The 72,089-nt window shown below is 35.5% G+C and overlaps 6 protein-coding genes across 7 annotated transcripts; 2 read left to right on the plus strand and 4 right to left on the minus strand.

Moving 5' to 3' along the window:
* Positions 1–6,336: 6,336 nt before the first annotated feature.
* On the minus strand, positions 6,337–28,586 carry LOC105466453 (olfactory receptor 5D13). Of its 2 annotated transcripts, none has more exons than XM_024788090.2 (3): positions 28,446–28,586; positions 27,501–27,609; positions 6,337–9,017 (listed from the first exon to the last, which is right to left on the minus strand). In XM_024788090.2, the coding sequence occupies exon 3, from the start codon at positions 8,885–8,887 to the stop codon at positions 8,075–8,077; it is 813 nt and encodes a 270-aa protein (XP_024643858.2). In that variant the 5' UTR covers positions 8,888–9,017; positions 27,501–27,609; positions 28,446–28,586; the 3' UTR covers positions 6,337–8,074. The 2 variants fall into 2 exon arrangements, with proteins under 2 accessions (XP_024643858.2, XP_070930717.1); XM_071074616.1 differs by lacking the exon at positions 28,446–28,586 and adding an exon at positions 27,818–28,012.
* A 1,045-nt stretch (positions 28,587–29,631) lies between these two features.
* LOC105466428 (olfactory receptor 4C16) lies at positions 29,632–30,596 on the plus strand. Its single transcript, XM_011715407.2, has one exon. The coding sequence runs from the start codon at positions 29,637–29,639 to the stop codon at positions 30,576–30,578; it is 942 nt and encodes a 313-aa protein (XP_011713709.2). The 5' UTR covers positions 29,632–29,636; the 3' UTR covers positions 30,579–30,596.
* A 12,480-nt stretch (positions 30,597–43,076) lies between these two features.
* LOC105466429 (olfactory receptor family 4 subfamily S member 2) lies at positions 43,077–44,288 on the minus strand. Its single transcript, XM_011715408.2, has one exon. It carries the CDS (start codon positions 44,077–44,079, stop codon positions 43,126–43,128), a length of 954 nt encoding a protein of 317 aa, XP_011713710.1. The 5' UTR covers positions 44,080–44,288; the 3' UTR covers positions 43,077–43,125.
* A 7,926-nt stretch (positions 44,289–52,214) lies between these two features.
* LOC105466454 (olfactory receptor 4P4) lies at positions 52,215–54,838 on the minus strand. The gene is given in 3 exon segments (XM_011715429.2): positions 52,215–53,021; positions 53,023–53,182; positions 54,781–54,838. Coding segments are annotated over 3 exon segments (894 nt in total). The 3' UTR covers positions 52,215–52,345.
* A 1,287-nt stretch (positions 54,839–56,125) lies between these two features.
* Positions 56,126–57,098, plus strand: LOC105466430 (olfactory receptor family 4 subfamily C member 11). Its single transcript, XM_011715409.3, has one exon. The coding sequence runs from the start codon at positions 56,166–56,168 to the stop codon at positions 57,096–57,098; it is 933 nt and encodes a 310-aa protein (XP_011713711.2). The 5' UTR covers positions 56,126–56,165.
* A 10,331-nt stretch (positions 57,099–67,429) lies between these two features.
* Positions 67,430–68,387, minus strand: LOC105466431 (olfactory receptor 4C15). The gene has a single exon (XM_011715410.3). It carries the CDS (start codon positions 68,363–68,365, stop codon positions 67,430–67,432), a length of 936 nt encoding a protein of 311 aa, XP_011713712.3. The 5' UTR covers positions 68,366–68,387.
* Positions 68,388–72,089: the final 3,702 nt, after the last annotated feature.

The following is a 72,089-nucleotide window of genomic DNA, read 5'->3' on the forward strand; positions in this document are numbered from 1 at the left end:
TTTGAGACCAGCATGGCCAACATGGTGAAACACCAACTCTACTAAAAATACACAAAATTAGCCTGGCGTGGTGGCAGGCACCTGTAATCCCAGCTACTAGGGAGGCTGAGGCAGAATAATTGCTTGAACCTGGGAGGCGGAGGTTGCAGTGAGCTGCGATCGTGCCATTGCACTCCAGCCTGGGCACAGAGCAAGACTGCATCTCAGAAACAACAACAAAAAATATTCCTGCTTGTATTTCCCTTCACTCTCTCCACCTCTGGACCAACTCAACTCTGGTGCTTGCTTGTATAGCCCCGTGGAACGTGTCATGCCTCCTCTTTCTAGGGATTTGTAAGTATAATAAAATTTTTCTTTTAACACAGTCATGTCAACTTCTGTATATTTTACCATACCTGATTAAAACAGATCTTGGGGACCTTTCAAACAAATGAATCATTACAAGAAAGTAGAAATTACTGGGTGCCATTTTGGGGGTTGGATGCTACATGACACCTTCTGATCCGCAATGACTCTTGTCCCTTCACCACATAAAAAACACTCAAATCCTCCCAAGGGCCCAAATGCCTTATTCCACCACAGCATTTTGTTAAAGTTGACAATATGTAATCACCATCAGGACCAAATATAAAGGAAGCTCCATGGATGTATTTTCTTAATTAGAGATTCTCAATTCCAGTTTCTCTCAACCTATGAAACTAAGGGGACAAGCAATGGTTACTCTACAAACCTAGCATACAACGTTGGTCCTGGTAAGAGATATCGCAAGAAACACTCTTGTTCCACAGATGGGAAGGGATTACTCATCCATTGCAATTCTGAAGTCCACCCGGGGAAATTTAGAAATTCCTTTGGTTAAATTGCAAAATATGGGAATAATTAGCTTAATTAGTCTTGGTTCCTTGGCTCTGACCTCTGGACTTTTGGTGCCACTGTCTGAATCATCCTTTCTTCTTATGAAATGTGGAACAAATTTGCAGCTTAGCAGGTTTCTTAGCTTGTTTTCTGCTAATAGAATTTTGATTTTTTCCATTTTTTTCAGTCACTGTGTCTTTCAGTTCAACATAGTGATCTCTCTCTCTTTCTGTGTGTGTGTGTGTTTGTGTGTATCTATATGTGTGTATGTGCACTTTGTGTGTATGTATACATGTACACTTATATACATAAATGAACTTTGTGGTGCTTCTATGAATCTTATTGAATTCTACTATATTAGAGATAAAAACACATCCTTAAGTATTTTAGATATAAGTCTTTCCCAACCTTGGGTTTCTATGAGATGGCTCAGAGATGGCACACTTAAGATTCCTAAAAGCCTTGTTGTTGATAGAGGATGTAGAGCACTTTTAAACTCTTTTGGGAGTCTTTTGTGTGAATATATTCTGAGATACCACTTTAGATCTTTCTGAGGTTTTTCTATTTTTTTTTTAAGATTTTATAGTCAAATCCTAGACTTCATCTTTAAATCATGTATTCACAGCAATGCCATAGATTTGATCATCCTTGGAAACCACTTCTTAATTTTGTCAACTTTTGCCATTATGGGAGGCTAAGAGATTTCAAAGCCATCAAATCCTGGATCTTTCAATATTAATAATTTAGTTTGTTTCTTGCCTGTCTCATCTTACTCTAATCTTCAAGGCAAAACCAGGTGGAAGTTTAAACATTTCACTTAGAAAATATCTTTTGTTAGATAACACAGAATGTTAGGCACATTTTGTACCTTTCAAATTACTATAGGCAATAGCATTGCTAAACACCTGCCCTACATAACAAGAATATTCTTTTCTACAACTTTCAATAATATTTTTCTCACTCACCTGGAATCTCTAAATTGTAGTCTTATCAAAGATCTCCAAAACATATTAATATTTCAATGATATTTTGTTCAAAACTGACTGCCCATTTCCAAAGCCACCTTAACATCTGGGGTTTTTATTTGGCAACAATATATTCCCAGGCACCAAAAATCCGCTGATATAGTTTGACTCTGTGTCCCCACCCAAATCTCAAGTCGATTGTGATCCTCAGTGTTGGAGGAGGGACCTGGTAGGTGATTCACAGAGGCAGACTTCCCCCTTGCTGTTCTCCTGACAGTAAATGAGTTCTCAGAAAATCTGGTGGTTTAAAGTGTATGCACTTCCTCTTTCACTCTCTCTCTCCTGCCGGCCATGAGAAGACATTCCTGCTTCCCCTTCACCTTTCTGCCATGATTGAAAGTTTCCTGAGGCCTCCTTAGACCTGCTTCCTGTACAGCCTGTGAACTGTGTGTCAACTAAACCTCTTTTCTTCATAAATCACCAAGTCTCAAGGTAGTTCTTGATAGAAGTGTGAGAACAGACTAATACATCTGCATTAATTGTTCATTGACAGCTAAAATGTGTCCCCAAAACTTAGCAGTTGGAAACAATAAGCACTGAATACCTCATGGTTTCTATGCATCAGATATCCAGGAGCAGCTTAGCTCTGAGTTTAGAGTCTCCCATGAGGTTACAACCAGGCTTCCAGAGCTACAGTAATCTCAAGGCTCAACTAATGTCAAACTTCTGCAGCCAACCTCACTCAAGAGGTTGCTGGTACCTCTTGTTCCTTGATGACTGTTGGCCAGAAGCTCAGGTTCTTCATCCCAAAGGTCTCTTCACAGGGTTGTTTAAATTTGGCCACTTCCTGCTGAGTGAAAGACCTAATGTAGGTGGAGAAAAAGAGAGAGAGAGAATACAGCCTATTAAAACTGAACCTCAGGTATGAGGTATTCTCATTCCTACCATATGCTATTCATCACGTAGACCAAGCCAGGTAAAGTATGGGAGGAGACTACACAATGATGTGAATACCAGAGAATAGGATCACTGGGGGTTCCTTGTGTGGCCGACTACCACAATTACTGGGAGTAAATTTCAAAAGATAGAGGTGAGACAATAAGAGTGTCTGGTATAAGGAATTATGCAAGAGTGGCAAGCTGAAGGTTACCTTTTGAATGGTTTGCAACAGCTTACTCAAATGTGATATGTGTTGCCTCTATAACTGAAAGACCCAGTACGTTTTAAATCGCTTAATTGCAGTACAAGTTGCCCTAAGTTGTCATTGCTTTGGAGAGGATATCTCAACATTCTGCAGAGCACAAAATCAGGAGAATTATTTTCTGATGTTAAGAATATTTGTATCTTTACAGGATTTATTTAAGACATAATCTCTGACACATCAGTTTCTCACTAAGAAATTTAGGACACTTGCCCAGTGTCTTAAGGCTACCTTAAATATCTGTAGTTCTCTGACAGTAAATTGTGCCAACATTTGGATGCCCTGAATTTTTATTATCTTTTTGCAAGCTCTCCCAGGCATTCAGAAGATCCCAGTTCTTGTAATCACCACCACTTCCATGACAGTTTTGTGAAACCGCCACCTCAGTCCTCCAGGCATTTGATTCAGTGAGCACTTCACTGTAATCATGCACAAAGGATTATTTAGTCAGCCATGTTACTATACACCATGGATTACTGAATACAATTTCTGTTTTAAAGATGCTTAGCCCTATCTTCACAGTCAAGGATATGATTACATACCCATATTTGAAGGTCTAGTTCACAGAGCATTATTAACAAGAGTCTGAGTACATTAGAGAAAACCACAATCTTTTCTAGAGATTTCAAAACATAACATTTATTACAGAAAATTATTTTTACAATTGTTAAATAATTGATGAAAAGGCAAAAATCCCACAAAACCTTAAGATACCACAGTAGTGGTTACTGCAGAAAATAACTATCATCCCTAAAGCTGAGGCATGCTGGGATTAATACAGTGTGGAAGGGTGTAGACAGATAACACAGATCCAGGAAAAAGAAATGTTAATTATCTTACATTGAGACATCTTTTACATTCCCTTACTAATTCTAATTGGTTTTGATAGATCTTTTTGGATTTGGATGTTCATACAATTGTATTATCTTAAAATATGAAAGTGTTATTCTATCTTCACTAATATTCTTTTCTTTTTTTCTTGTCTTACTCAATTGTCTAGGACAACGTTTCCACAGAAGTGGAAATAATGAACACTCTTCCCTTGAGTTGAAATTTAAAACAAAGTGTCTATTATTTCCTTTTTTTGTTTTGTTTTTTTTTTGGAGACAGAGTCTCATTCTGTCTCCAAGCTGGAGTGCAGTGGTGCAATCTCAGCTCACTGCAACCTCCAACTCCCTGGTTCAAGCGATTCTCCTGCCTCAGCCTCCTGAGTGGCTGGTATTACAAGCACATGCCACCACGCCAGGCTAATATTTGTATTTTTAGTAGAATCGGGGTTTTGCCATGTTGGCCAGGATGGTCTCGATCTCCTGACCTTGTGATCTGCCCACCTCAGCCTCCCGAATTGCTGGGATTACAGGCAGGAACCACCACACCCGGCTGATTATTTTAACTTAATTGTGATATTTACCTATAGATTTGGTAGGTAACAATTAAGACGTTTCTATTTCTATTTTTTCTGGGAGCTTCTGTTTTCTTCTGTTTTGTTTTATTAAGAACAGGTGCGTGAAGGTTAGTTTCATGCATCAATTAACTGGGCCACGGGGTGCCCAGACATTCAGTCAAACATTATTATGGATGTTTTTATAAGGGTGTTTTGGGATGAGATTAACAATTAAATCAGAAGCCTAAGTAAAGCAGATTGCCCTTGGTAATGCGAACGGGAAGCGTCCATCAGTATATGCCTGAGTCTACCAAAAGGCTAATTCTCTCCCAAGCAAAGGCAGATTCCTTCCTCTTTCTGCCTTTGAACTGGGACATTAGGTGTTTGCCTATAGACTGGAACTGGAACATCGCTCTTCCTGGATCTCAAAACTGCTGACCTTCTGACTGGAAATACACCCCTGGCCCTCTGGTTCTTGGGCCTTCCGAATTAGACTAGAATTTCATCATTGGCTGCCCTGGGATCCAGCGTGCTGGTTTACCCTGAAGTTCTCAGTATCTGTCCACCTTTATAATCGCATGAGCTAATTCTTTAAAGTAAATAAATACCTTCAAATGGAGAGAGATAGATATAGGTAAGCAGATATTTATTCCCTTGGTTCCATTTCTCTGGAAAATTTTGACTAATACAAGATATAAATTTTAATAAATATCTTTACTATATAAATTGAAATAAACATACGCTTTTCTCCCTTATTTTGCTAATATGGTAGATTCACTGATGAATTTTAAATGACATATCCACTTTAAATTCCTAGAATAATATACAACTTGCTTTATATATTGTTGAAATTTATGCGAAAACTTTGTTATTAGTATTGTCGTATTCTATATTCTGTTCATAAGTTGTTACCTAAAATCGCCAAGAATTACCTCCAAAAATTTTCCTGAACTTTGGTTCTCTCACATCCACAGGTTCAGGCTTGTTTTTATTTACTCTCCCTAGGATTTTTTCCTGGTGCTTAAACTGCATGACAAGTTTCAGGGCGAAACTTTTACCAACATGGGTGTTCTTGAGCTTAAATATTTTATGTATCTAGAATGCCATAAGCAGGAAATACTATTGAATCAAATATTTATCCTTTTCTTAATGTAATTTCTTAATTTATCCTTTTCTTAATTTATGTTCTTATTATCCTTTTCTTAATTTCTTATTTATTAGAAATTAAATTTCTAATACAATCTTTGATGCCGTCTTCATTTAGTCAACATAATATGAAAGTTGACATTTACATAAAATGGTCCAGATATAATTTTTATTGTTGTTAATCCACTAAGAAGTGAGCATTAAACTACAGAACTTCCTTTAGTATTGTGCATATGCTCAGCAAATGTCCTGCCGCAGCCCTCCACGGGAAAAAAGTCACATTTATACCTATTGGATTCAAAGGTTTAAAAGAAGAGCAGCATACAAATGTATTTGTAGAAAAAAATAGCCCATAGCTATCCCTTAATATGACCATTAGCGAGCTTACATTATCTAAAATACATTTATCTTCACAGTTAACATGTTTACTTTCAGATTCAAAGTACAATTTGATAATGTTGGGGGAAAATTGCATTATATTTGTGTAAACTGCCCATTTAATGAACATTTATCAAAATAAAAAAAATCACGTCTTAAAGGGATTTGCAACTCTTCTTTTTTTCTTTTATTTTTATTTTCTACTAAAAGAAACCTACCAAATTACTGCTTACATAACTTCAAAATCAATATTTAAAAATAATATATTCTAAGTTTATCCTCAAAACCTTATTGAATATACTAAATATTCTGCAGTGCATACTCAAACTTTCTAAATCCTTTTTCGTGTTCCTTAACATCTTTATTAAACTATACACACATGCACACACACACACACACACACACACAGATTTTAAAATACTCGACTAGAGTGTTTAATTATGACTCATTATTGACAGTTAAAACTTAAAGTAAATCCTCTGTTACTTTTGCTATGTTCTCTAAGTGTTGAGAATTTTGTTGTGTGTCCCTGTACAGTAAGTTACATAGACATGTCATTTGGTGTAAAGCATTACAGTAAAAAATTATTCAACTTTTTATTGAAAATAAAAATAAACCTTGAGGGGAAACAAGCAACTTTTAATAGGTTGGATTGGACCTACAACATATGGTTGTCTTCATATTCTGTGCTTGCAAGTCTGAATCATGATTGCCAAGACACAAGGAGAAAAAGTAAGTTCTTATACCTAATCTCAACCAGCCATTTGGTTGAGGCAGTCAAATTATTTCAATTATTTGAAAACCTCTCTAAAACCAGTTACAGCCATGGGTTATCTGTTTTCTGCAATAAAGTTATCTGGCATTATCAAGGAAGAATGTGTTTAAAGATGTAAATGTTTCAGTCGATTTTTAACCCAGTTTTTCATTTCTCCCTGTACCCATCACTGTTGACTTGTAACTTTGCAGCTGTACAAGAAGTAGATAACTTTCTCAACTCTTGCTTTGGGGCTAGGACATGTGATTTTCTCTGACTCATAAAATGTTAACAGGTGAGACCCAAGCAGGAACTTGAAGTATGCTTTTATTATTGGAATACTCTATCGTGGCTCTGCTTTCAACAAAGACTATTAGCCAAATGTTCCAAAGAAGATGACATACATACAGGTCTGTAGATCCAAAGATAGCTAGCTGATCAAGTTACCCTATTCTTGACACCCAAGTGGCCCAACTGATATCAACAGAGCTACCCCAGTCAAGTCACTTATTCGAAAGGATTACTTACTGTTGGATATCACTGACTTTATGAATATTTATTTTCATCAATAAATAACTAATAATATATGTGTATTATCTCAATATCATTATCCTGGTTGTTATATTGTACTATCACAGGGGGAAACTGGTTAAAAGATAATTGGAATTCCTCTATATTATTTCTTACAAAGGAAAATGAATAGAAAATTAGCTCAATTAAATTTTTAATAAATAAATAACATGCACAATCATATTGGCATAAATGGCAACACTAGGGTGATGGGCATTTATTTGCAAAAATATTTATCATTTTCTTATTATATTGCATAAAGAAAAATATAATTTATAATACCAAGTATAATTTAACTATACCAGATTCTGGACTTTGTAAGGAAGATAATTTTCTTATTTATTTTTGTTTGTCTGCAAATCTTCTAATGCCAAAATTGCCCATGTAGAATCAATTGCAATTATTTTTAGATAGTGTTTTATACTGAAGAGCTCTTATAGTAATTTTGTTATCAGGTAAACTTCCTCATTGTAAACTACTATTCTTCAGATCATCTCAAAAATTTTTACATTTTGCCATATTTGAATTGAACTGAAATTTGACCTAGGCAATCACACATAAACGTATACTAACACAAAAGCTTTTGTATTACAATATTCTGCATAAACAATTTAGTTTAAGTGATCTGAGATTTCATACTTACAATATTTATAACTTTGAAGTTATTTTACTAACAATATTTATAACTTTGAAGTTATTTTACTAAACATCAGTGTGAATAGATATTGGACTGTCGGAGGGTTATCACAATTTCATGCAATGACTGGTTATTAAACAACTGCACTGTTACTCTCAAGGATAAATTATTAATATTTCTAGCATTATATTTTATGACATAATAATTTGGTAATGACTAACTTTCTGACTGTCTCTTTTACATCCTTGTTCCTGAGGCTATAGATCAAGGGGTTCAGCATGGGAATGACCACTGTGTAAAAGACAGAGGCCACCTTGACCATGAGCCATGAACTTTTGGAGTTGGGAACACAGTAGAGAAAAAGAATAGTCCCATGGAAAATGGTAATGGCGGTCAGGTGGGAGGCACACGTGGAGAACGCTTTCTGGCGCCCCCCACTGGAAGGCATCTTCATGACAGTGATTAAAATGAAAGCATAGGAAGTGAGAATGATCACCAGGCTGCTTATTTCATTGAATGTGGCAGAAACTAAAATAACCTTCTGGCTCACATAGGGGTCAGAACAGGACACAGCAACAATGGCAGCGTGCTCACAGACAAAGTTATTGATGAAATTAGTCCTACAAAAAGATAAAGTCAACAGAAAGTATGTGTATGTTAGGGAACAAACTAAACTCCAAGAGTATGATGCAGCCACTAACAAGGAGCAAAGCCTCCGGGACATTGCAACCGTGTACAGCAGAGGGTTACACACGGCCACAAATCTGTCATAGGCCATCGCTACCAGCATGAATGTTTCTGTCACCACAAATATGCAGGCAAAGAAGAATTGCATGATGCATCCTGTGAAGCAGATGGTTCTGTCTTCCACAACCAAGTTCTCCAGCAATTTGGGTGTAACTGTGGTGGAATAACAGAAATCAACAAAGGACAAGTGGCTGAGGAAAAAGTACATTGGGGTGTGGAGTTTGGGGTTGATCCTGATGACCACGATCATGCCCAGGTTCCCCAGCACAGTGACTGTGTAGATGGTCAGGAACACCAGGAACAGGGGCAGCTGAAGGTCTGGATATTCTGAGAAGCCCAAGAGGATGAAGGTGACTGCAGCAGTCTGATTTTTTTGAATCCTATGAAAAAGAAAATAAGAAAGTTGATCCAGAGAAGTAGGCACCAATATGTGCAATAAGAAACAGAAAGGAAGAAATATTGAGAGACTTAGTGGGTCTTTATTAAGAGTGTTACTGAAAATACTAGGTTTCCACTGTTACGTTATTTCAAAAGGTAGAGTACTTATATAAAAATTACAAGGTGAATAGGACTATTTTGTGAATGGAATAATAAAAAACAAAATTAAGACAGGAATAACAACAAAATGGGGTGTACCTTCCTATATTTCAGATAAGACTCACCATCATCATAGACATCAGGCTTCATGAGAAGGGCCACTCTAAGTTTGCATGAATCTGAGATAAGTGCAAATATTTCTGTTGGAGGAAACATATACTTTTCTACAGTTTCATTTCTGCCTTATCGCTAAAGCTATGAGATAGTTAACTTACAACTCTTAACAAATTGTAAAATGTTAACATTCCTGTAAAGTGGTAAATTTAACGTTTTATTGGTGGTTTTATTTTTAACACCCTTCTCATTCCTTGTAATCCAATACTTTCAACACATTCTGGAGCTGTGTTGCACTAATATGCTAATCTTTCTCATGCATGTTGAACTAAACTTGAAAAATGTTTAATGTTATTTTTAATGATGTATTATATCACTTATGAGAAGGTTATTGCAACAAAATATGTGATGTATGTTTCTGTAGTGATAAATAGTTGAAGCAATAGTAAATGAAAAGTTCTTTATTTTCTGAGGTGGCAAATTTCAGAAGATAGGTAGGTGATAGACAACAATAAACATAAAAGTACTGAATAGTGCAAATAAATATTAGTTTTTAGGAAAAATACATTCCATCCCTTTGATTTAAGTTTAAAGCTTTGCCAAGGATAAGTGTCAGGGGGACCCATCTCAAATAGGACATCTTAATATTCAATGAATATGCCTTGGTGCCACTAGGCATTTCCTCAATAATAAAATGTGATAATATATTCATGATATGAAATTTAAATCAGTAGAATGGAAGCAGAAAGATTGCTAATGATTGTAATGGTTACAAGACATGCTATGAAGCGAATTAGATATTCAGTTTTATATTTTTAGAATTATAGCTAATTAGTGTGGTTTCAAAAACCTTGAATAAGTTATTGAAATGAGGCTTATATAGCACAGCTATCAACATGTGGACACATTTGTGAATACAATGCAGAGAATCATTTTCCTGAACCCACACAATGGAAGTACTGTAGAATTTCATTTGTGGCTTTACTCTAAGTCATAACTATATATTCCCTATTCTCCTTTATGTTTTTCCATTACACAATAGCTTTCTCTAGTTCCCACAAGCTTGTACCTGTAGGAAAGATATCTTCCAAAAGGAGCAATTACTCAGCAATTTCCCTGAAACAATTATTTAAAAAATCTTAACACTATAAAACTAGATTGTGACTGTATTCCACAGTCACGCTCCTCAATGTGAAATATCCTTTGCAACATTGCAAGAATAATTTTCTGTAATCAATTTAACCTGAGAGTCAATGACTTTAACAATCCCTAATGCTTTTTACTGATGAATGCTTGGAAACTACATTGTGCAGTCTGGATTTTCCCAAACTGCTTAGATCTAGATATTCAATCTCATTACCACTAACACATTCTTAAAGTCATGGTAGATGTATCAGGTTGTCATAGAGCACATGCTCATTTACATAAAGTGTGCTATCTAAATTATCACCTTTATAATGCTTTATTTTACCTTTTACTGTTATAAAGATTACTCATTGTTTCTTCTTCTCTGTACACATTGCAAACACTAGTGTTTATAACTCAAAATTACCATAAGTCATATCCTATCATTTACAGATTTGGTTATTAGTCTCACTTATCTCCTCAGAAAGTATAGGAAGTTTAAAGATAAGGCTAATTTTGTTTTATTCTTCTTTATTTGCCAAAGTATTGATTTCATTGCTGGGTACATGGTGGGAGCCTGATGAGAAAATCAGAATTTATATCATTTGAAAGAGAGAAGGAATTGGGATATAACAACAAAAGTCCTCTGCTCGTTGAACTAAGTGGATTGGGGAGGACTTTGACCTACATGTGTGTTTGTCTCATACTAAGATTACCAGAACTTAGTCTTTTTCTTCTAAAATAAAATTTAAATATCTAAATCAACTCACCTAAATACAGAGGCATTTGAGTGATTCATTTACTGAAGGATCTTTTGCTGAAATTAATGAACTCCAATAATGCTCCTGCTTAGTATTTAATTAATAGAAACAAACCTGAAAACAACGGTAGGAGTGTCGCGAGTATATTTTCTTGAAGATTTTAAATGTTACCTTTTTCCCCAACCTATTAAGAAAACTCATAGATAGCAGAGATAAGGTCACATCTAGAAACTAAGTCCTAGCACCAAACTGTGTCACAAATATATGCCCCCAAGACCTTGGGGACCTCAAGACTAGAGAATATCACTGAAGTATTGCCTTGGAGCCTACAGTTTGTGCAATTAGATATAACACTGTCCCGTGTGATATCTTGTTTGTATAGTGCTTTTCTAAAGCCCTTGACATTTGCCTTACCAACTTCACTTAATTAATCTTAATACTGAATTTTGACTTTATATAAGTATAAAATACAGAAATGTGAAAGGGAAAAATCAGCTGTAAAGCAATAGTCTAGACATGGATATTATTACCTCATGAGGAATTTATTTTCTCTTTTTATGAAGGTACATTTATGTTATTATATGTCCAAATACAGAGCTGCCTAAATAATGCTACATCATTTATTTATCATTTGTTAGCAATATAAACTTCATTTGGTAGCCACACCATTGTTTTTATTTAATAGAAAACAATTTGTGTTGGCCTTTTAAAAATATGGCTAAATGATCTTCAGATGTTTATGTTGACTATTGGATCTGAAAAAAACTGGGTTATATGTTTCTAAAAATAAACCAGTTTATGGAAAATGCCACTTTATGGAGAAGATGATGTATTCATTAATTTTGGCAATCTATCTAGCATGTTTTTTAAAGAATAAAAGCTTCTCACTAGTGCAAAGTCCAAAATGCATTCCTAAACATTGGGCATCTCTGCTACATGTAGTAATGCAAGGGCCCGTGTTCCTTTCTACTCATATTTCACCACCGTCATGGTGCGTCCGAGGTTATGGTTGCGTCTTGCATGTGAGGAAAAGGGAATTATGCAACAACCTTTTAATGTGTTTTCAGAGAAAAGCTCATTTCATTGCAGAGGACCTCATATAGCACATAGGGAAATCAAGGGCAAAAGAGCTGATGGTGTCTCAGACACGATACAACTAAGGAACTACAGATAGAAAAGCAATAGGAATCTGTTCATTGAAGATATTCGCCTGTGGTTTCCTTTTCTTGTAGTATCTTTGCCTGTCTTTGTTATCAACATAAAGCCAGTTCCATAAAATGAGTCTCAAAGTGTTCTCACTTCTTTAATGTTTGGAATGTTTTTAGAAATATTAGTGTTTGTACTTTTTATATGTTTGGTAGAATTCACAAGTGAAACCGTCTTGTCCCGCATTTTCTTTCTTGGGAGGTTTTTGATTACTGATTCAATCTTGTTATTAGTTTTTTATCTGTTCAGAGTTTCTATTTCTTCATGATTCAGTCATTGTAGGTTGTATATTTCTAAAAATTTACTTATTTCTTGTAAGTCATCCAATTTGTAGGCATGCAATTGTTCATAGTAGTCAATTTTGGTCCTTCTTAATTTCTAAGGCATCGGTAGGTTAGATGCAATGTTTCCTCTTTCATTTCTGATTATATTTGAGTCTCCTTTTTTCTTGGTCCACCTATTATTTGGCCAATTATGTTTACATTTTTAAAAATCCTGAGTTTTTATTGATTTATTCTATTGTTTTTTTATATTATTTATTTCTGTTCTAACATTTATTATTCCCATCTTTCTGTTAACTTTATGCTTCACATCCCATGTTCATGGATTAGAAAACTTATTGTTGTTAAAATATTCATTCTACTCAAATATATGTAATGATTTAATGCAATGTCAATTAAAATCACATAGATTTGGACTTATTTTCTATTATCACAAAACAGAATAGAAACTAAAATTTTTGTAAACATACAAAAGATCAACACAGCTAAAGTAAACAAGAAATAAAAAAGAAAAATGCTGGAGGCATCACTCTTCCTGATTTCAGAATACATTACAAAATCGCAATAAATAAAATAGTATTGTACTGGCATATAAACAGACACATAGACCATTGGGCAGAATAGAAAGCCCAGACATAACCCACACACATACAGACATCTAACCTTTAACAAGTGTACCAAGAATACATAATGGGAAAAAGGATAGTCTCTTCAACAAATCCTGTTAGGAAAACTGGATATCCACATGCAAAAGAATGAAGTCAGACCCGCTTCTGACATGATACACAAAAGTCAACTCAAAATAGATTAAAAATTAAATTTAGGGTCATTAACTGTAAAAGAGAATATAGCGGAAAATCTTCCTGACTGGTTTTGTCCATTATTTCCTGAACATGGCGACAAAAACACGAACAATAAAAGTGAAAATAGATCAGTGGAACTGTATCAAACCGAAAAGTTGCACAGCAAAAGAAACAATCAACAGAGTGAAAAGGCAACCTATGAAATGGAAGAAAATATTTGCTAATCATATGTTTTATAAGAAGTTAATATGTGAAATATATAAGGAACTTCTACAATTCAACAGCACAAGGGAAATACCCAATTAAAACAGGTATAGGACTTAAATAGACATTTCTCCATTATGGACATACGGATGGCCAACATGTACATGAAAAGACGATGAAATCACTATTCATCTGGGAATTACAAGACAAAACCATAATGAGATATCACCTCATACCTTTTAGTATGGCTATGATGAAACATAATAATAATAATTAGTGTTGCAAGGATGTGGAGATATAGGACGCTTGTCCATTGTTGATGGGCACATAAAGTGGTGCAGCCACCATGGGAAACATATCAACGTTCCTTAAAATATTAAAACTAGAATTAGTATACAACCCAGCAATCTCACTTTTGGGTATATAACCAAAAGAACTGAAATCCAGATCTTGAAGAGATATCTACACTACCATGCTCACTCCAGCATTATTCACAATACCCAAAATATGGAAACAATCTAAACATCCATTGACAGATGAATGGAGACAAAAAAATATGGCATATACATAAAATGGAATATTATTCAGCCTTAAAAAGAAAGGAATCCTGCTACATGTGACAACAGAAATAAACCTGGAGGGCCTTATGCCAAATTAGATAAATGAGCAACAGAAGTACAAATATGTTCTTGATAATGACAGGAGACAGAGAAATTCACCCTTGTTGAGCTGAATGAGGGCTCAAGGTACTGTGCCCAGGCTTTCCCTCTTTTGTAGTGACACCTAACATGGCTTTCCAATTGTGCATTTGCTATGTACTCAGCACTGTAATAGGCATTTTAGAAACTATAAAATTATAAAATGTTGGCCTTGACTTCCAAACTTTTTCTTCTAAGAATTCTTCTGGGGAATAATGCATGTGACTGCAAATTATACAATAAAGCATACAATTCTTATTACATACTAAAACTAAAGTTTGTGCGCATAAAAAGAAGAAGAATATTGTGATCAAAAGAATAAAAGTATTTCCTAGAAATATAGGCCAATTCATAATAATAAATATGGTGAAAGATAATGAATCAAATATTCCTAGTTAATGGAACGAAGTGATTATCCTAGCAGTTAGACTTACACATGGGTTTGCCTCCTGCAGAGATTATTGGAACACACTATTTTCCTTCTAAAGTTATATAAAGTAAGAATTGAATAACTCACTTAAGTGCAGAAGGAATTGACTTACTCATGTACTGACGCTTCTTTTGCAAAGATTAATAGACTCCAGGGAAGTGCCCGAGGAGAATCCAAATTAAATAAAAAAAATAAGCAAATCACAATAAAAGTGACAGGAGTCTATACTAGATTTCAATAAATGTTTTAAGAAAATAACTTTTTCCCCTAATTTTTTCAAAATAATCTCAGTGATAACAGAGAGGAAAGGAGACTAAAAGGCTAAATTCTAACACCAAACTGTGTCACACATATATATGCCACAAAGGCCTTAGGGATGTTAACCCTAGAGAATATAATTGAAGGATTCCCTAGGAGGCCACAAATAAAACAATTAGATAAAACAATGCCCCATGTGATATCCTGGTTGCATGTAATTTCTTGTAATGACTGCTGAATAATTTCATTATAAACTTTAATCCCATGATCTTTTTTTAAATATGTTGAACCAGACAATATATTTTGACTTAACATACCTGAAAAATACAAAAATGCAAAAAAGAAAAAAATCAGCTATTGGGCAACAATCCAGAGATAACTACTGTCAATTGTTTTTGTATTTCTGGTTTTCTCACCACTATGTGGGTATATATGTATTTCTGTGTATCTGAAACAAAGCTTATACAGTAAGTATCATAGCTATATTGTGTATTATCCTTTTTCATATAAAATTGTAGTGTGAGCTTCATTTTAGGTAACAAATAGCTATTAAACTTACATAAATACCTGTTCATCTTTTCTTTAAGTAAATGTGATATGCATTATTTTTTAATTTATTAAATATGTATGTTGGTGATTCTTGAAATTAATTGTGAATTTCATTACAAATAGAGATGCAAAAATTCCTCAACAGAATACCACAAACTGTATTCAACAGCACGTAAAAAGACATTAAAATTAAACACATGGCAAGTGGAATTTATTCCTGGAATGTAATATAGTACAGTTTGCCACATTAAAATTCATCAGTGTAATACACCACATTAACAGCATAAATGAAAAAATACATGATCTTCTCAATTGATGTAGAAAAGCAATTTGACAAAAGTCCACACTCTTTCATAATAAAACCACTAAAAAAAACTAAGAATAGAGAAAACATCTTCAGCAAGTTAAAGGCCAGTGATACATGAAAAGCCTACAGTTAATACTCAAAGATGGAAAGGCTAAAAGATTTTCCTCAGAGATAAAGAATAAGACAAAGATGTTTGCTTTCACTGCTTTCATTCAAAATAGTGTTAAAGGTTCTAGCCAGAGCAATTAGGCGACACAGGTTTTCAAAATGCATCCAAATATGACAGAAAAAAAAATCAGAATTTTAGCAGATGACTTTTTTTTTTTTTTTGACAGAGTTTCACTCTTGTTGCCCAGGCTGGAGTGCAAAGGCACGATCTCAGCTCACTGCAACCTCTACCTCTTAGTTCAAGAGATTCTCCTGCCTCAGTCTTCTGAATAGCTGGGAATAGCTGAGATTACAGGTGCCCACAACCACACCTGGCTCATGTTTTATATTTTTAGGAAAGATGGGGTTTTACCATGTTGGCTAGGCTGGTCTTGAACTCCTGACTTCAGGTGAACACATTTACCCAACATAACTCTTAGAACTAATAAACAAATCCAACAATATTCCAGGATACAAATTAAACATACAAAAATCTGTTGCATTTCTTTACTTTCAAAGAACAAGTCCCCTCCAAAAAAAAAAAAAAAAAAAAAAGAAACAATTTGTTTGCATTTGCATAGAAAAGAATGAAATACTTAGGAATAAACTTAGCCAAACAGACAAAAGAATAATACACTGAAAAATATAAAATGTTGCTGACAGAAATTAAAGAGGACATAAATAAATGAAAAGTCATCTTATGTTCATAGATTTGAAGCCTTTATGTGGTAAGATGTCAGTACTCCCCATAGCAATTACAAATCCATTGAAAACTCTATGAAAATCTCAATGACATTGTTTGCATCAAAAAAAATCCATTCTAAAATCTAGACAGAATTACATGAGACTCTAAATAGCCATAACACTCTTGTAAAAGGAAAACAAAGTTGGAGGTTTCACACTTTCTGATTTCATACTTACCAAAAAGCTATAGTAATCAAAGCAGTGAAGTACTGGTATAAAGAAAGATATAGAGACTAATAGAATAGAAGAGACCACCCAGAAGTAAACATACATATATGTGGTCAAATGTATTACACATGAGTGCCAAGATCATGCAATAGGAAGAGGGCAGTCTTTTTAACAGATGGTATTCAGAAAACTAGCCTCCTGCAAGATAATCAATTTGAACCCTTGTCTTACACAATGAACAAAAAATTAACTTAAAATGGATCAAAGACCTAGGTGAGAGCCAAAACTATAGAACTCTTAGGAGATACATGAGTCAGTTCTCACATTGCTATAAAGACATACCTGAGGCCGGGCGCGGTGGCTCACGCCTGTAATCCCAGCACTTTGGGAGGCCGAGGCGGGCGGATCACAAGGTCAGGAGATCGAGACCACGGTGAAACCCCGTCTCTACTAAAAATACAAAAAATTAGCCGGGCGCGGTTGTGGGCGCCTGTAGTCCCAGCTACTCGGGAGGCTGAGGCAGGAGAATGGCGTGAACCCGGGAGGCGGAGCTTGCAGTGAGCCGAGATTGTGCCACTGCACTCCAGCCTGGGCGACAGAGCGAGACTCCACCTCAAAAAAAAAAAAAAAAAAAAAAGACATACCTGAGAATGGGTAATTGAGAAAGAAAAGTGGTTAAATTGGCTCATGGTTCTGCAAGCTACACAGGAAGCATGATGATGGTATCTTCTTGGCTTCTGAGAAGGTCTCAGGAAACTTACAATTATGGCGAAAGGCGAAGAGCAAGCAGGCACATCTCACACGGCTGGAGCAAGAGGATGAGATGGGAGAGGAGGGTGCTACACACTTTTAGATAACCAGATCTCATGAGACCTCATTCACTCACTGTCACAAGAACAGCACCAAGAGGATGATGCTAAACCATTCATGAAAAACTGCCCCCAGGATTCAATCACCTACCACCAGGTCCCACCTCCAACACTGGAGGTTACGTGAGATTTTGAGGGGACACGGATCCAAACCTTGTCACGAGAAGACCTAGAAGAAAAACTTCATGACATTGAATTTGTTAATTATTTATTGTATATGACGCCAAAAGTATTTACATATATATATACACACACACACACATATATATACATATAATGGACTTCATCAAAATTAAAAACTTCAAACAACACTCCCAACAGAGTAAGAGAGCAGCCCAAAATATAAGAGAAAATCTTTTGAAATTCCATTTCTAAGTGATTAATATACAGAATATATACTTTTAAAACTCCTATAATCAACAAAACAAAAACAGCTCAATTCAAAAGTAGGCAAAGAACTTAAATACGCATGTCTTCAAAGAAGCTACAAACATGCCAAAAAGCATGTGGAAATATCCCCATCACTAATAATTAGGGATATGCAAATCAAAACCACAACGAACAGCAACTCATGTATTTAAAATGAACAGATTCTAGAGTTCTGCTGTACAACATTGTGCCTAAAGGTTTTTTTTAATACTATATTGCATAAAATTAAAATTCTGTTGAAAGTTGAGCTCATGTATTTGGTCTTATGACAATAATAACACACAAAAAAAAACCCCAAAATAAACAAATAAACAAAACAGCTACCACTTCACACCCTTTAGGATGGCAATTATGAAAAGGAAAAAAAAAAGAAAAAGAAGAAAACAGCGGAAAATAACAAATTTTAGGGGAGATGGAATGAATTGGACCCCTTGAATATTACTGGTGAGAATGTAAAATGGTGAAGCTGCTCTAGAAAAACCTAGAGTAGTTCTTCCAATAATTAGACAGGAAAATACACATGACCCAGCAATTCCACTTCCAATATGTACCAAAATAATTGAAAGCAGAGATTCAAACATATGTTTGTGCATCAATGTTCTTAACAGTGTTATTCGCAGTAGCTCAAAGGTAGAAACAACCCAAACATCCATGGAGAGATGATTCAACATGGATGAACCATGAAAACATTAAGCTAAGTGAAATAAGCCAAACACAAAAGGCAAATATTGTAAGATACTATGTGTATGAGGTACCTAGAAACATCAAATTATAGAGACAGAAACATTACTGCTTCCCAGGGACTTGAGGAGAAATAAATGCGGAGCTATTGCCTCTTAGCAATAAAATCCTCTTTATGCCTGATGCTTGAAACAGAGGCTTAAGAGAAGCACTAATTTAAATACAGATGGGTGATGGATGATGGATAGGTGGATAGAAAGCTGGGTGATAGATTGATAGACGTAGATACATACAGAGAAGGATCGAGCAATACAGGAACATATACATACATTATGCACAAACCACATATATGTATTTTAAGTATACCTATATATCACATACTGTTTGCATTTTGCATTTCCTTTACATTTTGCAAAACTGTGTTTACAAATCAAACTTTTATACCATTTGATTCTCAAATAATTTCTGAATGTATTTGTAAGGTTTTCAAAAATATTACAAATGGTTAACCAAAACTTGAATATTTTAACGATTTTCCAAGGAAATCTACCAAATTAAATAAGAGGTTGACAAATAAATCTTACTTCAAAATTCTTTCTTGCATAAACAAATGTTTTTTTAAAATTTTATCCTAGTTTGACATAATGAGAACAAAATATTTTACTTTTCATCAGTATTACCAAGTCAACTCTTGTCTAATTGCTGTGTCATTCTCAGTCAATTGCAATTGGTAGAATTTGTTTTCATATAGTCTAGAAGTACAAATTCCACCTCCTAGAGAGTAGTTGAGAGAATACATTTTTCTGTTATAAGTGGCAAAAATAGAACAGCCACTAGAGGGCAGAGTGATACCAGGAATAAGAAAACAGTTGTCAGATGCATGAGCAGTCATAAAACATGACTATATTTTAACATATTAAAAACTGTAAAGTCAACAAAAACGGAAATATATGCAAATAGAATTCCATGAAGACAGAATAAAAGCATAAATTAATAACAATATTTTACTAAACAATAGGCATTTCATTTAAAAACATAAAAGCTTGCCATTAAAAATAATACAGGGATAATCCAGATCAAAATTGCTAAATTATTATAGAAGATATACATAGGACAATTACTAGAATAAATTTGATGATAGTGCATATCTATATCAATGAAATGAAGATAAATAATAAGTTCTATAGAAAAGACAGAAAAAAAGCTTTAAGCTAATAACAGCACTTAAAAGTTACTCTTTCTATCCATCCTCCCAAAAACCATTCAGATCAAAGAAAGTAAATAAGTAAATCACACATCTGTGCATCACTGTAAGACAGATGACCCTATGAAGTGAAAGTTGAATATAGGCAGAGAAATATTTTTCAGAAGAAAAGAACTGAATTTCAAAATGTCATAATTCCATGTAGAGTAAGGTCTGAAGAGACAGCTTAGAAAAGAGAAAAGGAAAATAGAAATCCTACTAGTGGGATCAAACAGATAAAATCAATAAGAAAGTTCTACTCTCATAACAAAAAATTAAAAACCAGATCAAGGCCTGATAGAAAACAGCATTACCTAGAAAAAAAGAAAAAAAAAAAAAAGCCTACCAATTGTATGAAACTTGTTGTGAAAAGCCTAGAAAAATTATTTCCAGGGAAAAGGAGGAGAGTAGAAAGAAGACATTGCCCTGTAGAGTTGTAATGGTTAAGAAAGAGGAAGCAATGCAAATACATTGAGGGTTCTCCTAAAACAAAACACACACACACACACACACAACAAAGTTTGCTGGTGGTAGTATTTTATAAATATTTTTGTGTATATTTATGTATTTAGATATAGATATATACACAGCTATATGTGTGTGTATATGTAGTTGTCTTTGGGTATTCATGGGGGACTGGTTTTATGACCTCCTTGGATATCAAAATCTGCAGATGCTCAAATCTCTGATATAAAATAACATAGTATTTGCATATAACCTATGCATATCTTCTGGTATACTATAAATTATCTCTAGATTACTTATAACACCTAATACTATCTAAACAGTTGTTTTACTGTATTGTTTAGAAAATAATGCTGAGAAAAAACATCTATACATGGTCAGTGCAGAGGCAATTTTATTCTTGAATAGTTTTGATCTACAGCTAATTAAATACACAGATGTGGAACTCATAAACTGAATATGGCTGACTTATCTACCTATATATAGACATCTATGTATAAATCTATCAATCAAACTACATATATACCTATCTTTCTACATATACATATACACCAGGAACTCACACAGGGACACATACACACTATAATGTTAGAATATAACAATCTAAAACTGAGAATTTTCTAAGCCACATGAAACCCTCATCATAGTACACAAAATTAGCACACAAAAAAATCTCTATCCATGCAATGCTACTATAAGGGTGGGAGGGGAGTCAGCAAATAAGAACAAAATATTCCAACCAATGAAAATGACGTTTTCATATAACAATACAAAAAAGAACAGAAGGAAATTATACCATAACACTTCAGATTGAATTAAATATAAGTTAATAAGTATTTTTAAATATTAAAAATATCTTGAATTAAAATTTTTAAATAAAATATAAATAGATAAAAAGAACTTATACCTAAAAAATGTTGGGCAGACTTAATAAACAAATTGAAGAAATAGTCCATTGGAGAAATCAAGACACAGTTACAAAGTAGAAAAGGGAGACTAAACACAAATATAATTTAATAAAGTATACAAAAAATAATTAGGAAAACAATCAAGAAAATTAAAATTAAAGAAAGGAAAAGGATAGACAAAATATAAATAAAATGTCAACAGTCAAAGAAGATTCAATATGCATATAATTGGAGTCTCAGGAAAAAAAAAAAGCAACACAATAGGAATATACACAGTGAAAGGGCCCATATTTTAAAATGTGTATGTTTCCTTATAGCTGAAGTGTGTCTCTTATCAGCATAAGAAAATGGGTCTTGTTTTTTTTTTTTTCCTTTTCATCCATTCAGCCACTCTATGTCATGTCTTTTGACTGGATAATTTAATCCATTTATATCTGAGGTATTTGTTGGTAGATAAGAACTTACCTACTGCCATTTAAAAACTTGTTTCTAGTTGTATTCTAGATCCTTGGTTCCTTTTTCCTCTCTTATTGCCTTCCTTTGTGATTAGGTGATTTCTCCCTAGTTGTATACTTTGATTCTCTCTTTTTCATCTTCTATGTAGGTTTTTGCTCTGTGGTTATGATGAGGTTTGCATAAAACGTCTTATAGTTATAATAGCCTATTGTAAGCTGATAAAAACCTAACATCACTCACATGAAATGAGTCTTTTTATTCAATTTACACTTCGCATTTTTTTTTGGTGTCATGATTTACATCACTGTATATTATATGTCCCTAAACAAATTGTCATAACTATTATTTTAATAGTTTTGTCAATAAACCATACTAAGATATCAGTGATTTACACATCATCATGGTAATAGTCCCGGAGTATTCTAAATTTGGCTATGAACTTACTTTAAGTAGTGAGTTTTATGCTTTCATATGTTTTCATGTTCCTAGTTAGTGCTCTTTTCTTTCAGTTTGAAGAACTCTCTTTAGCATTTGTTGTAAACTAATCTGGTCATGGTGAAGTCCCTCAGCTTATCTCTCCTTTGTTTCTGAAGGATAGCTTTGTTGGGTAAGTTATTCCAAGTTGGTAGTTTTGTGTAAGTGTGTGTGTGTGTTTCCTTTAGCACTTAAATCTATCATCTCACTATCTCCAGATCTGGGAGGTTTCTGCTGAGAAATCTGTTGCTGATCTTACTAAATTATTCCTACTATGAGATTTTCTGTTTGTGATTTTGGATGTACTGATTATATCTTGGTATCATCTTCTTTGAATTGCATCTAATTGGAGACTTTTGACTTTCCTGTACTTGAATATTTATAGCTTTCCCTACATTTGGAATATTTTCTGCTAAAATTTTTTAAAATAAGCTTTATGTCTTTCTCTCTCTCTCTTCCTCCAACTCCTATAACTTGAAAATTTGCTTTTTTGATGATATCCCATAAGTCCTGTAAGCTTTTTCATTCCTTTTCATTTTTCCCTTTATTTTTAACTGACTGTATATTTTCAAATAAGCTGCCTTCAAGTTCAAGAGATTCCCTCTGATCAATCCTTTTGTTAATGTTTTTCTCTTGCATTTTTTCTTTTGTTCATTTTATTTTTCAACTCCATAATTTCTGTTGTTTTTTGTTTTTTGTTTTTTGTTTTTTTTGAAATTCAATCTGTTAAATTTCTTTTTTTGGTCATGTATTGTTTTCTTGATTTTGTTAAATTATTTCTCTGTATTTTCTTGAAGTTCACTGATCTTGTTAAAATTACATTAAATTATTTCTCAGGCAGTTCAGACATCTCCATTATTTTAGGGTCAGCTACTAGCATTTTTATTTGTTTATTTTGTAATGTCATGTTTCCCTGGTTGTTCTTGATACTTGTTACCAAGCATTGCTGTCTGTGCATTTGAAGAAGTAGAGATTTATTTCAGTCTTTGAAGACAGGCTTTGTCTGAGAAAGGCTTGACCAATCAACCTATCCAGAGATTCTGACTAGGCCATTTTGCATGATCTGCAGGTGGACTTGCTGTTGGATTCCTCAGGTAGACTCTTCTGGTGCTTGAGTCAGCAAGTCAACAGATCTGGCAACTTGGTCCATGCCATTGGTTTGGAGTCTGGATCCACTCCAGACTGGACTCCAGGACCTGTTGACCTGGAGTCTGACCAGGGGGATTCCACAGGAGCAGTCCTGGTGTTTAACTTGCTTCTGCGGGAGACCTTGAGGTGCTGATTCTAGTACCTGAACCTAGATCCTTAGTCCACTGGACTGAACCTGGATCCTGAATCTATGGGAATGGGCCTGATATTGGAGTGGGCATGGATCTGAGGTCTACAGAGGTGGGCTTATGTTTTCATCTAGGGAGCTGGCTTAGAGCCTGGATTTGAATGGGTGGTCCTGGAGCCTTGGTTGGTGGAGACCGTCCAGGTTCTACTGTCTAGCTGGTAGTCCTAGTGCCTAGATCTGCTAGAACACACCTGGTCCCTGGGGTCACTGGAACCTGGGGGCACTGGGACAAGCCCAGAGCCTGGGGCTGACCTGCTGCTGGGAAGGCATGGAGCCTGTGTCTGTGGAGTATTTCTGAAGACTGGAATCATGATGTCATGGTACCTAGAGCCACAGTGATTTGCATAAAACCTCTGTCATGGGGTCAGCCTGGAGGCAGGGTGTGGGAGACTGTTCTCCACCTCCGGGGGTTCTTCTAAATTTTGGTGCAACACAACATTTTGGTTCTGGCTCAATTCTTCAATCTCTGTTTCTTTTGGATGACCTCAAACAACCTCATGATTTAAACTGTCATTTACAAATAATGATTTCCAAATCAAATTCTGCAGTGCTGACTTGAAATTTATACTTAAAAAAATTCAACTGTCTACTGAATATTTTTACTTGCATATGCCATGGTTGCCTGAGTTTCAACCTGTCCTCATTACCTTACTTTTATTCTAAGATCCTCAACCTGAGATACCACTACTCAGCCATTCTAAATATCTTTCATCATCACTTTCTAGTACTCTGTGGTCTTAGGCTAGCATGTAAAAAATGTGGAAAGAGGAAAAAACACAGAATAAAACAGTAATTAGTATAGATCTTAATACTGAACTTACTAAATATGTAACCTGGGCAAGCTGCTTAGCTTCTGTGAGTTTCAGTTTTCTCTCATGTGAAATGTTATTACTGAGGACTAAGCTCTGATATTTTCATCTTACTCAAATTTCTATCTAAGTAGTCTGGGGAGTCATGCCCTACAAACCATAAATTCTCATCAGATGGGTTTTATTTGACACTGTATGTCATGGCTTACTTTCCAATCTGACTCTGATATAACAAGGAAGAAAATCAAAATATTTTACCCCAAAACTTGTTTTTCTGTTGTATCTTGAAATGGCCCTGCAAAACTGCTCCTTGTGGGAAAAATCTACATTCTATAAAGAATATCCTTTTTACTTTTATTTTCCTTCCTTCCTTTCCAGATACAGGAGATAATCAACTAAGAGCCAGGCACCCTTTAAGGTCCGATAAGAAACATTTCACAACCTGGTGTCTCTGAAGTCTGCTGAGAGCTTCCTTCACTCAATAAAACCTGGTCTCCACAATCCTTTATCTTAACCCAAACATTCCTTTCTACTGATTCCAAGTCTTCAGATAAACTCAACCAACTGCCAACCAGAAAATGTTTAAATTTACCTATAGCCTGGAAAGTCTCCACTTTGAGTTGTCCAGCCTTTCTGAACCAAACCAATGTATTTCTTAAATGTATTTGATTGATGTCTCATGCCTTCCTAAAATATATAAAACCAAGCTGTACCCCAAGCACCTTGGGCACATGTTCTCAGGACCTCCTGAGGGCTGTGTCACAGGCCATGGTCACTCATAATTGGCTCAGAATAAATCTCTTAAAATATTTTACAGAGTTGGACTCTTGTTGTCAACATTAACACATACCTCATGGGATAGTTACGTGAATTCAAATATACAACTTACGTAAAGTGACAAGCATGGAGCCAAGTATATAAAAGGTATTCAATAAAAATTGGGTAAAGTAATATTATTTCAACAAAGTTTATTCCTTAATACATGTTTTTATTTACTAACGGGAGTTAGTAAATAAAATGGAAATTAATTTGAAAAAAAAAGTATGAGATCCAGTGCTGATCATATGTGTCAATCCTCAGCTGACTTGCTATAAATCTGTGGTTCATTGGTGGGGGTTTATCTGTAGCCCACAGAATAGAATCTCTAGTTTCAGAACACCACTGTGCCTTCTCTAGATTGTACTTGCAAATATACTACAAGTGTGTTACAGGAGCTAAAAATGTTTGTTTCCTAATTCAGGGAGTGGCAAGTTAGGGCACTGGGTGGGTGAAGGTTATTTCGTGGTAAACCACTTTTTTTTTTAACCAACGACAACATTTTTTCTTCTTCCTGTTCTCTCTTACCCTCTCCATCACCTATATTACATTTCTCCTCTTTTTCACTGGTACCTTTGGTGTGCCTGAAGCACTAACACCTCCACATTCTTGCACCTATCTGGTTACTGGATATGAGAAGGGTTAACTTGCTGTTAACTTGTTGATTTAACTTTTGTTTTGACTAAATACACAACGCAAAAACTAAATTTATCACAACACCTGAGAAGTTTCTGATTGACAAAATAAAGAAAAACTTTAGGGAATAATTCTCTCTACGATGCTCATCTCTTCAGTCATTATGTGTTAAACTATTCCCTCAAGGTTGTAGAAAGAAACATTTTAAAACATATTCTCTGGGAAGGCTGCTTTCAAAAAGGGATGTACAGACAACACTCATTTAGAGACTCTTCTGACATGTAAGTGACAGGTTATTTTCATCTTTGTGAGCTTAGAGAGTTATTACAGATTAATTCAAAATAATTTAAAAATATATTTCTGTGTCTTGCAACTGTACAGTGGTTAGATTTTCTGAGAAAAAAAAAAGGACAGGAAAAAATAACCCAAAATTTAAAGGTTTACTGTCAGTGTGGAATGAAACATCACCTTTGGAATAAAGTCATCTTTTGAACTCAAAAAATATTTTATGGGCACTAGTCATATGAAAAGCCATCATTTTTGTGTGGGGAGAAAAGGATACTTTCCATGTATTAAGGTTTAGTACAGTTTCTCGAGATGGCAGAGTGAATAAAAGTTAGCTAATCTGGTTTGAGAAATTGAAGCAAATGCAGTAGTTATTAGAAGATATGATATATTACTAGTGCTGCTTTGTCTCCAGACCATTGTAACCCACACTTTTGTGTCTGATTCCTTTGAGAACCTGATGAAAGCTGTTAATACTCCTCTGGAAAAAAAAAAATGAATGTAGAATCACACACACACATGCACAAAAGTGTGCATTACTATCAGGAAGCTATGAAAAATGTAAAGGCTCTCCTTGCATCTCTTAAGGGCCAAGGATTCATATATAGAAAAAATAATAATCTTGAGATTATCATTTTTATGGGAGTCAGAGTCCCAAAGCCTTCCATGGCCATGTGATGCCATGCAGAGTACATCTTCTACTCCAGGTCATGGAGCTACTTGACTGAGTTATTTAAAATTGATTTCAGGCTGGGTTTTTTTTTGTTTGTTTGTTTTTTGTTTTGTTTTGTTTTTTGGCTTTTTAAGTGAGGAGCATATTTGTCAGTCTACTCTTCTTAACAGCTCAAGTAAATTAATGATGTGAAGGTGTTTTGCAATCAGAATAACATTAAAATAACCAGATACTACTATTACATTTTTAGAGATAAGAGAGAATGTTCAAATCAAAAACGCCAAGCACCTATGTTATACAAGACTCTGGATTTGGTACAGTGGAAAGTAATATCTGGGGAACACCTAGCTTTCCAAAATTCTTATTTCAGGAAGGAAGTTAAAAGAAGTACACAAATAATTGTCTTTAAGCAATGATGTGTAATGGTATAAGAAAAAGTATAATGGTAGACCTTAAAGAGCAGCAGAGGTAATTTTCTTTATCGCAAGACAATTATTGAAGGCCACTTAGAAGAGGTTTCTTCATAGTTGGGTCTTGAAGTTTCAAGATGGTTGAAGTAGCTAGAAATGGAAAGGAATTCCAGAGAAGAAGACAGATATTGACTATTGATTAAACTATTGAATAAATATTCGAAGAGGATTTATAATTATTAGTTAATGAATTATAGTTAGTTAACTCTAAGTAAATTATATATATAATTTTAAATTATACATAAAGTAAAAAATAAAAAATAAAGTTAATTAAATTATATATATAATTTTTATTTACCTAAAAATGCTATGTCCAAATGTATAATATAGATAACCTTGTTCTGGAAATAGATAGCCTGATGGGATTGCGAATATGCAGACCAACCGCTGTACACTCAACAGAATGCTCAAAATCATGGAATATTAGAGGTGAAAATGACCATTGCTTCCAGAGTCTACCACATTTTTCTCAAGTACAAACACTTTTTGATGGATTGCTGTTTTAAATGAATAAGGGAAAAATAAGCTTATTGTAATGATTAACATACCAACTCAGTTCCCTTATAGTTTAAGGCACTCGACAGAAGTTATAGAATCCAAAGATACATATACTTTTTTTATTCTGAGCACTCCAAAATAAATAACTTCATCATTTTCTTTTTTCTTTTTTTGGAGGAAAATAAGGTATATTTCATATCTGTTCAGGAGAGGAAAATTTATCCAGGGAGAGGAATAAATATATATAAGGGGAATTCTGTATCTGTTTTGTCTATCATACTGTTTGCTTTGGCCAGCTCACAACTTTCAACACAATGTTTTGAAGGTAAGGATGGAACTGGGGAGAAATACAATGGGTTAAGTATGTCTTCTAGATTATATTTAAATAAATTACACTTCCAGTTATATTTTGATGTGTATATACATACCTTCCAATATCATCTTAAAAAGAAAGATCTAGAGTAAAGATTTTGTTCTTGAAAGTGAAGCCTCATGATAATATTTTTTCCACATTAAAATAAACAAATCTTCATTGAAAGAAGTGACATTTCAAAGTTGAATGATCACTGACTTTTCTGGAAAAGAAAAAAATTGAAGAAGTCAATTACCGATGAACTATAATCTCTCTTTTCTCTAAAACCACATTTTCCTCCCTCTTCTGAATCTCTGCTCTGCTCTAGGAACACAGGGTTTTCAGAAATGTGAATAATAAAAAACCTGCTGGGGATTACAGCTATGATCCAGGCCTACACCAACCTTCTGATGACATCCTTCCAAACCACCCCAGTTACAAAATGCTCAAGCTGAAAACTTAAATTGTGAAATCATAAACTAGTGAGTAGTAGTACCCCATTCTCATTTATTTTCATATAAATGTAAACTCAGGAATTCTGAGTGTTCCAAGAGGTGTTTTAATAGATAAGGAGAAAATTAGAAATGGGAAATTTAAGATATTACCAACTATCAAAGGATATTCATTTTTATTTATTAGTATATGTCAGTACAATCATAATGACTCTTCAAGGTAGGAGCATATTAATTAGAGGTTGTGGGTGTTTCCTTAGCCTCTTTTTAACCTGGGGAAAATTTTGCTTAGAAGTTGAGATTATTATATATTTATCAATAATGTATATCTATATGAATCTGTAATCATAAACTATATATAAATAAAACATTCTCTGTGGGATGTGGTGGTGTGGGACTTCATATCATGGATCTCCAAGGGCAGCTTACTATATCCTAAATGCTGAGTGATAAACCATGCAAAAAATAGATGCTAATATTTATTGAAAGTGGAAAAAAATGAAGTTAATTTACAAGAGATCCATACCTTTTTATATACATTGAGTTGGAAAAAGTAAGGGCTTGTATGTGAAGAATGCTAAAGTAAAGCATGGTATTCATAAGCCTATTTGAGACTCATGGTAACCCTATGAAATGGTCATTAAAATTGAAAAAACAAAGTATTGAAGTGACTTACTAAGAAACCACTAATAAAATGTCTCTGATGAGAAATATTCAGCTTTGCCTAAAATGTTTAATAACGTCACATAGCATACAAAAAATTAATTCCTTTATTTTTTTCAGATAAAAAATTTCATATTTGCCTCTTCTCATTCATGAAAACCATGCAACTGAATAACAGTGTTACTGAGTTCATTCTGCTTGGGTTGACACAGGATCCTTTTTGGAAGAAAATTGTGTTTGTTAGTATATTTTTCTTCTATTTGGGGACATTGTTGGGTAACTTGTTGATTATTATCACCATCAAGACCAGCCAGACACTTCAGAGTCCAATGTACTTCTTTCTTTTCTACTTATCCTTATCTGATACCTGTTTCTCTACTTCCATAGCCCCTAGAATGATTGTGGATGCCCTTTCAAAGAATGACACTATCTCTTTCAGTGAGTGCATGATCCAAGTCTTTACATCCCATTTCTTTGGCTGCCTGGAGATCTTCATCCTTATCCTCATGGCTGTTGACCGCTATGTGGCCATCTGTAAGCCCCTGCACTATATGACCATCATGAGCCACCAGGTGTGTGGTGTGTTGGTGGCTGTGGCCTGGGTGGGATCCTGTGTACATTCTTTAGCTCAGATTTTTCTTGCCCTCAGTTTGCCTTTCTGTGGCCCCAATGTGATCGATCACTATTTCTGTGACTTGCAGCCCTTGTTGAAACTAGCCTGTTCAGACACCTATGTGGTCAACCTACTGCTGGTTTCCAACAGTGGGGCCATTTGTACACTGAGTTTTGTCATGCTGATGTTCTCCTATGTCATCATCTTGCATACTCTGAGAAACCACAGTGCTGAAGGAAGAAAGAAAGCCCTTTCCACCTGCATCTCCCACATCATTGTGGTCATCTTGTTCTTTGGACCTTGCATATTTATATACACACGCCCTGCAACCACATTCCCCATGGATAAGATGATAGCTGTGTTTTATACACTTGGAACACCTTTGCTCAACCCTCTGATTTATACGCTGAGGAACGCAGAAGTGAAAACTGCCATGAGAAAGTTGTGGAGCAAGAAATTGATCTCAGATGTAAAAACATGAATGAAGGTCCCAAATTCTTCATTATAGTTTGGAATGACCTGGAAGAAGTCAATAGAGAATATCATCTCTTTATTGTTGATTTAATGTAACTATCTTGGAGCATGAATGCTAGTTCCTCCAGGAAAAGAGACAGTGTGGATAAATAACATTGAGTAATGTTGAGTCAGTTTTATGTGAGGAAGAGACAGGATAAGGTACAAAGAGATACATAAAGTTCATTTCCTTTACTGCCGTGTTTCTGGCTCTCCTGACTGCCAAATGTTATTTATGGCTTTGGTCTGAGGTTTGTCTGTTCTTCTCCATGTTGACTTCTTCTGGAGTTCCCTGCTAATAGTTACCCATCTATATACTCACAGTCTGACAAGTTTTACCTCTTCTGAATGGTTTTCTTTGTTAGATACTTTGGTTTTGTCATGTCTAATGACCAACTTAGTTGTTCTTCCTGACTCAGCAGAAAGTACCAGATTTAAATAAGTGTAGAAACTTCTTGTTGTAAGGGAAGTATATATGATGTAAGTAATCTCCCTTTCAATTTCTTGAGAGATATACTGAAATCTTATCATAAGTGTTCATAAGTTTACCTAGATCTTTCTATAACAGTGACAGAACCCAGAGAGAAAATTCACCCTTCTGGAAGAGCTCTTGATATTAGGAAGGCTCTCACTCCTAGAGTTGCAGTCATATAATTATGCTTTTTGTAAAATCTACTTTTTACTTTTAACAGAATCTCTTCTAATTTGGGGAAGCATTAATGTTTCTCTTGAATCATAACAATTATAGTAATTTGTTTATAAGAGAGGGCTATTATGACTACAAGATACATAGCTCAAGTTAAGGTGGAGATATTTATGTGGGTTACAAATAAAGAGTGCAAAAAGTTGATGGTAGGAACTTTGATAATATTAACAGATTAAACAAGGAATGTGATAACCCCAGAAAATAATTTTAGGATTTGAAACAGAAATAGTTGCATCACAGATATGAATTATTTTAGTGACATTTTCAAATAATGCAGAAGAAAAGAACTTGATCAGAGCAATGGAGGTGTTTGGATGAAAAGCATATTTCTGCAATGGAGATGGCTATCACCTTTTGTCTCTTTTATTAATTTGTCTGGTCTCTGCTAAAACCAAATGGATTATAGTGGATAATGATGGCGTCTCAATCACAGCTCCTTTTCCTGAGTACTTTGCATTTAGATTGATCACAGAAATTTTGACAGCAGGTGAATGCATACTTCTCAATCCTTATAAATACAGAAGACAAAATCAGCTCATTTTTAACTAGCCATACAAAAGATACTGAATGACCGACCAGAAATACTAAAAATTTTTGCAACCTCAACTACACATTATGAACTGGATATTATAGGATTCAACAAATCTTAAGTTCTGATGGATATACAGCCTGAAATGGTAAGAGGTTGACCTGAGCAGGTCAGAAGGCAAGAATAATTCATGAACAAGTGGATGATTCTAATTCTCATATCACTCACTTTTGTTAAATCAATGCTTCTTTCCAAACTCATGTGTATGGCCACATTGGGAGTACTCTATGATGAATGGACAGAGGAGGAAAGGATTTTGGTTGGGTTTTCAGACAAGTCATCTCAACACATGGGCATTAACCTGTAAGGAACAGTTGCCCATCACAGCATAATTCAAAAGTGGTCTCAAAGATAAGTAGCATGGAAAAATTATGCTACTGAGCAAAGTCCTTAATTACAAATTTGCTTTCTGCCTTGTATAAAGAGAGAGAGGTGCTTGGATTATGGATGTACATTGATTCAGGGGCAGTGGCAAGTGCCTGGATTGTTGATCCATCTGGAAGACGAAAAGTCTGAGCAAAGCGGTCTAGAAAAGACTTGTGTAAGTGGACCTAAACAAGTGAGAACTAACTAGAAAACATGTACAAGAGAGTAGGATTTAATTATCCAGATGATCAGGATGAACCGTGCTCTATCTATCCATCGTAATGATATCCAGTGACAGCACAAAAGGCACATGAACAGAGTGTGTCTGTACTAACAACAATGTGAGCTATGCCTGGGCTCAGCAAGGTGAGCTCCCTACCATAAATGCTAATCTGCCTTCTGCCACCTCTGAGTGTCCAACCTGCCAGTAGCAGATTCCATGCCAGAACACTCAGTGTGATGCCAGTCCCTGGGAAAATAGTCATGTGCCTGATAGTGGGTTGATTATATAAGACCTCTTCCATCCTGAAAGTGGAAGCAATTTCTCCTTATCAGAAACAATAAACACTGTAGACACAGATTTGCTTTCCATCTCCACATGGCCTTCATCAATACCAACATTTGACAACTCGCAGATGGACCGATACATTGACGTAATATCCCTTAAATATTGCCTAGGATCTGGTACCCATTTTGGGGCAAAGGAGATATAAAATGTTCCAATGATCTCAGAATTCACTGATATTCCCATGTAGCCCATCACCTTTAAGCATCCAGCTTCATAGAAGAGGGGAAGGGTTTGCTAAGAACTCAATCAAGGGAATAGCTAGAAGTCAGCTCTGGAGGAGATGGGATACTGTTCTCAGGATTCTGTACATGCATCCTGATCTGATCCCTGATATATGGTGTGTAGTTCCCGTTTGCCTACCATACATCATTTTGAGATCCAAGGGATAAAAGTAGATATGTTTTCTTTTGTTGTTACTTCCAGTAACTCACTTTCCTAGTCTTCAGTTTCATGAGGACAGAGGTCCTGGTTTCTAGAGAAGAATACAATATTTACCAGGAACACAGCAGAAATCTCTCTTTTGTGTTTCTTATACAAGTAAATCAGCAGATTAAAAAAAACGAGTTACTGTTCTGGCTGGGGTACTTGATTCTGTTGCTGGGAGTAGCAGCTAGGGTTGACACTGTAGATTGGAACAGAGATGAGTGTATTCAGAGCACAGAGACCGTAGTGGAATCTCTCTTAGCACTTATACACCCAAGGATAACTGTAACTAGACAATTGCAGCAACTACAACCCAACAAGAACAAGGGACAGAACTCCTGTAGATAAATTTTTCAGTCACCGCACAAGGCAGACAACCCAAACCAACTGAAGTTTTGGTCAAGAGTGAGAGAAATCTAGAATGAGAGGTGTTAGGGGGAGATGGTCTCTATCAGCTATGGTTGTGGGAATCGTTGCAATCAGGAACGTATCTCAGGTCTGCGTCCTTCTTTAGATCTCGTTTGAAAAACATGACTGGTCACAATTTTCAGGGGATTCTCAATTATTACCACCTAGACTCCAGCCACATACTCAATTGAGAACACTGGCTGCTATCACGTTCATCTCGTCCTCTCACACTACCAGATACTTTGGCCTTCCCTGGGAGAGGACTGTGTTTTTTGTTTTTGTTTTTGTTTTTCGGAGACGGAGTCCCACTCTGTCGCCCAGGCTGGAGTGCAGTGGCGCCATCTCCTTTCAATGCAACCTCCGCCTCCTGGGTTCAAGTAGTTCTCCTGACTCAGCCTCCTGAGTAGCTGGGACCACAGGTGCACGCTGTTACACCAGTCTAATTTTTTGTATTTTAGCAGAGATGGGGTTTAACCATGTTGCCCAGGCTGATCTCGAACTCCTGAGCTCAGGCAATCTGCCTGCCTCGGTCTCCCGAAGTGTTTTTTTCTTTGTTTTGAGAGAGAGACTAAGTCTTGTTCTGTTGCCCAGGCTGGAATGCAGTGGTGTGATCTTGGCTCACTACAACCTCTGCCTCCAGGGTTAAAGTCATTCTCCTGCCTCAGCTTCCCAAGTAACTGAGACTACAGGCGTGCATCACCACGCCCAGATAATTTTTGTATTTTTTAGTAGGGATGGGGTTTCACTACATGTTGGCCAGGACTGATCTCAAACTCCTGACCTCAGGTGATCTGCCTGCTTTGGCCTCCCAAAGTGCTGGGATTATAGGCGTCAGCCACCGCACCCATTCTGACACGGTCTCCAGTGTATCTGCGGTGGGTTCAGAGCACCCACTGACTACATCCTGGAGTTTCATTTCTAAGTGTTGCTATGGAAAGATAGTCAGTATACATTTTTCTTTAAAGGAGGAAGTTATGTGACAAGGGTTAGACTATCTTTTTTTTGTGACTATAGCACAGTGTAAAATGGAAACAAGTGGATAAAGGCATAAGATTATTTTTAATAGAAAGAATGATAAGAAACTGCTAACAATGAGTATCTTTTTAAGAATCGAAAAGAGATGATTAGATTTTTTCATTCTTTACATTAATGAAATGTTCAAATTTTCAAAACTTACGCATGTGCTCCTTTATATTTTTGTGTAAATAATTCATCTGCATGGTAACATTATGTAACTTTTTTTTATGTCATTATATTATGACAAAAACTAATAAATATATACTTTTAAAGTAGAAGTTTTGTTAAATATGGTGAAATATCTGTAAAAATGTATTTTCCTATGCCATCTAAATTGTAATTAACATAGGATTAAAATAGAAAATTATGTGTTAATCTACAATGACAAAATGAACGAGACAGGATACACCAGCTGGTGAAAGGTGTTCACACACCACTTTTGGAAACATCAAGGAGTATTACTAGGTAACTGATTTAGCAGGGTGGAGGAAGTTTTAGCCATCTGAGTAGGGATAGAGAAAACTAGCAAGTAAATTAATCTGCAAAACTCCTGAGATGCTAAAAGCTTGGACCATCAGGTTCTAGAGAATGTAGGGGTGAAGTATCCATTGCATTTCACGGCCATTATTTTATTTCCACAGACCTTTTTCCACACAGCTTGGTGATATTTCTTTTACGCTATCTTTCAAAAGATTGGAGGTTTATTCTTTTGAAAGGTTGAGCTAAACACTTGCTGGTATTAGTGTGAAGGACAGTGATGAAACATGTAGCAGCATGTACAAGAATAAGTGAAAATCCACACTGAACTACGGGGCTCTTTCCTCTCGCTGCTCCTAGGATATCAGCAGCCAGCATACATCATGAACTCCTTAATTTTCCACTGCTATGCACATATGCTAAGTAAGAAGGTGGAGGATTTTTTTTCTAGAAGAAAATATATGACTGTCACACTGGCTGCTTGCCCACAAAATAAACCAAAAATATACAGACACTGGCCACACATTTGGAGATTCCAAATAACTGGGTTTTGTTTGTTTATTTGTTTAATTTCCTAGACTTTAAACATAAATGGAGGCTTTTTGGTTTCAGATACGATGGCAAGACTAGTGAAGGCTCCAATAAATTACACACTAGAGAAACACTCGACCTATTCATTTAACCTCTCTATATAATCTAATAAATTATACTGAGCTTTAAGCTGATGCAATAGAATGAAAATTATGTAGTAGATTTACTGTGCACAGCCTATCATTCCCAAAGGAGGACTTCCACTGAGCGGAGGATAGTAAAGATTATCACAATGCCACTCACCAGGAATAAGAGTGTGAACACTTCAGCCCACTGCATCTTGGGCTGTAATTTCCACCACTTGCCTGACTCTGATGAGACAAAACATTTACACTTTATTACTCACAGATAGCCTGCAAGTGACAATAAAGTCCAGGACTCACGGCAAGCCAGTCACCTAAAGCTCAGAAAGGATGCCAAGGGCAGATGGAATCTCATCTGTGTTTGCCTCATGTTGCCTACAGCTGAGGGAGGCTAAAACAAGTTCTCTCTGAATTTTATGCCCCAAGGACGCCTAACTAGCTTAAATGCTAGTTGTAGGACATCCTGTTCTAGCAGGAGCAGAAACATAGCCTGGGCTGTTCCACACAGTGACTCATCTCAGAATGTTGCATTTTCAGCACAATCTACAGTTTTTCCGAAAACGACAAGCAAGAAAAGTGAGGTAAAGCTGGGTTGATCAAGGCCACCAAGAAACCATCATGAAAAGGCAAATTAGTCTTTGATTGCCAGCTTTTTGAGGTCTTCATTTTAAAGAATTTCTTATAGGCTAAAGTAACTGCACACAAAGTCTTCCAATAGAAGCTACCAGGTTCATTTAAGGCTCAAGGTTCTGGAAGTCTATTTATTGAGCCATGAAACAAATAAATAAGAAAGTAAAGATGATACATCTCATTATAATTTTTTCAGACAAGAGATATTATTCTACTTGACTGGACTTTTGTGTCCAGTCTATATTCTAAGAAAGAGAGAATTCTAAGATATAAAAGATTCCAAGATTCTTTATTATTATGCCTCTCCTAACTTATGCAAGTGATCTTTAATTAATGTAGGTGTGTAGGGGTAGATGAGTATATTTTTCTAGATATGTTTCTCATTACCAGAAGCATAATCAAATACCTCAAATCTAACCTTCTAGGTCACACATTTTCACAGGATACCAGTTTATTTTAGTGTTCAAGAAATTTTATTCCACGTATCACACAGACCAAATGACTAAAAATTGACATTTTTAAATTGACAGTAAAAAATGTAAATCCAGGTTGTCTTGTGGAATAAAAATTTATATGTTCCTCTAATTAAAACAATAGCAAAAAAAATAGGATATTCTGCTACCCAATCCTTCTCTCCTAGTGTGAACAGCTTACTAAGTTGGTTCACAAACACTCCAAAAATATCCACATTTGTACTATTCATTGAAGTCAACTATTCATTGACAGAGTAAGAGATAAACCCATTTTGAAATAATCACACAAACAATACTGTATATCAATGAAATGTATCTACAACTATACTTAATAACCAGTATAAAACTTAATAACTTAATGCTGAATACTGAATACAAAATAAAATCAATTCCTAAAACTCTACATATAGTATGTTAAATTCTTTAAAATTCAAAACCAGATAAATCTTTATAAAATATATCCATCTTAGGCAAATATGTTTTATTTTTAAGCAATAAGAGTATTATGCATTAACAAAATCAGGACATTGGCTCCCTTTAAGGTGAGACAAGGGACAGGATAGAAAAGAGATTAAAAATACATTTAATTTTTGGTAACAGTTTAAGTTTTGGTATGGGTAATAAATTTACATGTATTTGTTATATTAGTTAAATAAATGTAAAAAGCAATAACATAAAATAAATAAAAGATGATAAAATTGTTTAGAAATAGGTAAATTCTGCTGTTAAAATTTTATTATAAGAACTGGTTCCTTCTAATTATCTGTTGACTCTGCTTCCTTCTGTGTTGGCTTTTTTTAACTCATGGTAAGATTATAAGCAGGGGTCCTGTATCTGTACTCTCAGCAACTCTATTAGGAATAAGAAAATGACTTCTCTCAATAGTCCAGAAAAATGTGTTGACTTTGCATTTTTTTTGCTAATAATGCTTCAATCCAATCATGAACTCCTAGGGGACTTGTTTTATAATCAATCTAGTGAGAGTCATATTCACACACTTGGGAAGAAATAACACAATCCAAACATTACACAAATATGCTGAAAATGGCAAAGTTATGGCTACTTAGAGGAAAATGAGAGTTCAGAGCCCACCGAGACAGTTTCTACAACTTGACATTAGTGTTCTTATGAGGCAGGCAGGATGCATCTGCAAAAGTATTTAGATATTGTACAGAAAAACAACAAATAACCACCAAAGATTGCATGTTTTCTCCTTACTGAGACTATATTCCATATTATATTATGAAAAATAGTGCACTCTAGAATAGGTGCTGAAATAGAATAGATGTTGAAAATCCTGACATTTTCAACATCTCATTTGGTGTGTTGATTACAAGTGCTAAGTCGTATCAGTGAAAGAGATTTTCTACTGCAGCATTTGATGTATCTCAAGTCCCAACCTCACTTACATTGCTGTTCTTTTAAATGAGTAGTTTTTTGTAGTTCAGAAAGAATCTTTGATTTACATCCTTAACCGTCGCATAGGTAATTTTATAGAAAAGTTAATTATAAATTATTACCCAAGCTCTCTTCCAATGTGGTTTCATTTGTCATATTTACTAATTTACTTAATAAATGTGCAATTGATTATTTAATACCGACCATTAATTGTCATTTTCAACATTTTCTTAGGGTAGATAAGTGAGCAACCTGGGCAAGCTGCTTAACTTCTGTGAGTTTCAGTTTTCTTTCAGTTTTACCTACTTCATGGAATAGTTATGGGGATTAAAAGATCAAACTTTTACAAAGTGATAAACAGAGCCTAGTATATAAAAAGCATTCAATACATATTTGGTAGAATAAAATTATGTTAATAAAAACATGTTGTAATGAGTGCTATTTTACTAACTTGAGTAAATAAAACAAATAGAAATGAAGTTGAAAAAAGTGAGATTAAGTTATTGGTGTACATATTAATCCTCAGACCACTTGCTATGAATATGAGGGTTCTCGGAGGGAGATGTCTACACCCCACAGAGTAGAACCTCTTGTTTTGAGACATCATACTTCCTTTCCTGCATACTACTTGCAAATAAATTATAAGTGTATTATGGAAGCTAGAAAAATTCATTTCCCAATGCAAGGAGGGGCAACTTTAAATCACTGGTGGGAGCAGAAGTATTTCTTGGTGATCCACATCTTCTTTAACCAATGACTTTCTGTTTTCTCTCACTCTCTCCACCATCCATTTATATTTTTCCTCTTTTTCCCTTGCATCTTTGGTGTGCTTGAAGCACCTCCACATCCTCATTTGTATCTAATTACTGAGTATGAGGATGATTAACTTACTGTTCATGTAGGCTAAATAGACAAACCAAAAGTTAAATTTATTGCAACACTGGAATTGATTTCAATTTGCAAAATAAGGGAAACTTTAGGGAATAATATTGTCTAGGATGCTAATACCTTTTATCATGTCTTGAGGTATTCCCTCTGAAATGCAGGGAAAAATTTTTTTTCCAATATTCCATGGGAAGGCTGCTTTCAAAAAGAGATAATCTTGACACTAATTTAGAGAAAGGAACAGGGAAAAAAATGAATATTCAAATGTTTTCAAGGTTTAATGTTAATATATGAAATAAATATAATAAAATATAGTATTTGGAATAAAACAATCTTTTGAATTCAACAAATACAAGCCTGAACTGGTAAAAGCTTGGCCTGAGCAAATCAGAGGACAAGAGTGGTTCAGGAACAAATGGATAGTTCTGACTCTCATATGACTCATCTCTGTTAAATCAATGCCTCTTCCTCAAGTCACACATATGGCCTCACCGGGAAGGCTCTGGGATCATCTGACAGAGGAGGAATGGATTCTGGTCAGGTTCACATACAAGTCACCACAGTACATTGACATTAACCTAAAAGGACATCCCAGCCCTAAATGGTGGCCTTAAAGGTATGTAGCATAGAGAATTTCTGCTAATGGACAAAACCCTGAATAATATTCTTGGTTTCAACTTTGTGTAGAAGGGGAAGAGTCCTGGGTAATAAATATACATTGACTGGAGGCAGTGGTAAATGCCTAGTTTGTTGATAAAGTTCCTGGAAGATCAGAAGACTGGACCAAGTGATCTGGAAAAGAGGGATGTGAATAGACCTATTGAAGTTAGACCTAACTTGAAAGCATGTACAAGAGAACAGACTTTAACTATCCAGACGATGAGAATGAACTGTGCTCTGATATGGTCCGTCCCTAAGGATATTCCAGTGATAGCACAATGAGCCCATGAACAAAGAGTCTATACTGGCAAGGATGTTTTATGCCTGGGCTCAGCGACACGAGCTCCCTACCATAAATGCTCATCTGCCGTCTGCCCGCTCTGAGTGTCCAACATGCCAGTAGCAGAATCCATGCCTGAGCACTCAATGTGATGCCTGTCTCTGGGAAAATATTCATGTGCCTGATAGCGTGTTAATTATATAAAACCTCCTCCACCCTGAAAGTGAAAGCAATTGGTCCTAATCAGAAACAATAGACACTGTAGATGCAGTTTTGTCTTCCATCTCCATAGTACCTTCATCTACACCAACATTTGACAGCTTGCAGACGGATTGACACATTGACATAATATCCATTAAAGATTGCCTAGGACCTGGTACCTATTTTGGGGCAAAGGAGATATAAAATGTTCTCATGATCTCAGAATTCACTGATCTTCCCGTATAGCCCATCACCCATAAGCATCTAGCTTCATAGAAGAGAGAAAAGGACTGTTAAACGCTCAATCAAGGGACTAGCTAGAAGTCAGCTCTGGAGGAGACAGGATGCTCGTTTCAGGATTCAGCGTATGCATTGAATGCTGACCCGATGCCTGCTACGTGGTGTGGAGTCCCCATTTGCCTGCCATATACATCATTCTGCGATCCAAGGGGTGAAAGTAGAGTGTTTTCTAATTTTTGCACTCCCAGAAACTCACTTTCTTAGTCTTCAGATTCACGAGGACCGAAGTCCTGGTTTCTAGAGAGAAAAACATATTTTCCAGGAACACAGCAGGAACCACTATTTTGTGCTCCTTATGCAAATGGACCAGCAGGAAAAAAAAAATAGTTACTATTTTGGCTAGAGTACTTGATTCTGGTTATTATGAGTGGCTAGTGTTGTCATAATGGATTAGGACAGAGATGATTGTATCCAGAACACAGAGAAGGTAATGGAATCTCTCTTAGCACTTGCACACCAGGGATAACTGTAACTGGACAATTGCAGCAACTACAGTAAATAAGAACAAGGCAACTAGGGATCAAACTCTTATAGATAATGCTTTCAGTCACCCCACAGGGTAGACAACCCAAACCAACTGAAGTGCTGGCCAAGGGCGAAAGAAATCAAGGGTGAGAAAATGGGTGCTGGAAGAGGAAGATGTTCTCTATCAGCTATGGTTCTGGGAATTGCTGCAACATTAAGGAAGTTATCTCAGTTGTGTTTTTCTTTAGGTCTAGTTCGGAAAACAGAACTGGTCACAATCCTAAGGACATTCTCGATTACTACCTCCCAGTCTCTGGCCACATGCTCAATCAGTTGCGAACCCTGGATGTTACCTCATTCATCTCACCCTCTCACACTGCCAGCTGCTTTGACCTTCCCTGGGAGAGGACTGTTTTCTGGCATGGTCTCCAGTGTGCCTGCCATGGCGACAGCATCCACGTCCAATCTGACTAGACCCTGGGGTTTCATTTGTAAGTGCTGTCGTGGAGAGACGGTCAGATCATATTATTCTCTAAAGGAAAGAGTTACGTGTCAATGTTTATACTATTCCTTTCTGTGACTACAAACATAACATAAAATAGAAATTATAAGTGAATATAGGTAAAAAATTATTTTTAATGGAAGGAATCATAAGAAACTGCTAACAATGGTGTGTTTCTAAGAAAAGATAGGAAAGTGATTATTATGCTTTTTCTTTCAGTTTTTACATTGTTGAACTGTTTGAGTTTTCAGACAGTTCAATATGCATGTTTTCCTTTATATATTCATGTAAATAAGACATCTGTATGGTAATATTATGCAACTTTTCATTTTCTTCTTTTCTTTTGTCATTGTGTTATGACAAAAGCTAATAAGTGCATATTTTAAAAAATAAAATTTCTGTTAAACTTAGTAAACTGTCCACAAAAACGTATTTCCTTTGTCGTCTGCATTGTCGCTAAAATAAGAGTAAAATAGAAATTATATGTTAATCCACAATGACAAAAAAGCAGGCAGGAAATACCGGCTGGTGAAAGATTTTCACACTTTTTTTTGAAAAATAGAGAACAGTGTTACCAGGTAGTTGACTCAGTGTTGTGGGGGAAGTTACAGCCATCTGAGCAAGGACAGAGAAAACTAGCAAGTTAGTTCACCTGCAAAACTCCTGAGATGCTAAATGCTTGTAGCATATGATTCTACAGAATGTAGGAGTGAAACATACATTGTATTACATGAAAATTATTTTATTTCCACGGGCCATTTTCTACACAGTCAGGTAAGAATTCCTCTATATTATTTCACAAAAGATTGGAGGTTTATTCTTTTGAAAGACTGAGCTAAATAATTCCTGGAATTAATGTGGGGGACAGTGATGAAACGTGCATGTACAAGGATAAGTGAAATCTACGCTGTGAACTATGGGGCCTTTTCCTCTCGCTGCTCCCAGGATGTCAGCAGCCAGCACACATTACAACCTTATCAATTCCCCACTACTCTATACATAGCCTCAGTAGCAGGGTAGAGGATTTTTTTTTAGGAGGAAATATATGAGTCATACTATAGTGCCTGACACCTCAAAAATTAAGCCCATAAATATGCAAACACTGCCCACACATTTGGAAATGCTAAATTTTTTAAAATTTATTTCCTCCACTTTAAACATAGGGTGAGTTTCTGCTTTCAGGGATATGACGGCAAGACCAGTGAATGGCAAGATAGGGTAATCGAAACGGTCCCCAATGGAAAGCCAGGAGGAATTGCTCTTCTGCATGTTTGTGATTCTATGTTTAATAATGTTTCTCTGTCATAGATATTTCAGGAAGTTATCTAATTATGAAATATTAGAAAAAATGCGATAATAATGACAAATAATACCTTACTCTTTTGAATGTGTTATTCTCTCATTTTTCCACTCCAAATCCCATGAGGTTGTTATTACTGCCTTCATTGCACAGATGAGTTAAGCAACGCTGAGAAATCTTAAGATCATCTAGCTTAAATTATTAAGTCCAACTTTTTCCCTTTAGCCTCCAAGAAAACATTTCTGCCCCAAAGTTTCTTCATCGCATTCTTTACCTCTGCATTTCTCAGCGTATAAATCAGAGGATTTAACATGGGAGTGATAATGGTGTAAAATACAGCCACCATCTTATCCTCTGAAAAGGTAGTATCAGGGCGCATGTACATAAAAGTACAGGGGCCGAAAAACATAATGACCACGGCAATGTGGGAGCCACAGGTGGAGAGGGCTTTGTGCCTGCCTTCTGCTGACTGCTTTCTCAGGGAAACCAGGATGATGCTGTAGGAGATTAGCAAGATAACAAAACTCCCCAGAGCAATGGTACCGCTGTTGGCTGTCACAACAACACCAACAATATACGTGTCTGTGCAGGCAAGTTTCAACACAGGGTGAACATCACAAAAGTAGTGATCTATCTCATTGGGTCCACAAAAGGGTAGCTGGACTACCAGAGCCACTTGGATAATGGAGTGTAAGAACCCACCTACCCATGTCCCTAATAACATCTTATTGCATCTCTCCTGGTCCATGATGGTCGTATAATGTAGGGGTTTACAGATAGCCACATAGCGATCATAGGCCATCACAGTGAGGATGAAGATCTCAGTGCAACCAAAGAAATGTACTCCAAAGAGCTGCAACATGCACCCCACATAGGAGATGGTTTTGTCCTTTGCTAACAGGTCAACAATCATCTTGGGAGCTGTGACTGAAGAGTAACAAATGTCCACCAAAGACAAGAAGCTGAGAAAGAAATACATGGGTGACTTAAACAGATTGTTCAGGCAAACTGTCAGCATGATGAGGAGATTTCCCAGAAGAATGATTATGTAGAAGACAGAAAATACCACGAAACAAACTTTCTCAATCTCTGGGCTCTGAGAAAGACCCCAGAAAATGAATTCAGTTACGTTGTTTATTTTTTCCATGGAACGAGTCAAGTTCTTAGGAGACAATTAAATTACCTGAAAAAAAGAAAACATAAAAAGGACTATATTTCTTCTATTTCTAGCACAGAACCAATGGAAAATCACAGTAGTTGAAAGTGGGAAAAAATGCTGATTGGCATGCATGCTTAACGAAATTGAAGTGCATCTCTTTTGATCATCTTACCTCAAGATTAAATCACATTCATTCACTTCAGGTGAGAAAGCAAAATCCAGAGAGAGAAAGTAAAACCCCCAGTCTCATATATATGTTACCATATGCCTCTCTTCTCTCACCTTTTATTAATGTTTATTTAGCTGTTTCTAAACGTTATTTAGTTTTTATTTTGTACAAGACATTGAGTTTTGAAACAACTTCTGTATTTTGGGATATGGTCACATCTATGTTATCTACCAGCAAACATTTGGAAATGTTTGCTTTGTTTTAGACCCATAAGTGAAAACATATCCACATTTCACCTTTTGAATATTGCCATGCCTGATTATCACATCCACTCACAAATACTCTGCAATTTCTCTGCAAGTGTATCCACTCATGGGCTTTGTAAGTTCTCATGAAACTCTATCTTTGTGCACATGATGTCTGCACTTCTGCCAATGTGGTCTCTAGCCCTGATAGTCAAGATGCAGTGTGACGTAATAGAAGAGCAAAATTACAAAAACTTGATTCTAAAATGACAGTGCTGTAACCCCAGGTAAATTATTTAACTTAACAGAAATTCTCTTATCCCGTTTGTGAAATGACAGTTTCAATTTCACTACTACATATCATATTAATGGTTATTTCAACCATGAAATTAGATCACTTCTGTCAGTATGAAATATTCATAAAACCCTGATAGGAAGTCAGAGAGAAGGTAAAGCAATAAAAGAAACTTTTAGAGAGAAAGCAAGACCTGTTTGATTTGAAAGGAGGTGGAGTGAAGTCTTATGTAATTTCTCCATGTACAAACTCAGAATACTTTAGGATTTTCCAGGACTGACTTTGCTTTGCATTTTAAACATTTGTCTATCAACTGAAACAAAGAAAATGGGTGTAAAAAAGAGAAGACTGTCCATTAATGTCAACATTGCTTCATACATCTTTCTAATCTTTCAAGTTTTATTCAGGCTGTATTCATTCTCCCAGTTTGGTAGATTTATAGTTCTGGAAGAGATCATCACTGAATGATAATTTTGATGGGTTTAGGAAAATCGCAACATTTATTTAAATAGATGAATATTCAGTGGTGAAATTTCAGGCACTATAATGGGGTCGTTGGTATGTTTGGATAGAAAAGGGCATGTGGAATAGTTTTGATTAAAGGAGCTTTTAGGACTCTTTTTCAAATCAACCATAGATGTAAGTGATTCCTCCAATTACAGGTTGTCTAGCAGAGACCTGTAGATCCTCTCAAGATCCACCCAGCTGAATGCTGACAACACCTACTGAACTCTGTGCTCTCGGCTATCCCTGTGCAGTGACATTGTGGCTAACACTTCCAGCTTTTGGGAAACTACAAGGCTGTGTTTCTTCAGGTATTCATGTTAGAGTTGGCACAGTAGTCATTACAGGCGTGCCATCTCTTGTGCATTACAAAATAATGATTATAAAGGTAATAGTAATAATATGATTTAGGTACAGACTGACACACATTCCCTGCTTTTACATACTCATTCCTCTTCAGTTTTCCTGCTGAATTAAAAGAAATATACTATCCTCCACTAAGAAAGCCCCTCAACTTAAGGAAGCTCATATCATAGCAGTTTTGGGCAACAATTATTTATGTCGCTTGGCTCTCATCTACAAGAAACTGGGCTTTTGTGCACAAGCCTGAGGATTTTTCCTCTACTGTCCATATCACAATGTTCTAGAGGAAATTTTTTCATTCACCAAGATATTTTATTAAGGGACTAATTTATCTTGATTGCAGGATTGAGATTTAAAGTTCCATTTATCAGAATGTGCATCCTAGTAAAGGCTGCTAACCTGAGTCATGGCCTCTCTTGACTCCAACTGATGCAGTAGCATCTTGCTGTTTATCTCCTTAAGCCAATATCCATCGCAAGGATGCCTTCCTCTTTTTACTGAGTATTTTGGGCATAATGACTCACTTTCCTTTGAAATTACTGACATTTTCTTATTCATATCCATCCTACCCTACCTCATAGTCACGTTTAGGTGCATGTTATTATCTCCACTATCATCGTTGTAATAATTTGGTTATCTCTGTATTTCAAAGAACAATCTCTATCAATTATATTACAAATGTTCAAAATCTAACAATTTAATTATCTTTTTCCACAAATATTCTGTATTAGTTTAAAAAAAAAACTCACCAGTATTTTCCTGAGCTTGAGTTCACTTTGTGTTTCTATCTCTTCTTGAGTTAATTTGGGTGCAGCTGCCCAAAGCAAAGTAACAGTGATGCCTGAGGAATTCCTTTGTGAATAATTAGTACCAGAAAATACCTGACCCCCCAAACTGAAAGGCTGGTAGAAATCAGTCTTTGTTGTTCCTGGTTTTCTCGCCTAATGATATCTGCAATTTCACAGGGTCTCTGGCAATAAATGCTCTTTTCTCTATTCTTATAGGTCTATTTAAAGAGGAAGATGCAAAATGATAAATGACCTTGGAGACAGCTTTTCCCCAAAGTCTTCCTCCATAGTCAAAACCAAATTGCAACCCTACCAATGAACTTTAATTCTAGTGTCTGTTCAATGTTTTAAAATTAAATTTTAAAAATTATTGCTAAATACAAAAACCGATCAATTCTCAGATTCATGACTGTGGCCCTAATCCAAAGCAATTCAGCAAAGAGAAGTAATAATTTTATCATTCTAAACCTTGTTTTTTGAATTAATATGCTTTATTATATGCATTAAATAGTCCATATTTGATATAACATATTAAGATATCTGTTTTATGTTATTTATTGAATTGTAACTGTTCTTTCTTGAAAGCTATATTTTAATACAAAATAGTATATTCGATTGTGCTATTTGGGAACATTGCTTTTCTTAATTGATTCTATGCTGATTTATGGAGAAATAGGTGGGATAAGGTTCATGTTTGGCCTATGCTTGGAGTAAGTATGGGTTGAATTTAATTCATTTACTTTTATATTGTAAATCCTTAAGGTTGACTCACGAAAACTAATAATAATCTTGCTTTTTCTCTTCCTATTCCTATTAGTTTCTTTCCCCATGCTTGACTTTTTACTTTACTCTTCTTAGCTTATCTCACATTTTTCTTTATTTCAAACAACATCCAAAATGTCAAAGAGATCCTGCTTACATTTTCACTATCTGGAGTTAGCAGAAGAAATGAGTGAAACATTAAGAGCAGGAAGTAAAAAAGCAATTATGCACAGGTTTGTGGAAACATTCATCGCGATTAAGCTAGTGTGTTAGTTTCCTGTTGCTACTGCAACAAATTACCACAAGCTTAGTGACTTAAATCAATACAAAGTCAGTATTTCACATTTCTGCAGGTGAGAAGTCCAAAATGAGGCTCACTGGGCTAAAATCAAGGCATTGTAATGGATAAATCCTTCTGAAGTCTGTAGGGGAAAACTCATTCCCTTAATTCTTCCAGCTTCTAGAATCTACCTGCTTCCTTATGACCCCTTTCCTTCATCTCTAAAGCGGGCAGTGTAGCATCGTCAAATCTAACTTCTGCTTCACTTTCCCACTTTAAATAAACCTTGTGAATACATTGAGCCCACATGGATAGTGCAAGATAATATCTTTGTTTTAAGGTCCACTTATTGGCAAACTTAATTTTTATCTACAACATTTATCACCTTATCCTGTAACAAAATATATTGATAAGTTCTGAGGACTAAGATGCGAACATCTTTGGGGAATCCCTATTCTGCTACTCAGTTATTTAGATGAGTAAAATTATCTATTTTAAGGTAATTTTTGTAAAGGGTATAAAACCCAGATCTAGATTGGGGTGTGGATTATTCGATGCTGATGAAGAATTTATTTGTGGCAGGTTAATTATAATGAATTATTCTGTGGAAGAATTAACTATAAAATACGATAAATTCCTTTGATTTAGTTGTTGACTATACTGTTCTATGTATGTCTGTTAATGCTGCTTTGGATCATTTGATGGTTTTGGATCAAATTCTGTCTATCCTTCTCCATCCATGTGAAGTTAGAATTTGTAAGTGTTTCTATCTTGCAAATTCGATTAATATTTAATTATTTAAAACATAATAATCAATATTGCTTCGAATGCTAACATATTTGCCTGCTTTATCCTTTTCATGCTTTCAGTTTCACTTTTGTGTGTATGTGTAATCAATGGTTTAGGTGCATCTTCTGTGAAAGCACATTTGACAAACTGTATTTTAAACCTTTATGATAATTTTCATTATTCTGTTGAAGAATTTACTTCATTTTGTTAATTTTGTTTTAACTTGTATATTTTAATTGGCTTGTATGATCATTTTTTGCTTTTATTTTTGTTTCTGCCCAATTTTTATGTTTCCTTCCTATTTTCTTGCCTTTTATTTGGAATGATATTGTTTCTTTTTAAAAATACATTTCTGGCAGGGTGCGGTGGGTCATGCCTGTAATCCCAGCACTTTGGGAGGCCGAGGCAGGCAGATCATAAGGTCAGGAGTTCAAAACTAGCCTGGCCAATGTGGTGAAACCCTGTCTCTACTGAAAATACAAAAATTAGCTGGGCGTGGTGGTGCACGCCTGTAGTCCCAGCTACTCAGGAGGCTGAGGCAGGAGAATCGCTTGAACCCGGGAGGCAGAGGTTGCAATGTACCCAGATTGCACCACTGCACTCCAGCCTGGTGATAGAGTAAGAGTCTGTCTCAAAAAATAATAATAATACATTTCTTTGTCTCTTTTCCTCTCCCACAATTTTAGTAATTACTCAAAAAATCATAACTGTACATTATTATTACCAAGTCTGAATTTAATCAGTATCTTTTCTCTCCTACTAAGCAATACTTCTTTTCAATTTACATGATGTTGTGGTCTACGTTTTTCGTTCTTGCTTCTATTTTTCATCTTCTATATATTAGACATGTTTAATATTTTTAACACAATATCTCAGTTTACAAATAAGGTTAGTATTTTCCTGATTCACTATTCCTTCCTGGATTTTAAATTTTCCTTCTTGGAACATTTTTCCTCTTAATAAAAATTAATATTTACAACTACTTTAAGTGAGTGTCTCTGTATAGTAAATTCTTGGTCATTTTTAAATTGCGGTTTATTTTGTTTTATTCTACTGAAGACTCCCCACTTCACTTTTCTTGAAAAACTATGGAATTCAAGGATAATATTTTACATTTGGCATTTTTAAAATGTAATTCTATTTTCTTCTGGCTTGTAGTCTTTCTGTGTTTTGAATTATTTTATTTATTTATTTATTTATTTAAGACGGAGTTTGGCTCTTGTTGCCCAGACTGGAGTGCAATGGTGCGATCTCCGCTCACTGCAACCTCCACCTCTCAGGTTGAAGCGATTCTCCTGCCTCAGCTTCCCGAGTAGCTGGGGTTACAGGCACGCACTACCACGCCCAGAGAATTTTGCAGTTTTAGTAGAGACGGGGTTTCTCCATGTTGGTCAGGCTGGTCTCTAACTCCTGACCTTAGGCGATCTGCCCGCCTTGGCCTCCCAAAGTGCTGGGATTGCCGGCGTGAGTCACCGCACCTGGCCCCGTGTTTCAAATTATTATTAATTAGAAGTAATATTTTGTAGGGCTCTTTTAGAGAGCAACTCTTTTACTTTGTTGTAATTTTTTTCTAAATATTTCTCATAGTTCTGGAAATTGTCAATTATTATCTCTTTAAATGTATTTTCTCACTATTTTATAAATCCTGAAGTCTGGTAGACATATGTTGCTCCCTTTTATTCCATTTCTAAGGTCTGTTAATATCCCTTTAACTTTTTCCATATCTTTGTCTCTCTCTCCTTTGTTTTGAGTAAATTTGTTGATATCCGGAATTCACTAGGAAACACTACTATGTTTTATCCACTGAGTTTCTAATAAAAATATCATTTTATTTATTTATTGAAGTTATTTTGTTATCTAACAGCCCAGAAAATTTTTAAACTAAATGTAATTTGACTTTAAAATCATTTTCTATTTTATACAATAAAGATTTATATTATGTTTTGTGTTCATTAACTACAATAAATCCCGTCTTTGTATGCTTGTATGCTGTGCTCTGGCATAGCTGTTTCCAACCTGATTTCCTCCTATATTCAGACATTTTTATTGTGTGATCATTTGCTCTTGAGCAAATTTTTTCTTCTTTTAATTTTTGGTTTTCTATATGAGCAGATTTATTTCAACTGTGCCTTAAATATAAATTCCTGAAAAGACTTTATTTTTTGCATTAGATGTCTGCACACACGTGTGTATGTGTCTGAGTGTGTGTGTGACAGTCCAGTGTTAGCATAAACTCATAGCACGCCTTCTTCATTTGGCATCACTGCCCTTATTGGGAGTTCAGTGAAGTACATTATTTTTCCTTCTTAGAAGCTAAATACAGAATTTTTCCAGTTTCATTTAATATGGCAAGTGACTTCATATGCTACAATGAATATTCTATTTGATAACATTTTTCAGTGGTGATACTTCTGTGTTAATCTTGCTATCATAATCTAATGCTGCATCCCTGGAAGTTTTTCTAAGCTTCATTGTGTAAACTACCATTCTAAGAGCATTCATCCTTTTTTCCTGTGATTCACAGACAGGTTTGCATTAATCAGCTTATCTCGTATCCCACTGTGTGGATCCTAGAAGTGTAAGCTATTTCACATATTTATTTCTAAATCTTTTATTTCACTTAGTGTTTTTCTATGGCTAATTATTTTTTCAATTAATATCTTTCATTTATATCAGTAATATATTATGAAAGATATGAATACAAATATAGTACTACTTTCTTAAAATTGTTTTAATTACATTATAAAGCATAATGAAATAATAAAAGACATATATTCACTGAAAAATACGTTTCAAAATGTTCAAAGCAGCACTATACATAATAACCCTAAATGGGAAATCACCCAAATGCCTGGCAACAAGGGAATGGATAAATTAATCATTATATATTCACATGATAAGATACTGTATACATTAATGAAAACAATCAGAAAACTTGCCAACATGAGAAATGACTCACAACTGAAATACTGAGAAGGCACGCATTCAGCAGCAAAATCTATATCACTCTTATTCTTCAAAGTACAAGAACAGATAAAAACATTATTATTATTATTATTATTATCATTATTATCATCATCATTTGAGATGGAGTCTTGCTCTGTCACCCAAGCTAGAGTGCAGTGGCATGATGTCAGCTCACTGCAACCTCCGCCTCCCCAGTTCAAGCTATTCTCCTGCCTCAGCCTCCCGAGTAGCTGGGATTAAAGGCGTTCCCACTGCGCCTGGCTAATTTTTGTAATTTTAGAAGAGACAGGGTTTCATCATCTTGGTCAGGCTAGTCTCGAACTCCTGATCTCGTGATCCACCCACCTCAGCCTCCCAAAGTGCTGGGATTACAATACTACAAGATTTAGAAATAAATATTGTGGTTAACTTTGGGAGGTATTAATAATAAACAGAAATAAGGAGGACCTCTGATGTGCTGATACTTCTGTCTCTTAATCCAGTTGCTGATTACACAATCATGCTCAATCTGCAAAAGTTCATGAGCTGTACACAGGCAATATATGCATTTTTTTGTTTAGACTTCAGCACAAATGCAAAAAGTTGAAGGTAATATTTCATTCATTTTCTTGGCAGTTTAAGGCATGAAAATGCATAGTCTATTTTATTTTTTCAACACAACGCCATGTAATCCGTATTTTAAAGAAATTTTCTGGTTATTTCATATCACATGAGCACAATCGTAATGATTAAGAAAGGCGGGGGAGAGTATGGATAAGAATAATGTTCAACTGGTTAAAGAGACGTCAATGCCTGTAGTCCAGCTACTCGGGAGGCTGAGGCAGGACAATGGTGTGAACCTGGGAGGAGGAGCTTGCAGTGAGCTGAGATCCGGCCACTGCACTCCAGCCTGGGCGACAGAGTGATACTCCGTCTCAAAAAAAAAAAAAAAAAAAGAGACGTCAATGCAGAAGTATAAAATCCCAGAAGGGATATGCTTCCTGTTTGCTCACTTTTCCCTCCAAACAACAAGGACAAGAGCATGATGAGAGTGAATCTTTCTCACTCATCAGTGTGGTCTCAGGGAACCATGGCATGAAAAGCAGAAACAATTCAGAAAAGTTCATTTCCTTTCAGGAGTATTTGACAACACCACACTTTCCTCATGGTGTTCTTCATCTCCCTGTTTCTCAGAGTGTAGATGAGAGGGTTGAACATGGGAGCAATGATGGCATAAAAAAGGGCAAACACTTTATCTTCTGAGAACGTTGTGACCGGTCTAATGTAAATGAATATTGCAGGTGCAAAAAACAGGACTACAACCATTACATGAGAACTGCAAGTGGAAAGAGCTTTGCTGCGGCTCTCTGCAGAATATGCTCTGATGGTATACAATATAAAAACGTAAGACAACATCAAGACAACAAATGTCACCAAAGCAATTAAGCCCGAATTAGCAATGACTAAGAGACCTATCATGTGTATATTAGAACAAGCCAATTTCAGCAAAGGATACACATCACAGAAGTAGTGATCTATCTCATTTGGGCCACAAAACGGTACAAAGATGGTGAGAAGAAACTGACTGGCAGAGTGTATAAACCCCCCAGTACAACAGACTATGATGATTGTGTCACACCTTTGCCTGCTCATGATGGTGGTGTAGTTCAGGGGCTTGCAGATGGCCACATAGCGGTCATAGGCCATCCTTGTGAGAATGAAGATCTCTATGCCTCCGAAAAAATGGGTGGTAAAGAGTTGTATCATGCAGTTATTATAAGAAATGGTCTATCAGTAAGTCAGCCATTAATTTGGGGGTCACTGTGGATGTGTAGCAAAAGTCAGAGAGTGAGAGGTAATTGAGGAAGAAATACATGGGTTGGTGAATGAGCTGGGTGCACTGGTGGAAGGTGGGGAAATTCATGGACTTTTCTAGAAGTGCTTTACAATCTAAAGTGAAAAGATGGGAATAAAAATCATGCACAGCATATCTTGATGGAAATGGGCACTACCAGGTAAGAGCTGTTGGTAGACCTGGGTAGGAGATAATTAAACAGAAACAGGCTACTCTGGACAAACTGCCTAAGGGTAGCCCCGCTCTGCAAGGAGCAGTAACAAAATGAATAAATAAACAAACAGAAATAAAATCTATTGGGGTGTTCCAGGAAGTGCTCCATGAAGGTGATGATGTCTCTCATGGTATGATGCTGTCTTCCTTCTCCTTAATGGCAACTAAGTATAAAATAGTATAAAACATTAATGATTTGGATCTATAGGAATTTCTTTTAATTTTTTGATTCATTCAACAGATATTTATCAAAAACCTACTTTTTCATAAATACTGAAATTTAGCAGTGAACAGATAAAGATACTCTTTCTTATGTTGCTTCATTCTAATATATAGTACTATAAAAATGTGTAATGATGTCTATTTATATCTATTTATTTCTGCTTATTCATCTATTCTGGAGATACGTGTGTGTGTGTGTGTGTGTGTGTGTGTCTTTTTATAATACTTAAGAGAAGACAAATACAATTTTTTATTTCTGTTTGCTAAAGAGCTTTCACAAACTTTCAATACAGGAAGTGAATCTCCAGTTAGTGACAGTGTGTCTGCATATGTTGTATTTACAGAGCACTGAGTTTCAACACTACTGCTATATCTGACTTACTCAAATTTGTGAAACTTAATGTAGCCCTAAGAATACCACTAGAATACCTGACTACAACAGAAGGCAGTTGTGATGGCTCAGTGACATGCCATCACAAGGTGAATAACAACCCATCTCCCAAGGTAAAGCTTTTAAAGCATTATTTTTGATGTAGCATTATTATGACACATGGTCAAATATTACCAAAGTGAATATTTTTTAAAGTAGGTCTTTCTCCCATCTCTAATGCCAAGAATGCAATTTCCCCACTCAGAGTCATTATAGTTTTTTCATACTCTTCTACTATAATTCATGTATTTAAATATGGAGGTGTGTGTAGTAATGACTGTAACTGATATTAAGGAAAATGTTACAATTCTAAGCATGCAGTATTAATCTCTTACATTTCAATTTACACCATATGTCAGGGACCATTTTCTGTGTGTGTGTGCGCGTGTATAAACACACAGATATATGTATCTGCTTCATTCTAATTAATGGTTGCATAAAAATATCATCCTTGATTCTTTAATGTCCCTTCCGAGGGGCATAAAGTTGTTTCCTATCTCTTGCTACCATCTAAGGCAAAATGATTGTCCTTCTTTCTATGAATGAGTGTGTCTGTAGGAAACAGAATAACTGGATCAATTTCTATATGCAGTTGTCATATTATAGATACTGAAGTCACTTCCTAGAAGGTTGCATCCACTTACATTCCCACCAAAAGTTTGTAGGGTTGACTGTGTCCCACACCTTCGTCAAGACTATTTGTTAAGACATTCAGCAAAAGGATTACTTTATTAGCCTTATAGGTGAAATTTACCTAACTGGAATTTTAATTTGAATGTATTTAACTGTGAATGAAATTGAGCATCTTTCCAGAGGCATACTCTTTACCATAAGGAGAACAATCTCTTTTAAGATGGGTTGTTTTCCTAATGTTCATTTGTGTCATGTTTTTCAGAAACTTATCTGTGAAATCCATTTACATTTGAAAAAGTTATGCTTTTGTCCGGCATATGTGTTGTAAATGTATTTTATCATATAGGCACTTCCCTTTTAATTTTTTACTGTGTTACCATGTGGAATATATATGTGAAAAGGTATATGGAACAATTTGTTCAATATTTGATATATGCAAATAAATATTAATTCTCTATATATATTTAACTTCTCTTTCTTGCAGTCAGGATATGGGATTCTCAAGAACATACAAACTAAAAATTCTATTGAAAGTTTCAGTCCTGACTCGGAGCACATAGATCTCATTTTCTAAGTCACTGATGCTTTCCTGTAAAACTGAAATTTGAAAGAATGTCCTGATATATATGTCAAGTATTCTTCCACTTTTTTCCTCATTTTAGTCTCAGTATCTACTTGTCTCTTAAGAAAACTTTTTGAAGAACCCAGAAGAATAATGAAAGAGGGAAGAATTTAACTTTGGACAACACAGTATAACAAAGCAGTGCAAAATTGAATAATAAAGGATGAATTTGGAGCTGAAAAGAATTAGAAAATTTTCAGAGGTAAATTAAAAGGAAATAAAGATAGTCAAGGCAAGAGGTTAAAATAATTCTCATGTTGGGCTGGAATGACTGACATTTTGCTCAGTGCAAAAATTTTATGTTTATTCTCTGTGTGTGTGTGCACGCGTGTGCATACATGTGCTCGCCCACGTACATGTAAATTTTATTGAGGAAGGTATTCTGAAGCATTTAAATAATCATTATTAGAATGATCAGTATATTTACTAAGTAAATATATTATAATGGTACTATCAGGTTCAAGTAATGTGAAAGCCTATTGAAGCAAGTAATGTACATTTTCTTCTGTTATTGCAACAGAGTACAAAATATTTATTATTCCTGGCTATAAGCTAAAGAAACACATTCAGCTCAGAAAGATACCTACTCATACCAATCCTCTAAACTAATGTTTACTTTGTTTGAAAAATCATTTGTTTTTAAGTTATTTTTCTATTTCTCATTGTATTATTTTCATGTGTAATTGTGTCATGCCACTGCAGTCCGGCCTAGAGGAGAGTGTGACACTCTGTCTCCAAAAAAAAAAAGAAGTAATTTGGTAAATATATTGAATAGTTACTATGAATTCATTTTACTAAGAAAAAATACACAGATTTGTCAATAATAACCCATTGGAAAGTTGCAATTTCATTGCTAAGAATATGTATTTGACCTCCAAATCGAGCGTTTATTTCCTTTGTTTCTTCCTTTGCAGATTAACTATTTCCTATCTGTGGTTTCTTCACATCAACTGAAACAATGCAGCAAAATCACAGTGTGACTGAATTCATACTGTTAGGATTAACACAGGATCCCTTGAAGCAGAAACTAGTGTTTGTAATATTCTTAATTTTCTATATGGGAACTGTAGTGGGGAATATGCTCATTTTTGTGACCATCAAGTCCAGCCGGACACTAGGAAGCCCCATGTACTTCTTCCTATTTTATTTGTCCATTGCTGATTCTTGTTTTTCAACTTCCACAGCCCCTAGATTAATTGTGGATGCTCTCTCTGCAAAGAAAATTATATCCTACAATGAGTGCATGACACAAGTCTTTGGGCTACATTTATTTGGCTGCATGGAGATCTTTGTCCTCATCCTCATGACTGTTGATCACTATGTGGCCATTTGTAAGCCCTTGCGTTACCCAACCATCATGAGCCAGCAGGTCTGCATCATCCTGATTGTTCTTGCCTGGATAGGGTCTTTTATACACTCTATGGCTCAGATTATCCTGGCCTTAAGGTTGCCTTTCTGTGGACCCAATTTGATTGATCATTATTGCTGTGATTTGCAGCCCTTGTTGAAACTTGCCTGCATGGACACTTACATGATCAACCTGCTGTCGGTGTCTAACAGTGGGGCAGTTTGCTCAACTGGTTTCATGATTTTGATAATTTCATATATTGTCATCTTGCATTCACTGAGAAACCGCAGTGCAGAAGGGAGGAAAAAGGCTCTCTCCACTTGCACTTCTCACGTAATTGTAGTCATCTTATTCTTTGGCCCATGCATATTCATATATACACGCCCCCCAACCACTTTCCCCATGGATAAGATGGTGGTGGTATTTTATACTATTGGAACACCCTTTCTCAATCCACTCATCTACACACTGAGAAATGCAGAAGTGAAAAATGCCATGAGACAGTTATGGCGTGGCAAAATTATTTCAGAAAACAAAGGATAAATTGAGGGCCTGGCCTGATCACTTATTCAGTCAAATCATGATTTATTCAGTCAAATCATGATTTAACTGAGTAAGTATAGATATCAAATAGGAAAGTACCTGAATGTTGTGGGAATAATATACATCATATCTAAGTTTGTGGGTTCCTATGTTTTCTAGTGAACAGGAGCTACGACTACCAAGACATTGTCTTTTGTGCCAGAACTAGATAGAGTATAGATTAATTAAGGTGATTATGGACCAATAGTCTTTTCTTTTCAGATTATCTTCCTTTCCAGTCATGCATTTTCTAAGGTGTAAACCTGACTATTTCTATGCATTCTAATCTAATGCATCTGATTTTCTTACTTCTTTCCTGTACTTTTGACCATAGACTGATAAACTCCCTGAAATCTTCAATTTGGCTCCTCCTTTTCCTAACAGCTCAATTCTGCCATTGCTGATTGTGAACTACACATCACAACTCTGTCTACACTGGTTTAATAAAAAGACATTTATACAATCACAAGTGTTCAAATTTGTGAGCACCCACAAAGAAATAACAAATTCCTTCCATAATGCATTTACAATAAGGTATCAAGCTTCCTCCTGAACACTTCTAGGGCAAAGGAACTAACTCAGTATATCAAGATGTCCATTTACATTTTATCACTACTTTGTATTTAGAAAGTTCTATATTTTTGAGTCAGAGGCTAATATACTGCAGGTACAACATATTTCCTGAGCCTGAAGTGCAGAAGGGTAGAACATGGTTGAAACCAAAAATGGTATGATCTATTGTGTTTAAAGTTGGGTGATGTCAATGAAATAAATAAAATTGTCATAGGAATTCAGAAAACACTCAGGACACTTGTCTCTAGTGGGTTTAGGGAGAAACTACTACTGCTATAGGAAGTTACCTCTCTATTTATTCTGTCCTAATAATTGGGGCTGCATAGATTCACAGGTTAGAAGTGGCAAGGGAATTTTCATGCCCAGAGTGAGTACAGCAGGTAAAACACTGCACTTTAGATGTTTATATTATGGACTTGTGTGTGTGTGTGTGTGTGTGTGTGTGTGTGACGGAATCTCGCTCTGTTGCCCAGGCTGGAGTGCAGTGGCGCAATCTCGGCTCACTGCAAGCTCCGCCTCCCGGGTTCACGCCATTCTCCTGCCTCAGCCTCCCGAGTAGCTGGGACTACAGGTGCTCGCCACCGCGCCCGGCTAATTTTTTGTATTTTCAGTAGAGATGGAGTTTCACCGTGTTAGCCAGGATGGTCTCCATCTCCTGACCTTGTGATCCGCCCGCCTCGGCCTCCCAAAGTGCTGGGATTACAGGCATGAGCCACTGCGCCTGGCCATTATGGACTTTTAATATTCATCTATTTCAGTGCAATAAAGTGTACCACATCTTTAATAACTGTTATCAGATTCCACTTCATTTTTAACCTTATTTATCATTATTTAATGAAAAATATTACCAATTGAAATTATGTTCTCCTGTCAAAGATAAATTTAAAATAAATTCAATTGGCCGGGTGCGGTGGCTCACGCTTGTAATCCCAGCACTTTGGGAGGCCGAGGCGGGCGGATCACGAGGTCAGGAGGTCGAGACCATCCTGGCTAACACGGTGAAACCCCGTCTCTACTAAAAATACAAAAAAAAAAAAAAAAAAAAAAAAAAAAAATTAGCCGGGCCTGGTGGCGGGCGTCTGTAGTCCCAGCTAAGGCAGGAGAATGGCGTGAACCCAGGAGGCGGAGCTTGCAGTGAGCCGAGGTCGCACCACTGCACTCCAGCCTGTGTGACAGAGCAAGACACTGTCTCAAATAAATAAATAAATAAATTAAATAAATTCAGTTAAATAACGTGAGTGTTTTATGAGCTCACTTCACTTCGTTTTCTGTGATGTAATGTTTCCAGTGTTAGCACTAGTGTCCCAAAGTTGACATATCATACACAAGGAAGGCCATATATTTAATAGACAGTGGAAACTTAATAATTCCATTATTAACTTATCTAATATCCTTCACAACAACACACGTACATACACGAACACACATATGCACACACATACCCTATAAAGGCCTTAATGTTGATTTGCATTGCAGATAAATAATTGAACATTAAAAGTTTAGAAAAAAGGTATATGGGTAAGCACAGGCACAGGAAAAAAAAAGAAAAGGATAAATTAAAATATAAATAAATAAGGATTGGAAAATAGAATAAGAAGAAGCTATACAGGGGAAGAATATTGAAATGTTTTGTGTATTGTAGAAGTACTATTAGTCAAATCAAAATGGAAAATAAAGATAAAATATTTTAAAAGTTCTTCAACACCGTATCCATTCGATGGGTAATTTTGGAATGACCATCCTCCCTCAAAAGTGATTGACCTAAAAGAAAAAGTGTAAATTCTGATTATCTCTTCATTTCAGGAACAAGCAGTGTCTAAATGTGTCCAAACTCTTTGTTTTTATTATACTTGTGTCTCACTAAAATAATACCAAGTTTGTTATTTATATTGAAAAATTAAATTTTGAAGTGAAAAATCTAAAGTTTAGAGAACTGAACAAATTAGTACCTTGAGATTGTCTTGCTAAGAAGTAACAGCATTAAGGTTTTAACTCAGTTCTATATGTCTCCTATGTTAGTAAAAAATCTTAATTGAAACATCTTTTCAAATGGCCAAAAATATAAAAAGTATTAGGAAGTTAATGCAGTGATTATGAACTGAACTTTTTTTAACTTTAAGATGGGTGGTGGAATATGATGAATAGAGTAGTATGCACCCTAGAATCACACTACATAAATCCAAATCCTGGCTTTGCCAATTTACAGCCTTGTAACTTTAAGAAAAATATGTGAAATCTTAGGCCTAATTTTTATCTGTAAATCAAAAGTTAAAATAGTTTCTATTTTATTGGCTTGTCATCAGAATTAAAGAAAATAATATTCCTAAAGAACTTAAAATAACAAATTTAATATGAGCTTTCATAATAAAATAGATTTTTCAAAAAATTAATTTAAATCTATGTTTTTTATTAATATAAACCACCCATATTTATTAACAATGTTTTTCTTTTGTTTTCAAAGAATGTAATTTATAATTGGAAATAAAGTTTAACTCAAAATAACACAGTCAAGTTTTGTTTTAATAGGATTAAATAAAAACCTAAGAGAATTTTAAATGCATTGGTATCACTTTAAAATAAAAAGAGGGAGTCTTTATGGAACATGTTCCCGTATCTGCACATTTGCATCATCAACTTTAAATAGTCCATATGTAAAGGAAAGAGAGGAGCATCCTTCTGATGTGAGCGTATAAGAGATAATCATAAAGTGGGGCAAAGGGACATCAATTTAAGTTGGTGTCTGGCATGTAACTAAGGTTTAAAATAGAGATAAGAGGTGAACAAACTCTAGATTATCATTTACACATAGTTAATAGCACATGACCTGGAATAGTGTATTCTACTTTTCACTCTTCTGCTTCCTTCTCTATTCTTCATTTCACCTCAATGCTGACACAAGGTGGAAGAGACATATTATTGAAAATCTACTTATATTGAGGTCCCACAAGAACAATTTTGGTTAATTGATTGGACTACTGAATACTTAGTGAAATTTTCCTTCCTCTTTAACCTTCTTTTCCCTTGCCTTCCCATCTATTTTCTACCATGCTTTGTACACACACTTTTAGAAGACACCGTTGAGAGGCAGGGTTGTAAAAACAAAGTAAAATTAGTGGGGAATATACATGGGTAAATAAGCATAAAAAAACATGCTCAACAGTATCTGTTATTAAGGAATTGCAAATTAAAACAATGAGATACAACTATACCCCTATTAGAATGGCCAAAATTCAAAATAATAACACCACCACATGTTGACAAGGATGTGGGACAACAGAAACTCTTATACATTGCATAGAAGAGGAAATGAAAATTGACATTGAAGAAGCTTAAAGTTTTCCAAATACATTGAACCTAAAAAGATTGCCATAAAGACACATTGTAAATAAAATGTTAGAATAAAAAGACAAAGAGGTTGATCACAGAAAGTAATGTTAGCAGCACGGCATAATAGGAGTTCCCCATTTTCACTCCCCTGACGATGACAGAAATTCAACCAGCAACTATCCAGAGGCAAAAAAAAATACTATCACGAATATCCCAGACCTCGAAAGTGAGTCTGAGAAAGCCTTTTGGACCAGAGAACTGAGGAAAGCCACATTTTCACATCTTCCTCAACCCAGGAGCCAACTACAAGTCAGTGTTATCCATGGAGGGAGCCTCTGCCCCCATTCAATGCCAGCAGCTGCATCATGACTTGACCAAGCCTTAGTACTCTGCTTAAGACCACCGCAGGCTGAGAGTCAAGCCCAAGTCAAAACATATCAAGCATAATTTTAGGCCCTGCCATACTTGTGTAGCCTAGCAGCAAGCCCATCGACCTCACCCAGTTTCAGATTCCAGCACACAGCTCTGCAAAACTACAGATTCCAAACAACCATGGTGCATCTAGGAAAGACAACCTGTCACCTTGCCTAATCAGAGATGTTTGTAGTGCCAATCATCAGCTCCGCTTGATGTCAGAGTGATCTCATCAGTCCATGGAGCATAACCATCAGTATCGTTTAACCTCGGAGCACAAAACATTATCCAGCAGCACTAGATAACCCAACACCATGGTCTGCCTGTCTGGAGTTGCTACCAGCCAGCTCATCCAGAACCCAGACTAGACTAGTAATAAAGGTTTATCACTGCCAAAGAACAGCTTCAAAAGCTAGAAGAGGTGGTTATCTTCTCAAATGCACTGGCATCAATCTAAGAACACAAAGATTATGAAAAGTCAGGTAAACATGCCACCACAAAAGGAACTAATAAATCTCTAATAATAGACTCAGAAGTAGTGGAGATCTGTGAAACAACTGACAAAAGAATTCAAACTAATCCTTTTAAAGAAGTTCAGAGAACTTTAAGAAAACATAAACACAAAATTTAAAAAAAATTGGAAAACAATGAAAAATGAAAGATTTTACAAAGAAATAGAAACAATGTAAAAGGAAAATCAAACTCCAAGAGATAAAGAATAACTACATTTAAAAATTCAATAGAAAGCTACAAAAGCAGTTTTGAAAAAAAAAAAAGAAAAAAATCAGTGAGCTCAAAGATAAGACATCTGAAACTATCCAATTAGAAGAGCAAAAATAAAAAAGAATGAAAAACAAAAAAGAAGGCCTACAGGAATCATGGGACATAATCTGACAAACTATCATTTATATTTTAAGAAGTTTATGAAGAAAAGAGAGCAAAAGATCCAGAAAATGTATTCAAGAAAATAATAGCTAAAACTTTGCAAATCTGGGGAAAGCCAACATCATCCAGGTGCAGGAAGATTAGAGGTCACCAATCAAATTCAACTGAGAGAGGAATTCACCAAGACAATCATTATCAAATTATCAAAGACAAAGAATACTGAAAACAGCAAGAATTTTTAAAATTTTTAAAAATTCACATTCAAAGAAACCCAAATACAGCTTTCAGAAGATTTTTCAGCAGAAACTCTTTAGGCAAGAAGAAATTGGGATTATATATTCAACGTGCTGAAAACAAACAAACAAACTGTCAACTAAGAATACTTTACCTGGCAAAGCTGTTCTTCAGAAACAAAAGGAGAAATAAAAACTTTCCCAGAGAAAGAAAAGTTAAGGAAGTTCATCACCAGGAGGTCTTCAGAGGAATTACTGTAAGACTGATAATTAATAGCATGACACATATGAAACTAAAAAAATGTCAATGGCATAAGTAATTCATACTCAGAATTCTCTAATGCTGTAAGATTAGTGTGTAAAGAAATTTTATCCATAATTGAGGTTTAAAAGACAAAACTATTGAAAACAACTGTAGCTACAAGAAATTGGTAAGGCATAAAAATTACAAAAACAAATGTAAATGTTGACATCAAAATCATAAAAGGTGAATGGGATGAAAGTATAGAGTTTTTGTACGCAATGAAAGGCGGCAAGTTGTTATCAGCGCAAAGTATCCTGTTATAAGGGTAAGATATTTTATGTAAGCCCCATCGTAACCACAAAACAAAAACCTGTATTATTTGCACATTACATGAAAAGAAAGAATTCAAAGCACACCACCACATAAAACCTTCAAACTACAAAAGAAGACAACAAGAGAGAAAGAATCAAAAGATCTGAAAAAAAAATCAGAAAACAAATTATAAATGGGAGTAGTAAGTTCTTACCCATTGATAATTACCTTAAATATAAATGAGTTATATTCTCCAGTAAAAACATTTACAGCAACTGATTGGATTAAAAAACAAGATACAACTATATGCTTCCTATAAGAGGCTCATTTTACTAGTAAGAACACACATAGATTAAAAGTGAAGGAATGGAAGAAAATATTCCATGCAAATGGAAAACAAAAGAAAGCAGAGGTAGCTATATTTATATCTCAAAATAAACTTTTAGTCAAAAACTGTGAAAAGACACAAAGAAGATAATTCTATTAATATAATGATCAAATGATTAATTCACCAAGAGACATAACAATTAACTATATCTGCACCCAACAGCAGAGCATATAAATACATAAAGAAATTGTTAGCCAGTTGTGGTGATTCATACCTGTAGTCCCAGCTACTCTGTAGGATGAGGCAGAAATATCACTGAGTCCAGGAGTTCGAGGCTGCAGTGAGCTATGATAGCACCACTGCACTCCAACCTAGACTCCAGCCCTGTCTCAAAAAATAAAAATAAAGATAAATAATTTCGATAATATTGAATATCGAAAAAACTAAATGAAAATCATTTTAAAAATCAATTATTAAATGTTCTGAAAGGAGAGAGTCTGACATAAAATAACAGTACCTCATATTTAAAAATGACCAGATCCATTGAAACAAGACAAGAATGTCCATTCTCAAAAATTTATTTTTATATTTAAATTAGTACTGAAAGTACTAGCCAGAGCAATTAGGCAAGTTAAAGAAATAAAAGACATGCAAATGGGATAGAAGAAGCACAATTATCCCTGTTTAAAGATGACATTACAAAATACAAAAACAAATACAAACATGTTAGACCTCAAAAAATACAGCAAAGTTGCAGAACACAAATCAAATACAAAAATTAGTTGAATTTCTATACCCTAATGACAATGTCACTGAAAAGGATATTAAGAAAATAATCCCATTTAGGATAGCATCAAAAATAATAAAATTATTTTATTTTATTTTATTTTATTTTTGTAAGACAGGTGTCACTCTGTTGCCTAGACTGGAGTGCAGTGGTGCAATCATGGCTCATGGCAGCCTCAATCTCCTGGATTCAAGCCATCCTCCAGCCTCAGCCTCCCACATAGCTGGGACTACCGGCATGCACCCCCTACCCAGCCTTTTTTTTTTTTTTTTTTTTTGTAGAAACAAGGTCTCACTACATTGCCCAGGCTTGCCTCAAATTCCTGAGGTTAAAGAATCACCCCGCCTCAATCTCCCAAAGTGCTAGGATTACAGGAATGCACCACCATTCTCAGCCAAGAATAAAATTTGTAGATATAAACTTAACCAAGGAGATGAAAGACTTGTGCTATAAAGCTACAAATTATAGATGAACAAAATTAAAGAAGACATAAATAAATGAAAAGGTACCCTATGTTCATAGATTGGAAGACCTGACATTGTTAACAGTTCATACAACAAAGGGACCAACAGATTCAATCCAATCCCTATCAAAATTTCAGTGGCTTTTTATACAGAAACGAACAAAAATATTCTAAAATCCATGCAGACCTCGTAAGAACCCAGAATAATGAGAACAATCTATAGAAAGAACAAAGCTGAGATACCACAGTTCTTGACTTCAAAATATTTTACAAAACTTATACTAATTTTAGCAGTATGACCCTAGCATAAACCCAGACATATAGTCCAATGGAACAGAATAGAGACTCTGCAAATAAATCCAGGCAGATATGGTCAACTCATCTTCAACAAGAATGACAAAAATACACCCTAAGGAAAAGATAGTCACTTAAACAATGTTACTGGGAAAACTGGATATCCATAAGCCAAATGACAAAAACAGACTCATTGTACAGCATAGTTTAAAAATCAATTCAAATTTAATTAGAGATTTAAAGACAAAGACCTAGAACTGTAAAACTTTTAGTAGAAAAAAAAAATACAGGAAAAGATTCATCACATTGGTCTTGGCAATGATTTCATAGATACAACAACAAAAGCACAGGTAACCAAAGACAAGTAAGATAAGCGGGATAGATATGAAGGGCGCGCCCAAGATGGCCGAATAGGAACAGCTCAAGCCTCCAGCTCCCAGCGTGAGCGACACAGAAGATGGGTGATTTTTGCATTTTCTTTTTCTTTTTTTTTTAATTATACTTTAAGTTCTAGGGTACATGTGCACAACGTGCAGGTTTGTTACATATGTATACATGTGCCATGTTGGTGTGCTGCACCCATCAACTGGTCAGCACCCATCAACTCGTCATTTACATCCGTTATAACTCCCAATGCCATTCCTCTCCCCTCCCCCCTCCCCATAATAGGCCCCGGTGTGTGATGTTCCCCTTCCCATGTCCAAGTGATCTCATTGTTCAATTCCCACCTATGATCAGGAACATGTGGTGTTTGGTTTTCTCTTCTTGCGAAAGTTTGCTGAGAATGATGGTTTCCAGCAGCATCCATGTCCCTGCAAAGGACACAACCTCATCCTTTTTTATGACTGTATAGTATTCCATGGTGTATATGTGCCACATTTTCTTAATCCAGTCTGTCACTGATGGACATTTGGGTTGATTCCAAGTCTTTGCTATCGTGAATAGTGCTGCAATAAACATACGTGTGCATGTGTTTTTATAGCAGCATGACTTATAATCCTTTGGGTATATACCCAGTAATGGGATGGCTGGGTCAAATGGTATTTCTAGTTCTAGATCCTTGAGGAATTGCCACACTGTCTTCCACAATGGTTGAACTAGTTTACAGTCCCACCAACAGTGTAAAAGTGTTCCTATTTCTCCACATCCTCTCCAGCACCTGTTGTTTCCTGATTTTTTAATGATTGCCATTCTAACTGGTGTGAGATGGTATCTCATTGTCGTTTTGATTTGCATTTCTCTGATGGCCAGTGATGATGAGCATTTTCTCATGTGTCTGTTGGCTGTATGAATGTCTTCTTTTGAGAAGTGTCTGTTCATATCCTTTGCCCCTTTTTGATGGGGTTGTTTGTTTTTTTCTTGTAAATTTGATTGAGTTCTTTATAGGTTCTGGATATTAACCCTTTGTCAGATGAGTAGATTGCAAAAATTTTCTCCCATTCTGTAGGTTGCCTGTTCACTCTGATGGCAGTTTCTTTTGCTGTGCAGAAGCTCTTTAGTTTAATTAGATCCCATTTGTCAATTTTGGCTTTTATTGCCGTTGCTTTTGGTGTTTTAGACCAACCATCATTCTCAGCAAACTATCACAAGAACAGAAAACCAAATACCGCATGTTCTCACTCATAGGTGGAAATTGAACAATAAGATCACTTGGACACAGGAAGGGGAACATCACACACCAGGTCCTAATGTGGGGAGGGGGTAAGGGGGAGGGATAGCATTAGGAGATATACCTAATGTAAATGACGAGTTAATGCGTGCAGCACACCAACATGGCACATGTATACATATATAACAAGCCTGCACGTTGTGCACATGTACCCTAGAATTTAAAGCATAATAATAATAAAAAAAAAGAAATTCACCAAGTGACCTGAAGGAGATGGTAATAAACCCATGTTAAATGATGGAATCATATAATACAGAAAAACCCACATTTGAGGTTCTGCAAATGCTCTGGTCTGCGACCTTCTTGAGTCCTGAATTTTTTTTGTTTGTTTGTTTCATTAGAATCACTGACAACAATGTCCTAAATATAAACTTCTTCCTTGAAATGTAAGTTTGAGTAAATTTCTCTTCCTATTCTGTAGGATATGTGTGTCTTTCCTCCACAAAGGTTTTTTTTCTAAATCAGGAAGTGAATTCCCAGCAGTCTAACAAATAATTTTTCTTGTCATTCTTTTTTTATTATTAAATCCCAACTATGCATAAAATTCAACTCTCTTCAGTTTGAACATGAGAATACTGAGTTGCCAGCTCAGAGTTGATGAATGACCTGAGGGTGGAAACATAATTTTTCTGATCCCACATTAATGCTTTTTTTCTAGCATTACTTTATATCTTGCCATGAAAGGTATATCTCATTAAGTTTTTACTTAAGATCATTTTGACCTTTTTTACTCATAACTTTGGATTTTTTTAAGTTTAACATTTTATTTCTTATCAGAAACCACCATCAATCTGTTCCATATTCTCCTCATGGCCTGATTTACTTCCTTATTCCTGAAAGTGTAAATCAGAGGATTGAGCAAGGGAGTTAAGATGGTGTAAAATATTGCCACCATTTTGTCAACGGAAAAAGCAGATGGAGGTCGTGCATATACAAATATGCATGGGGCGAAGAACAAAATCACAACAGCAATGTGAGATCCACAGGTGGAGAGAGCTTTCCAGCGCCCTTCAGAACCGTGGGTTCTCAGAGAGAGCAAGATGACAGCATAGGAGACAAGCAACAAGGAGAAGTTTATGATGCAGATAAACCCACTGTTGATGACCACCAAGAGGCCAAAGATGTGAATATCAGTGCAGGCAAGCTCCAGTAATGGGTACAAGTCACACATAAAATGATCGATGACATTGGGGCCACAAAAGGGAAGCTGGACAGTAAAAAGAATTTGTATCATGGAATGCAAGAGGCCCCCTGTCCAGGCTATCCCCATCAGAATGCCACAGAACCTCCGGTTCATGATAGAAGAGTAATGCAAGGGCTTGCAAATGGCCACATAACGATCATAGGCCATGACTGTGAGGACAATCACCTCCACCCCAGCAAAGAAGTGTTCAGCAAAGAGCTGCATCATGCAGCCTTCAAAAGAGATGGTTTTCGTCACATAGAGGGAGTCCACAATCATCTTTGGGGTGATGACAGAGGAGAAGCACGCATCCAGGAAGGACAGGAAGCCCAAGAAGAAGTACATAGGGGACCCCAGAAGAGCAGGGCTGCTGAGGATGGTTACTACAATTAGCATGTTGCCCCCAACAGTTGCAATGTAGACAAACAAAAATACAGCAAATACTATTTCCTGAACATTTGGATTCTGTGAAAGTCCCAGGAGGACAAACTCAGTTACGAAGCTTTGGTTTTGCATGTTTTCCAAGGAAAAGATGAAAGCTCCGACAGGGATCATGTGGAATCTGCAATTAGGACAAAGTAAAATTTGTTTCAAATCAATTTGTAGTATCATAGTCATCAACAAGTTGGTTCATCCATATGCAAAATTATTGAGTGCTTCTGTTGTCATTGAAAACATAAATTAGAAATTCTTGGAGGTAGCACTGACATATCAGGCAGAATTATGATGGAGATAATTTAAAGAATACTTGAAAACAACCAGAGGTTCAATACGGCAAAAGGATATGTGGTAGAGAAGAGAAGAGAAAGAGTTTTCGTATCAAGTGCCAGCTTTGATCATATACTAGTGGCTTCCTGGTGTGAATTATTGAGAAGTATTCTGAAGTTACCTCTCAATTATGAGAGAAAGAGCATTGTAACTTACTTATTCCTGCCATTGGCATGAAGTCGGAGCAGGGATAACCAGCATCCCATTCCTAATCAGGAGACTGCTTTATCTACAATTAGAAGAAAATAGCCTATAGCTCAAGAGACACTTAAAAAGTATGGCTGCTCTTCAAATATTTCTTTAAAAGTCTTAACTGAATTCATTGTGAATTCATTCTTTACAAAAGAGAAAGATCTCTAGAAAGTCCCTAACCTGACATTTAATTCATGAAAAGTATGCACTAAGTGCCGAGGGTTTTCTTATCTGTCATTTTAAAATGAAAATAGAAGTTTATCATTATTATAAAAGTAATAATGTCTACGTCAGAATGTTGTTATGATGACTAGTGAAACAATGGAAGGCTCAGGACCGACTGCCCTAGGGAGCAGTCTCCATTAGGTCTTATTATCCCTATTTGATTGCTGGGAAACTCATGCTTAAAGAAGTTAAGTTCAAGCAAATAACAGACAATCTGGGATATTAACACAGAACCTCAGGCTCCAACACCCAATTCCTTTCCACTGGATCAGCAGAGAAAGGAGTGGAGATATTCCTTTTCCAGTAAGAACTGCAGAGTAGGAGTGGCCTTTCTACAAACACTTGCATGTACAAATTGGCATCAACCACATAAGTAAGGAAGAGAAACAATATATTGAATATAAATACATTTATATTTTATAAATATATAAAATATATTTTAGAGCCAAAGCGGGAAATAGGATGAGGTGAAATGAGTAAGAACTTCAGCTCCAGACTCATATAGACCTGGGTTCAAGTCCAAGCTCTCCTACTCGTTCTATGGCATGTCAGAACAAGTCACTTCAGAATCTTGAGGTTTTGTTAATTATTTTCCAATTTTTATATAGTGTAATCAGGTCTAATGAAGTTTAATTCCTAAAAGTATATGTTTCAACTTTATATGCATTATTGTGTACCAGAGTGTTTATATATAGCTTACCTGCTCATCTCTCAGGATTATGGTGATGGTCAGATTTGAAAATGTGAACATTTTACTTAGGATAAAGTGCTCTTATCAATTGTAGTAACTATTTACTCACTTAAAAAGTCAGCCATCTTATCTACAAAAAGCTTTTCTATGAGTCATCTAGATAATGACTCTCCAAATTTTGACTTCATTTCCACAGGCAGACACAGCTTTAAAGGATAATTGTGTCTTCACCTGTACATATAATTGAAATATATTTTTCAATTACCATATATATGTGCATGTGTTTGAATATATGTATATGTGTATATTTATATGTATATATACCTCTGTTTAAAAAATAGGTGAATAAAAGAATAAAGGGATTTATTTAGAGATTTAAATAAGCTGATTTTTATGAATGTCAGAGTTAACAGAAACAATTTAAAATGTTAATAAAACTAACAAATATACAATTGTATATGTTAATATACATTCTTTTTCTTACTTTAAAACAGTCATTTCCATTTTTCAGGTTCCATTTCTAAGCAGTGTCTGCACTAGGAATTCCATATCCAGTTATAAGTTATCACCAAGAAAATATGAGCTGAAACAAACCTTATAAGGTTATTAGATAAATCAATAACCATTTATTGCAAAGTAAAGCATGGCAATAAATGATCCAACAGTGCTCATCTTAGCCTAGAACCAAAGCGGGAAATAGGATGAGGTGAAATGAGTAAGAACTTCAGCTCCAGACTCATATAGACCTAGGTTCAAGTCCAAGCTCTCCTACTCGTTCTATGGCATGTTAGAACAAGTCACTTCAAATTCTTAACATTCTCAAAGCCTCAGCTTCCACTTCAGTACATGGATATGGTAAGAATGTCTATCCATACATATCTTGTGAGAATAAGATAAAGCAATGCAAACAAAAGCATTGATGCAGTAAGAAGCATAGAAGATCATGCTGAGTGGTGAGAACAAGCTCTCAGAGCCATTGACACAGAGCAGAAATAACATTTTTACCCTAATTTTTGCTTTACCAAGACCAAGGTGGTTTTACTCATCCTTTTATTAATTTACAAACGTTAAATATCTTATTTGGTCGGTCTCAGTGCAGACATGGTGTTTTAAAATGCACAACACTTTTAAATGTCTTTAGTAATCCCTAAATAAAGTACTGTGGCCCCCATTCTGTCAAGTATCCACTCCTATTTCAAATAACTTCATCGTACATAGAAAACCTAATTGGGTTGGAGATGGAAAGAAAGACAAGGCTCTATGTTAATCTAATAATTAAACGATTCTTAATCTCTCCACTTCCTTTATCTGGGCTGCTCTAAGAACAATAACACTTTAGAATTAAAATATTCATTAGATATAAAGAAACCAACCACTTCTTTCAGATAAAAGGGATTTTGAAAATTAGTGTGGAAACTTTGACAATAGAAAGTATAGCATCTTCATAATTTATGGTAACAAGATTTATGGTTTTAAATCATTTTAAAATACTCCTAAATGTGATGTGTTGTTTCAGATTGAATCCTAGAATAGAAAAAAGACAGGAGAAAAAATAATGAAATATGAATAAAATCTGGTGTTTAGTTAACAGTATATATCAATGTTCATTTCATAGTCTTCACAAATGTACCATGGTAATGTAAGATGAAAACATTAAGGGAAACTAAGTGAGTTGTATGCAGAAGCTCTCTATAGTATCTTCACAACTTTTCTCTTAATCTAAAATTACTTCTAACGAAAAGTTACTTAAAAAGTATTTTTTTTCTGCTATCAAAAAGCTAGCAATCCCAGCTTCATCTACTAGTCGCATACCATGAACAAAACACTATGATTCAGAATCCTCTACTATAAAATAGATAGAAACATTTGAAGCTTCCTCACCCATGAGAGTCCAATAGATAGTTATTCTGAATGTGTTCTGCAAAGTACAAATTAAAAGTAAGATATGAAATCTTTATGTCAATATTATTTTTAAGCAGCATCTACACACAAAGTGAGCTGGAAAATTGAATCGATCATGAGAGTATAACACATGTGTTCAAAACTATACTATTTTTAAGCTACATCCCTTCTAAAATTACAGTAAAACTGCTTAATTCATGTCATCCTTTTGGAAAACATATTAGTAAATAGCTTCAGAATTATAAACATGTTTATTTTCTTTATACTAGTAACCTCAACTCTAAGAACATATTCTAAAAGTGAAATGAAATGGGAAAGTTTTATAATAAAAGATGGTGCAATGTCATTTACAATAGTGAAAATTGAGAAATATGTAAAATATACAATCATAGGAAGATATTTATCTAAATTAGACTATCACAAATTAATATCACATGGTGCTATAAATAAAATACTAATTAA

Source organism: Macaca nemestrina, chromosome 12 (assembly GCF_043159975.1).
Source record: "Macaca nemestrina isolate mMacNem1 chromosome 12, mMacNem.hap1, whole genome shotgun sequence".
Classification (NCBI taxonomy): domain Eukaryota; kingdom Metazoa; phylum Chordata; class Mammalia; order Primates; family Cercopithecidae; genus Macaca; species Macaca nemestrina.

What these genes read in the sequence shown, in the direction of transcription:
- LOC105466453 (XM_024788090.2), bottom strand. Translation starts at nt 8,887, where the DNA reads ATGATCGTGGTCATCAGGATCAACCCCAAACTCCACACCCCAATGTAC.
- LOC105466428 (XM_011715407.2), top strand. Translation starts at nt 29,637, where the DNA reads ATGAAAACCATGCAACTGAATAACAGTGTTACTGAGTTCATTCTGCTT.
- LOC105466429 (XM_011715408.2), bottom strand. Translation starts at nt 44,079, where the DNA reads ATGGAAAAAATAAACAACGTAACTGAATTCATTTTCTGGGGTCTTTCT.
- LOC105466430 (XM_011715409.3), top strand. Translation starts at nt 56,166, where the DNA reads ATGCAGCAAAATCACAGTGTGACTGAATTCATACTGTTAGGATTAACA.
- LOC105466431 (XM_011715410.3), bottom strand. Translation starts at nt 68,365, where the DNA reads ATGCAAAACCAAAGCTTCGTAACTGAGTTTGTCCTCCTGGGACTTTCA.